This window comes from Arvicola amphibius, chromosome 3 (assembly GCF_903992535.2).
Source record: "Arvicola amphibius chromosome 3, mArvAmp1.2, whole genome shotgun sequence".
In the NCBI taxonomy this organism is placed as follows: Eukaryota; Metazoa; Chordata; class Mammalia; order Rodentia; family Cricetidae; genus Arvicola; species Arvicola amphibius.
In genome coordinates, this window is record NC_052049.1 from 108,540,214 (window position 1) to 108,612,302 (window position 72,089).

Consider the following 72,089-nt stretch of genomic DNA (forward strand, 5'->3'; position numbering starts at 1 on the left):
AATGCTGTTAGGTGCACCTGCCCCTTTCTGTCAGCTAAGTCCAGTCCTACTCGACAAAATCCAAGCCACAGACTACTTCTTCCTTCTTGTCAACCAACATGGTTATCAAGTTATTTAGAGATTTTGCTGTGCAGGTATTAAAAAGGAAGTGAACCGAGTGTAGAAATCCCAGGACTCAAAAGATTGCCTGGCATCCATTATATACACCCGTAAGCCAGTTATCCAACCTTACTGACAGAGTTTTGATGTCTTCATCCGCAAATGAGATAAGAAAATGGCTTCTGGTAGAGCAGTTGTGATGGCTTTGAAAACGTCCCAGCATGGCTCCTGGCATGCAGTGACTGTTCAACAAGCCATGGTGGTAGCTGTCAAGGAAGGGACTAAGGGGCAGCATTGCTCTCTCTTCAGAACACCTTCTCCTCATCAGCCACGGCATTACACCCACCTCAAAGCACAGTTCATGCCAACACAGACTCCAACTAAAGTTAACCTGTGTGTGTCGCTTTTGTTTGTTTTATTTTGCTTTGCTTGAGACAGGGTTTCTCTGTAAAGTTCTAGTCATCCGGAAACTCACTCTGCAAACCAGGCTGGCCTGGAACTCAGAGAGTCACCTGCCTCTGCCTCCCAAGTGCTGAGATTAAAGGCGGGCACCACCACCACCACTACCAAGCTAACCTGTATGCCTCTTAATCAGTGCTCTTCAGGTGACTGTGTCTTCATCAGAGAAGCTGGGTCCCCAGGTCCTCTACAACCTGGCAGAGTCCCCACCTCGCTGGCCTGGCACAGTGAGCAAGCAGCAGGGTCGACTGCTGACGTCCTTAGGTGGCTTCAGACTCTGCCCTTTATCATGCAGCCCTGACACCACGCACTCGGATGAGTCCTAATTAATGTCACACGATCAGTCTTGTGGATGCATGCTACGCTGCGCCCAACTAATTAGCTGTTCTGAGCATTCCAGGATGAAAGTGGGGTCTGGGTGGCCACAAAAGCCTTCCTGGCTACGGACTCCTAAAATTCTATTGTGTTGAGGGAACTCTTGCCCCCATGGCTCCCTATAAACAGACATTGCTGGAGACTTTCTAACTCTTAGGATTGTCACTCTGGGACCAGTCATGATGCATGCGCCTATAACAAAGTGAGCTAAGCAGCAGAAAGACTATAGAAAGGCGCACGATAACTGCTCTTCCCTTTGCTATGGCTGGAAGGATGGTTAACATTAGACCAAAGAGGGATGTGTGTGTGTGTGTGTGTGTGTGTGTGCGCGCGCGCACGCGCGCGTGTACACACACAAGCATGCTTACAGTGGGTGTACACACATGCTTTCTATACATAATATTCTGTGACCCTCCCCATCATCTTTAACTGTGGGGGACATAAACCTCCTGAGAGTGGGGTCACACTCACAATGGCTGAACCACATTTAAAATCAGCTTTTTCAAAATGAGGGGTTGGGATCCACTTGAGGGACTAAAAAGGGGGCTCAGTGCTTAAAGCATTTACCCCAAAAGCATGAGGACTAGAGATCCCCAGAACCCACATAAATGACAAGTGGGCATGGTGGCCCACCTGTAGTCCCAGCCTCTAAAGGCGGAGATGGGGTCTCCAAAACAAGGTGGCTAGGGAGACTAGCCATATCTTTGAGCTCTGAGTTTGATTGAGAGTCCCTGCCTAAATGAATAAGATAGAAGAGCTATTTGGGATGATTTGGGATGATTCCCAACCTAAACCTCTGAGCTCCACATGAACAGACAACTACACACCACACACACACACACACACGCAAGTGCACCCTCATACACATATGTCCATAGACATACAAACACACACAGAGAGAAAGAAAACCCACAAGAAAGTTGAGGCTAGCTGCACACGCTTGTAGACCAAGCGTTCAATTGGCAGGAAGGAAGCTCAGGAGTTTGCGGTCAGTCTGTGCTACATAGCAAGTCTGAGATCGGATCAGGCTATACGTGAGGCCCTGTCTCAAAAACGAACAAAAAAAATCAGTAAGTAAATAAATTAAATGAATTAATCCAAACGATCCGGTTTCCCAAATTCAGGATGTATTCTTTTCTCTTTCCCACACAAAGACACTGTTACGTCTTGTCTGGCCCCTCTCCAACCTTATCACCCTTTCTGTTTTCCTGGTTCCTTTGCAGCCCTCCCCTGCCCATCTCCTTCAGCTCCCCACCCCCTTTAATACACCCCCCCCCCCCGCACACACACACATCCTCCCAGCCCCTGCGGCTTTCCTTCCTAGACTAGCAACATTTGCATTAGTTAACCAACAGAATATTCCTTGCCAGTTTTCAGGCTGGATTTGCCATTCTCTTCTCCCCTCCATCTCCACCCCACCCCAGGTAATACAATTATTTTAATATGAGCTTTCTGGAAAGAATAAGCCACTCTCGGATCACACCAGAGATAACCTGCTTGCTCCACCTCTACTGGGAGTTGCCCCAGCAACGGCTCTGATGGAAGCTTGAATGATCACATGGGGAAGGCCAGGAGGGTAGGGAGATTAATATAGAATAGAGTTAAAAGGTGCGGGAAGCGGTAAGAAGCAGCTGGGAGATGGTGTGGGCATAGGCAGGATCAGGTACATTATCATGTTGGAGTTGGAGAGCTGGCCTGGCTCTGGACAGAGGGACCAGGTAGACACAGATGTCCCTATTGTCACAAAACCTGCAGAGTCTCCTTTCCCTTTTTTTTTCTTTCCAGCCACAGGCAGCTCAGGTGGTGGAGTCACAGGTGGCTGCTAAGCAGTAAATTTTGATTTACTGCTGGTTTCCAGGCAGGGAAGGGGTAGCTAACACTACCTCATCTGAGCATTTGCTGCGGAATCAATTGTAGAAGGATGTTTATTCCGCATTCATGGCAGGCAGAAGTCATCTTCTAAGACTGCATGGGAGATAATGACGGCGAGGCTGTTTTTAGCACACGAATCATGCCTGTCACGCGAGCTGCATCTCCCTTTGCTTGAACACACGCACACACAAACACACGCGCGCACATGATAAATTGAGAGCAGGTGGACAGAGGATTCTTGTTTCTAAACACCACAGAGAGATGTAAAAGTCCAGAAAGAAATTATGTAACGCTGTGTAATTTAACCAGACACCAACGTCTCCTCTCTCTGTCTGCCTGGGTAGTTTCAGCTGGAGCTCTCTAGCTCCTTTCTCATCCACACCTGATGTCTGCTGTTCACATGTGGCCCGTCTGTGATGCTATCTGGGGCTCAGGAAGCATGGGTTAGAAAAATGCCCTGGACAAGTAGCCTGGATGTTCAAGGCCTCCCATGACGGGAGGTGATCTGCCTTCAGGATTTACTTAAAACTGAATCTGGGTCCCCACCCTGCTGCATAGGAAAGCCAGCAGCATCCTTGTAGCACCAGCGCAGAGCTGGGAAACTCAGCTGGGGTGACTGTGCAGATTCTAGTTCTTTCATCCATTACAGAGCAGTGGTTCTCAGCCTCTGGATCGCAACCTCTTCAGGGTTTGCATATCAGATGTTAATATCACATTACAGTTCATAACAATAGCAAAATTAGTTATGAAGTAGCAGCAAAATAATTTTACGGTTGGGGTCACCACGACATGAGAAACTGCATTAAAGGATTGCAGCATGAGAAAGGTTGAGAACCACTGCTCCAGAGCACGCTGTCTCCTTTCCTAATAGGAACACACTCACATGCGCACATGCGCACACGCACACACCACACAGACACACACATACAGACACACACACACCTGCTGGACAACCCCAGATCCTCTCTTCTTTCTCCAAAGGCTGTGTTGAGCAGACACTTCTGATGAAATGTAGTAACAGAAAGGAGACACACCAACCACACAGCTTAGAAAACAACTTGAAGCTGAATTCCAGTTTCACAAATCTCCTTGAGGGCTCAGTAGGTACCTCTTGCCAAGGCTAAAAACCAGAGCTCTATTCTCAGAACTCATATGGTGGGAGAGAGCTGACCCTGACAAGCTGTCCTCTGACCTCCAAATATGTACCTTGCTGTGCATGTATATGCTCACACAAACATGTTAGATAAATAAGTGCAAATTTTAAATAATTATTATTGAAATTATAATACAGTTGAATCATCTCTCCCTTTCCTTTCCTCCCTCTGAACCCTCTCATAAATTCCACCTTCCTCTCCTTTAAACTCATGGCCTCTTTTTTCATTGATCGTTGTTACATGCGTGCATATATACACATATATATCCCTAAGCATAATCTGCTCCATCTGTATAGTGTCACTTGGATGTGGGTTTTCAGGGCTGACCATTTGATAGTAGAAGACCGTCTCCCCTACTCTCAGTGCTCAGCAGTTGCCTGTAGTTCTCTGTGGAGGCTGAGCCCTCACAGCTTTCCCCTGTCCACTTTGGTGTGTCTATTACGGTTGTTCTTGTTCAGCTCACATTTGGGCAGCCACGTTGGTGAAACATCCTGGGTGTACCTTCTGCCATGACTGGAGACACAGCAAACTCTCTGGGCCCTGAGTCTGAAGGACATGGTGAGATTTCTGAAGTACATTCAGAAATAGGGACTTACTTTTCACCTCTGGGGGGGGGGGGTACAACCAAGGGCAATAGCAATAATATGTTTTGGGAGTCTCTTGGACAACCCCAATCAACAGCTTAAAAGAGGATTTCTCGTGCCTAGTGCTGGAGTCTTTGGGTCTTGGGGACTCATTGTTAGCCAAAAAGAGAACATTTCATTTAAACTCTGTCTGTATGTTTACACACAGACTTGTGTGCATTATAGAGGTTTGTAGGTGAAAGTTAATAGTATGATCCCTTATGATCTTTTCAGATATCCTTATTGCTGTCATACTTCCTGCCATAACAACAATAGACTAAACCTCTGAACTATAAGCCAGCCCCTAATTAAATGCTTTCCTTTATAAGACTTGCTATGGTTGGGGCTCTGTGAGTTCGAGGCCAGCCTGGTCTACAGAGCAAGTTCCAAGACAACCAGGGAACCGACAGTAACACAGAGAAACCTTGTCTCGAAAAAAAAAACCAACAACAACAACAACAAAAGTTGTGAACAAGGTGCCTCACCATAACAACAGAAACCCTAACTAAGATACTTCCCCTTTACAGTATCTAGGATCTTGCTTCCACAACCTCTCCTGCTCTCTTTCCTAGTTAGAATACCCATCCCCTAAAGGTCTCATACATTAATAGGCAGAACAACTTAAGTGCTATATTGCACACTCCCCAACAAACCTTAAGAACCAGAAGACATCCCTTCACAGGCCTAAACAACCCAAGCATTCTGCTAACACTGTGCTAGAGAATGCTTTAGTGCACTATTCAAAAGCAAAGTTCTAGAGAGCTATGGAGACAGTTTGGTTGGCAAAGTGGATAAGGATTTCATTTTCTTTTTAATTTTATTTTTATAATTACATTAAGCCGTAATGTGGTTCCAAACTCAATATATGAAAGTGGGTTCTGTGGCGTTTTCTGATGTATTCACAAAAGGGGGCCCGCCTGGGGCGAGAGCTCCGTAGGAAAGGGGCTTGAATGCAAGTGTGGGGACATGATGTGGGTCCCAGAACCCAGAGTTTGAAAATAGCTGTGTGTAGCTGTGTGTGGTTTATAATCCCATGGCTGGAGAGGCAGAGACCAGAGGATCCCTGGTGTTCACTCGCCACCTAGCCAGCCTAGTATATTCAGCAGCTCCAGGTTAGAAAGGAACACTCTCTCGAGGGGAGGGGGTGGCAAAGGAGGCGATGGGGAGGGGGACAGGACAGCACGACACACACACACACACACACACACACACACACACACACACACACTAAAGTTTTAAGTTCATGTCTTTCAAATTCCTAGTTCATTTTAGGGCTCAACGGCCACTTGCTGCTGGTGACCAGTGGTCAGGACAGAGCGTAGATAAACCTGTATTAGTGTCTTGCCCAAGAGGCACTTTCTCCTCCTTCTCTCTTAATATCTACTGGGTTCTATTGCTGAGAAAGCCTCTTTCCACCGGGGCTGTCCTATCTTCCTTCTGGTAGATCTTCCCAGCGGGCAGAACATGGGTGGAGCATCTCGGGACCGGTAGGAAAATGTTGGCTAATGATGTTCGGGAGACCCAGAGAAGGTAGGTACAGGTGGCAGGCTAAGACTGAAGAAGGTGTCTTTGTCGCCACCTATCACGCGATTATTAAGCCTTAGAGCGATCCTTTTACTCATAAGGGTTCAGTGCCCAAGTGGAATCACTAAAAAGGAACCTTCAGGAATGTTTTCCAAGGGGTAAGACTGATGCTCCGCTATGCCCAATGTGTGGTTTTGCTTCTACTAGCAGAGCACAAGCGCTCCCGGAATGCAGGGTGCGGTCTCCTCTAAGGGCTCCCGCGGGGCAAAGACGTTTTCCCGCGGGGAAAGAGCTCGGATTACTACCCAGCACCAGCTGCTCCCTCCCTCCGCTCCTTTCCTCGGATGCACCTGTCAGGTTCTGCTTAAGAAAACCAATGTTTCTGTTGGCAGAACCCAGACTGACCCGTTTCCCTAAGGTTCCTAGGGAGGCTTAGCTTCAGTGATGTCGCCATCTGCTGGTAGTTCCGTGATGCAGCCCCAGCTCGCCGCCTCAACACCGCCTGGGAACTCGTTGAAGAGCCAGGTGCTCTGACTCCACCCCCGGCTTAATGAGCCAAAATCCGAAGGTGGGTGCTCCTGACGGCTGCAAGCAGTTCAGATGATCGTAATGCTCGCTACAGCTTGGCAACCACAGGCCTGGTGGATCCAGTTCCACCGTGTATCCATTCAAGTCAAGAATTAATAAGAAACATCTGCACAAGGATGCAAAGGAGAGTAAAGTAGACCCAACCCCACAGATACATAGGTGTGCACACATGAGTATACATGAGTGCATATAAAACATGCATTGGCTTGCTTCACACATGCCTGAGCAATAGTAACAGCGGGACCGTTCTTATTTTAGACTAGAAACCAGCTAAGGGCCACACGCATGGTGAGACCCAGACCAGATCTTTGCATGACAATGTCTGAGCATCCTCATCTTTCCACTTCCTTCACTTCTTTAGGCCAGGTTGTCCTTGAAGTGAGCGACTGACAGCTGAGAAACCTCCCCCAAACCAAAAGAACTCTCTCTTCCATCCACAGTTCAAACTACCTAAGATGCCAGGCCACTTCTTCAAGACAACTGCAGTAAGATTAGTCTGCTTTCTGTCGATGTGACCAAGGGCCTGGATGAATCAATTTAGAGGAGAACAGGTGTTTTCAGAGGTCTCAATCCAGGGTGACGTGACTCCTCTGCTTTGGCTGCCATGATGAAGCAGAACAAAATGGAAAGAAACTCGTGATGAACCAAAGTGCTTTCCGCCATGGTGGGCAGGAGGAAAGAGAAGGAGAGGAAGGGTCCAACTAGATCCTCCAACTAGACCCCTCCTCCTCCTCCTGAAATGCCCACTAATGCCATCAAATTATGAATCCCCTCCCCTCAGTGGGTTCTTACACTTCCAAGCTTCGGGGCTGATCATCTGGCATCAGCTATAGCCTAAGGGTCTTCTGGTCTCCTCTGTTAGAGCTGTGCGGCTCTGCTCTCGGGGCTAAATCACTGTCTCTGAGTCAATTTCATGAGTGGTAAGTTCATCTCATGGAATCTGTGCTGACTCATAAGCTACTCTTCCAAGACAAAGGCCTTTTCCTGACCGCATTGCCCAGTGCTAAAACTGTCCCGTTTGCTCCTCCCGAGGTCTACATCCAATCCTCTCAGCTGCCTGTAATTCCTCCCATCCTTCCCTGACCTTTGCCTGACAGTGGAGGAAGCCTTCCCACCCCTTGTTGATTTCTTTGCCTCTCCCAAGAACTGTATCTTTTTCATTTGTCTGTGTCCCAGAGGCTAGCCTCCTCCCTAGGAGTCATTACAAATTCAATCGACGTTAGATGCATGGAAAGTTCTAGTCTTTTCAGGTCAATACAGTTGCAGCATAAAAAAGGTTTGGCATCATCACTTTCTAATTTTGAGAGCCTTGACTAACCACATGACCACTTGCTTTCCATCTCACTGGACATTAAGTTCCCCAGACATCATTAAGTAAGAGAATCCTTCCCTCCTCCCTTCTAGATCCAAAAGGCCCTCATGAAGTCCATGATCACTGCTGAGGACTGGAGTCTATCAGGCAAGCCGTATGGCATGATGGTTCATCTTCCCTCTGCCCTAAGCAAGTTAATAAACCATAAAAGCTTTGAGGAATTTTTTTTTAAAAAAAAATGTTCTTCAAATTCCATCATGTCAGTGATTTTGATTCAAAACAGAGGCGGAAGCATCTTGCCACAGCAAATGACTTCCAGAGTGGATGGTGGTTGATTTGCTCCGCTGCTTTGATTAGCTATCTGTTGTCTGAGCCTGATGCTAATACAGAGGAGAGATTTTTAAATTACTTTTATTTCCTTGTAAGGGGGAGGAAGAGGCATGGGCTACAGCATGGGTGTGGAGGTCAGAGGACAGGGTTCAGGAATTGGTTCTCTCCTTCCACCATGGGGGTTCCAAGAATTGAACTCAGGATGTCAGGCTCGGCAGCAAGTGCCTTTACCCACTGGGCTCTCTCTCTGCCCCGCTTTTTAACTTAAAAAAATTATATTCAAAAGACAAAATGAAACATGCATCAAATAAAGATCTTTGCTAAACTGACAACGATTATAAACAATAATTATTGTTCGGGGTCATAATTACCTAGACTTACTCTTACCTCCAATAATATATAAATCCACAAAAATATCATTAAATTATAATTTTTAACATTTATTATTTTATTTTACATGTATGGCTATTTGCCTATATGTATTTCTATGTGTCATGTACTTGCCTGGTGCCCAGGGTCAAAAGAGGGTGTCAGATCCCTCTGGGAACCCAAATCTAATCCTCTGCAAAAACAGCAAGTGCCCTTAACCACTGAGCTATCTCTCCAATCTATTAATCCTAAAATCCCACCATTTTGACCAAATTTAAGCAATTTAATTAAAAATATTAAATACTAACCAAGAAGAAATTTTGGTCAAGACCATCACCTGGAAATTTTCCAGGAAAGTGGCTCCAAGACACTTACCTATTGGCAAAGTTTATATGGGTAAAATTCATAGGCAACCATACTTTCCCACGAGGCTTTGTTGTTAAGTTTTCAAGAACTCCAACTCCCAGAATCCCAGGAAGTTACCTGGTCCTTGGGCAGGTGGGGATTATAGGTTAATTTAGGGTCTAACACCCCTAGATTACACATTTAAAAAAACAGTTATGTTAAATACTAAGCTTTCCAGTTTGGGGACTTGTTTTTCCACCACTTAAACTATAGGGCTGGTGTAGGAGGGCCTTTTGTCTATGTGTTGCTTTCATTGGTCAAATAAAGAAACTGCCTTGGCCTTTTGATAGGGCAGAAACTTAGGTAGATGGGGGGGGGGGGCAGGGACGAGAACTGAATTCTGGGAGGAAGAAAGCAGGATCAGAGATTGCCACCATGGAGCCAGCCACCAGGCCAGACATGCTGAATCTTTCCTGGTAAGCCATGACCTCGTTAGATTATTAGAAATGGGTTGAATCAAGATATGAGAGTTAGCCAATAAGAGACCAGAGATAATGGGCCAGGCAGTGATTTAATTAATACAATTTCCATGTGGGTATTTCGGGGATTAAGCTAGCGGGGTGCAGGGACACAGCCCACCATTATTACTACCTATGTGTTGCTTTCATTGGTTAATTAATAAAGAAACTGCTTGGCCTGATAGGGCAGAACATAGGTAGGTGGGGTAGACAGAACTGAATTCTGGGAGGAAGAAAGCAGGATCAGAGATTGCCCCCATGGAGTTAGCCAATAAGAGGCTAGAGCTAATGGGCCAGGCCGTAATTATATAATACAATTTCTCTGTGGTTATTTAGGGGGTTAAGCTAGCCCGGAGGCGTGGTGCGGCCCGCTCCTCATACTACATAGGGCCTTGCTATCATGAGTGTGTGTGTGTGTGTGTGTGTGTGTGTGTGTGTTCAAGCTCTCTTGCTTAAAGTTCAGACTTTCTGAAACACAGAAATCAAGACTGCCAATAAGTAAGGAAGTGAAACAGTTGTTTTCCTTCTGGAACTTCGAGGCACATGAAAGCTCTTAGTCAAGAAAACCCTACCATCCGAGGAGCCTAAGATTCTCTACTGAACCCAAGTGACAGCTCTGAAGGCCAGGCTACCTGCTCAGGGGACCAGGAACTAGGCTCTCTGTGCTTTTCCCTAGGGGATGAGTCATTGCCTGGGACTACATCTTCCTATGGAGATCAGCCCCAGGCTAGCAGCACATTAAGCTGAAGGCTCCACTGTGCTCTCTGTAAAACTCTGCCTGCATGCTACTTTTGGGCCTGCCCTACCGCCCGCTCTCCTCCTTCACGCCAGGCATCTGTCTCCTAAGGACGAGCAGTCCAATCAGTTGTTCAGATTTTCAAAGGACAGAAATAAGAGGCAGAAATCTACTTTGCAGCCTGGGGCACAAGTGAATAGCAATTATGAGATGAGGGCAGTTGGCAATCACTAATCCTCTGCCCCGAATGTTTTTAGGGCTCTCCTAATAGTCTCCTCCTCTGCCTTTCTCCCTGCCTCCATTTGTCCTGCCCTGTCCACCCCACCCCCACTCCCTGCATCACTGTCTTCCTTGGATAAAATACATAATTGAAATGGGGCTTTGTGTCGGTGTTTTCTTGTTAAAAAAGTACTTATTCATTTTTATTTAATGTGTATGGTGTTTTGCCTGTGTGTATGTCAGTGCAACACGTTCATGCCTGGTACCCACAAAGGCTCTGGTCCCCTGAGACTGAAGTCACAGATGGTTGTAAGCTGCCGTGGGAGTATGGGGAATTGAATATGGACCCTCTGAAAGATTAACCAGTCCTCTTAACAACTGGGCCATCTGTCCAGTCCCATGGTGATGCATTTTTTAAGTATATTTCCGTGTCAATTTTGAGTTTTTGTTTGGGTTTTTTGTTTGTTTGGGGTTGGGAGTTGCTTGTTTGTTTGTTTTGAGACAGGGTTTCTCTGAGCAGCCCTGGTTGTCCTGGAACTCACTCTGTAGACCAGGTTGACCTCAGACTCACAGAGGTCCACCTGCCTCTGCCTCCCGAGTGCTGGGATTAAAGGTATACACCACCACTGCCCAGCTTTTTTTTTTTTAAGATAGGACCTCAACTATGCAGCCCTGGCTGCCCTGGAACTCACTATATAGACCAGGCTGACCTCGAACCCACAGAGATCCACCTGCCTCTGCCTCACAAGTGCTGTGATTAAAGGGGTGTTCCACTACTCCCGGCTTTCATTTTTGATTTTTTTTTTTGAGACAGGGTTTCTCTGTGTAGCCCTGGCTGTCCTGGAACTAGCTCTATAGACCAGACCAGGCTGGCCTCGAACTCACAGAGATCTGCCTGCCTCTGCCTCCCAAGTGCTGGGATTAAAGGTGTGTGCCACCACTGTCTGGGTGTTATATTTTATTTTGTTTGTTTAAGGTTTTTGATTTGTTTTGTTTTGTTTTGTTTTTGAGACAAGTTTCTCTGTGTAGCTCTGGTTGTCCTGGAACTCACTCTATAGACTAAACTGGCCTTGAACTCATAGAGATCTGCCTGCCTCTGCCTCTCAAATGCTGGAATTAAAGTCATGTGCCACCATGCCTGGTATCATATTTGACTTTTAAATGCAGAGAAATTGAACATTTTAAATAGGCTAAAAGAAAATCAAGTTGTTTTCTATGTCTGTGTGGAACGGGGGATGATTGTATGATTAGAAAACTGACCTAATTCTTGACACTAAGTCCAACTTGGCTTTGGTATTCAAACCTTTTCCCAGCATGTAGCTATCTATCCTATGCAAGTGTTTTCAATGGTGTCCTATTAGGGCCAGAAGAGTCAGTAAGGTCCTGGCCTTCCTGACTCCATGGACTTCTGAAGTCCTCTGAGATCCAATGCCAGGTCAGCCCATCCAGTAGCTATGATAAACCGTTCCGTGTCTCTGACGTCGGTTTCCTCACCTGCAGCTTCATGCCTGAGCTTCTTAGTGGTCACCAGAAGGACACACTTAGAAATGCTGCCATGGAAATGCAAGGTGCTGTGTGAACGGCACTGCCTTATTGCTGACCTTTCCCAGTGGTCTCTGTGTGGGACATCTGTATACACGTGTGACTGTCGGGTCAAAAGGACCCAACAATGTTTTGGCTTTCTGATGGCAAAGTAGCCACATATCATCAGAAAGCTTTCTATGTGTTTTGATTTCTGGTCTTTGCTTGTGGTGTGCTTATTATCTCTTTTTTTATTTAATAATTGTGTTTATGGAGAACCTCATACTCTCTGTACCCACATCACGCCTCCTCTGCCTCCCTCCTGCTCCAACTCCTCCCACACCCCTTCCCAAATTCATGAACTTTACTTTAGTTATTACTGTTTTATGTGTATACATAGGTATACACATATGGATACATACTCATGCATGCAAACCGAATCCACTTAGGTTTGTTCAGATGTTCATGTGTCCAGGGCTGACCACTTGGAACTGGACACCCTCTGTAAAATGGGTTCTCCCTCTCTGCAGGCATTGACCTCCTGTAGCTTTTCATCTAAGGATGGGACCATGCGGAATTTCGCCTGCCTACATTGGTATTCAGCTGATATTCTCATTATTCTGTTTTTGTTCATGTGGTCATATGGTTCAGTGTTCATAGGTATAGTTTCCCTGTCATCTATAGGAGACACTATCTCTTAGCAAGCTTCCTGGTCTACTGGCTCTTGTAATCTTTCCACCCACTCTTCTGAGAATTTCCATGGGTCTATTATCTCCTGATGCTGGGCAGTAACAATGAGCCACAACTCCAAGCCACACAATTACAAGGGTAAGCAACCAATGCTTTACCAGGTACAATGATACTCAGCTAGATGTTAGGCTGGTGGGTGTAGCAAATGCATTTCACACTGGGATAGTTGCAACTTCTTTTGAGCATTGTTAAAATATCCAAGGTTCACACACACACCTCTGTTTTCTCTGCAGTTTGTGTCCTTTGTGATTTACACACTCAGGAAGCCAAGCATAAGAGTTCTGTGTATTCTCCCATATTTCAGATCAGGCTGAGTACCTGTCTGTGCTGCTCTTTAGAATTTTCCTTCTTCCTCTGTGTTTCCCATAAATTCATAGTTGCCGCTTGAGGCTAGATCACATTCAAGTTTGTTGTGTGATAGGAAGAGTTCGTGGGCTGCATAAATATCCCTAACTGCGTCACAGGAAGAGGCATAAGGGACAGGATGTTTCGAAGGTTTCATCTGCAGATTGCTTGTGTGCCTAGAGAAGCGCACGGTTAGATCCATCTCCCCTCCACTGCTCAACCTGAGAACTTCAGGCTTCCGATTCTTCAAGTAGCTGTTGTAAAGTGGTTGCAGCATTAATGAGCTATGATCTAAACAAGGAAAGCCAGATGAATATTCTTCCTTCCCTTCAGTTTTCTCCATCAGGTTTCGTAATGATGAACGGTTTCCTTATGACCACCCATGGGTGTCCATTTAGTTTTATTTACTTGGTGTTTCATTTTTGATTTTTGGGGTGTGTGTGTGTGTGTGTGTGTGTGTGTGTGTGAGAGAGAGAGAGAGAGAGAGAGAGAGAGAGAGAGAGAGACTAGGAATTCTTGCATTGTATTTGATAGGTCAAGAAGCTGTTGTTGAGCTGGGCGGCACACCTTTAATCCCAGCACTTAGGAGGCACAGGCAGGTGGACCTCTGATTTTGAGGTCAGCCTGGTCTTCAAAGCAAGTTCCAGGACAGCCGGTACTGTTAAACAAAGAAAACGTGCCTCAAACAAACAAAGAGGCTGTTGTTGCTATTATTGATATGATATTATTACAACAGGTTGGGCTCACATTGTCCCATTCTGGCTGATGGGGGCCACTCAATTGACCCCTGGATGTTCTTGGTAAATTTTTTTAGTACAACAGAAGGTTCTGAATTCCATTTTACATTTCCTGTCCCAGCCTTGAACTAGCATTTCTCCAGAGAAGCCTGCCTCTTTTCGGTTGAAAACTCTATATACAGTAAATAGTAGGTGGAGGAATGCTCATTATTTTTGGAGCTATTTGTGGCTCTTACGGTCTCACCGTGAATAGAAAAACAACTGTATTAATTTACTTGTATGTGTACATGCATGTGGGAGTATGTGTATACATGTGTGAAAACACATATGGAGGCCTAAGGTCATCCTTAGTGTGGTTCCTCAGGACCATCCACCTTGACAAGGTCATTTTGGCCTCAAGTTGCCAGCAAGGCCAGCTGTTTAGAGCTTGCCTCCCCGGCCCTGGGATTACAATCACATACCACCAGCCTCAGATTCTTCACACACATGCAGTTTAGGAACTAAACTCAGGTCCTCAAGCTTGTAGGGACAGTCAAACCTTAGCTAGTTTTTTTACCCCTCAAGGGAAGGGCTCGCTAGCCAGGCCAGGCCTCAAACTTTTAATCCTCCTGCCTCGGTCTCCTGGATGTTAGGATTATTACAGTTACACACCACTATGCTCAAGTCGCATATTTATTTTAAAAGAAAATATGAAGTTAATTTCTATTCATTTTAAAATCGTATTTAAAATTATAGAGTTTTCTACTTGACTCATTCAGTTTTATATTTTTATCTCTCCTCTTCTGCTTAAAGATTCCTTAATATAGTAAAAAATTATTTCTTTGAGATTATTTATACATATATAATTTGTTTGAGAATAAAACTTACATATGTAGCTAATAATATGTTATAGTATTAAGATAGTGTGAGCATCTCCGCTAGAATTACCATTGCTGTGATAAAATATCATGACCAAAAACAACTTGGGGAGGAAAGGGTTTATTTCCCTCACAGTTCCATATAACAGTTCATCATCAAAAGCAGTGAGGGCAGGGACTGAAGCAGGGCAGGAACCTGGAGGCAGGATTGATGCAGAGCCCATGCAGGGTGCTGCTTACCGGCTTGCTTAGCCTGCTTTCTTATAGAGCCCAGGATCACCAGCCCAGGCTGAAACCACTGACAATGGGCTGGGCCCTCCCCCATCAATCACTAATTAAGAAAATACCTTACAGGTTTGCTTTTAGCCTGATCTTATGGAGCCTTTTTCTCAGCTCTCTGATGACTCTACCTTGTGTCAATTTGACATAAAACTAGCTACTACAATAAGTATATAGGATTTACTACATAAAGAAATAGTTCTATTTACTAGTTTGGGGATAATACTATTGATATTTTAATTATTGAAAATAACTTAAGACTTCTTTACAGTTTTGTTCTATTTTGTTTTGTTTTTCAAGACAGGGTTTCTATGTGTAGCCCTGGTTGTTCCAGAACTCTTTCTGTAGACCAAGCCGGTCTTGAACTAGGAGATTCACCTGCCTCTGCCTCCTGAGTGCTGGGATTAAAGGCATGCACCACTACTATCTTGCTAATGCTGGCGAAAATGCAAATGACACACTCAGTCAGGAGCAAAGCTGAGATTGCTCGTAAAGAATACAACTAGAGCTGGCCTTTGACCCAGAAATCCCTTTTCGGGGTATCCATCCAGAAAAACCTCAAAAGCAGAATTGCGAAGATATATTAGCACTTCTGTGTTGATCACAGAACTATTTACAATAATCAAGACATAAAAAAAAACAGCTAAGTGCCCATCAGCAGCTAAATGGGCAAGGAGGCTGCACACGCATACCATGGACTGTGTAATGACACGCCTGCTGTATGTAACAGTGTGGTTAGCCTTGAGAACATTGAGCTAAGTGAGACAAGCCAATAACAACAGCAACAAAAAAGCTAAGTACTCTACAGTTACACTTACATGCAGTCCCTAAAATAAACAGGTTCATACAATTAGAGCGTAGAATGAACAGCTGTTTCCAGGGACTGAAGGAGAGAGCGAATAGAGAGTTACTAACAGATGCACACTAATAGAGAGTTACTTTACTTAGCAGGAAAGTCCAACAGGATGAATGAGCTCAGGAGAGCCGCAGAATAACACTGCTCCTACGATCAACAGTCACGAATGTACACGAGAGTCTAACTCTCGGGTCAACTGTTCTTACTACAAAAAAAAGAAAAAATCAGGAAAAATAAATCCCATCCGTTTAAACCGTCAATCTGATGTATGTTTAGGTTCACTTATTTTGGGACTTCTGGGACTAGAGAGATGGTTCAGAGGTAAGGAGCACAAGGCATGTACTCCTCATGTAGAGGATCTGTGTTTGCTTTCCAGCACCCACATCAGGTAACTTACAACCGCCTGTGATGCCAACCCCTTAGGAATGCAACACCTAAGCCTCCTGCACGGATCTGCGCTCACGCTCACATGCCTGCATTCTCCCCTCCCCCATATGCACATAATTAAAACTGAGTAATGAAAAACCTACAAAAGGTCAGTTTTATTTTGCTTTTGATGTTTAAGGGTTGAATTTTATTTTTATTTTTACTCATTGTATAATTACATTAAACAGCAATGCAACGTAGTTCCAGGTGCAAAATATGAAACTGGGTTCCACAGAGCTTTAAGATATGTTCACAAACTCTTTAATGTACTTTTAAAAGGTGGATCCAAATTTGCCTCACTTTAGGTGTGAGTAAGGTGCAGTGCCTGCCTTCCAACAAATAAAGTAAGGTGGAGTAACAAGGGGAGCCCACTGAGACGAGGCCTGCAAGGCCCTGCAATTCTCTCAGCCCTTGGTCTGCTTGCTCTAGAAAAAGGCAACTGCTGGACAAACAGCGATGTTCAAGTCACCTATGTAGAGAAAGAACATCTGGTAAGAAAATGCAGTCTCCTGCCAGAAACCATAGTGGAGGCGCTGGAGAGATGTTTCAGCTACTTAAAGCACTTGTTTCTTAATCTTGCAGAGGACCTGGGTTCAATTCCCAGCACCCCCATAGTGGTTCGCAGTTATCCATAACTCCAGTTCCTGGAAATCTGATGCTCTCTTCTGACCTCCCTGGGCACCAGGCACACATGCGATGCATTTACATACATGCAGGCAGACCACTCATGCACATCAAATAAGTTTAAAACATGTGACATGAATCTTCTAGCCCCCAACAAAATTTTTATATAACCAGAATTCTAGTCAACAACTTGACCACCCAGCTGAGTTGCTCCTATTTACTGGCCCTCAGAACTTCTAAATAATATACTTATCGTTCTAGGCATCTATGCTTTTGTAGTAATCTATTAAGTGGCCCACAGGTAACTAATATATCCACATTCAGGTAAGGTTAGCTTCCATTCTTGCCTCCTCTATCTCCTTAAAGTTACCCAACTTTTGTTAGGTTTTCCTACTGGTACTTTTAACCTCAAACATAAACAAATATGAGCCTGGAGATGTAGCTCAGTTGGTAATACCCTCGAATACACAAAGCCCTGGGTTCAATCACCAGCACCATCAACAAGAGCTATGGTAGTTGGTGCCTGTAATCCTAGCATTCTGGAAGTGAAAGCGAGAGGATGGGGAGTTCAAGGGCAGCCTCAGCTACATAAAGAATTGGAGGTCAGCCTGGGCTACAAGAGACACTGTCTTTCAAAACAAATAATGATGTATAAATATGCAAATATTTTTCTCATCTATTTAGTCCTTTATAAACGCTGTCTTCTCGACCTTGACATTTTCGATCAAAATAATCATTGGAAATGATTCCAAACCAAAGTGTACAGTTCTCATTTTTTAAAAAAGTTGCCTGATAATTAGTTATACAGATGAACCATAGATTAGTCAACAAGCACACCATTGACATGCTGTTGCCAGTCTTTAAAAGTTTGGTATGGTACCTCAATGCATGCATCTTGGCAGACTTCAACTGGTGTTTTCCCACGATAGGCAACCAAGTCCTCTTTTGGAGGATGCTCCTTTTGGAGTTTTCTTCTCCCACATTGCTTGGGTTGCCACTCAGTTCTCTGGTTTTCCCTATCCTAGTGTAGACCACTCCATCACTTTAGAGCCTCCATTGTTCTGGAGCATTCTGAGCCTCCCCTGTACATGCTTAGGAGACTGTGCCATGGTAGCCCATGTAAAGCAGCTAAAGCCCTGGCCTGCTGCTGCCAGGATGTCAGGTTTAATGCTGAGCCTGTGGGATTAAGGATCTAACCTAGAAAGGAAGTGAATGAGGAGCAGCAGGGATTATAGTAGACCCAAAATGAAAAACGGTTCTCAGTAGGAAGCAAACATGAAACACAGCTTCTCGCACAAACATGAAACAAAGCTTCCTGCTTGTGGTGAGGATGCTTACCCACCCTACAGAGGGAGAGAAAGGTGACTCTCCCATCTCTTGCGGATGACAAAGAAGATGATGGTGAAGTCAATCGAGATCTAAGACAAGAGTTCTCAGATCAGAGCAAGAAGCCCTCCCTATTTGAGGTAAGCAGCCCAACAGGCATCAAACTCCTTGCTGCACACAGAGGTCTAAAGTGAAGCCTCACAGAGACAGGCTGCATTAATGAAGGGCTGCAGAGAGATTGTCTTACCTGATGCTGATGCCAGAGAATACGGACAAGCATGGACTAGCAAAAGAGCCTGGGAATGCCCATGATTTCTGACCAGGTGCTAAGTATCAATTTTCATCAGTTACATTCTTTTCCTTGTCTTTCACCTCCTCTTTCTGTGACCTAACTATCCATGCACACAAACCATTCTACAATAGACAAGAGCTGCTGGAGAATTGTCTTAGCCATTGAAAGTACTTACTGCTCTTGCAGAGGACTTGAGTCAGATTTCCAACACCCAAAGAGTGGCTCACAACTATCAGTAACTCCAATCCCAGAGGAACTGATGTCTTCTTTTGACCTGGACAGGCACATATGAGGTGTACATTTATACACACAGACAAATTACTCACACATGTAAAATAATAAATCTAAAAACATTTTTAAAAAGTTTCACATGAATCTACTATTTTTTGATTTATTTATTATATATACAATATCTTGCCTGCACGTATGCCTGTGGGACAGAAGAAGGCACCAGATCTCATTACAGATGGTTATGAACCACCATGTGGTTGCTGGGAATTGAACTCAGGACCTCTGGAAGAGCAGCCAGTGCTCTTATCCTCTGAGCCATCTCGCCAGTGCTGTGAATCTACTCTTAGAAGAGATTTATTTTTAATGATGTATGTAGATGTCTATGAACACTAGAGACTTCTCCCTGGAGCTGGAGTAACAGAACTCTGTGAGCTGATTTAAATGGGCACTGGGAACTGAACAATGGTCCTTTGCAAAAGCAGTACATACTCTTAACCACTGAGCCATCTCTCTAGTTCCTGAGTCTACTTTTTATTATTGACAAAATACTCTTACGCAAAGTGCACATCATCCAGCATGTGATGCACGTCTACCATAGACATGACTTGTACATTAAAAAAAAAAAAAAAACCAGATTACTTCATCAGGGAAACTAAGCACAATCATAGAAACAATCACCCCCAGGGCTTCCTGTAGATGTTCACTTCACTATGGTTCTGTATGAAACCCAGAGACCAGGAGAGCAATGTGAAGGCTGAAGGGTTTGACTGTGGTAAGTGGAGGAAAGCCAGGCACGTCTTTGGCAGGCAACATGGTGTAAGTTAAATTAAGAAAGGATGATGCTCCGTGCTCGCATTAGCTGTGGTGTAAAGTGGGCTTGGAGGAGCTTATCCCATCTGAACTGAGGCATTTTCAGCTGGAGGGGAAGAGGGCGAACCATGGAGGAAGATGAATTGGCAGCAGTAGGATGGAAGAGAGGAAGGGTTGGAGGCAGACAAGCTGATTCAGTGTCTGTAAATAGAATCGTATTTTCACACTTAGGATTGGGAGCCCGATGACAACTGATCATTTCAGAAAAGTTGCATCTTCATTTCCAATTAAATTTTAATACTAGTTCAGCCTCAAGTGTCCATCATCGCTCAGCTTCAGCAATCTCCATATAAACATTGACATATAGTAGGGCCTTCTGCTCTTGTTAATGCTTTAGAAAAGTGAGAACATCTTTGCAAGAGAGCTAGTGGCTGGTTAATTGGTCTCTGGGAAATTCTAGTCTTACACTCTGGGACTGCTGGAACCAGGGCATGCCTGATTTTTTTTCACATCTGTAAAATATATCCATACCCATGAAACCAAACAAAAATGGGAGCTGCAGTGAACCTCTAAAATCAGAGTTCAAAGGATACCACCAAAGAAAGTTCTGTGTCAAGGGTCTCTTTATTTATCTTCGTTTTGCTGTTGTTTTGTTTGCTTCAGGAATGTGAGCAGGATAGAACAAGTGGATATGGGGGAAAGCCTAGCAGGAGAAAGCACTGCACAGTTCTCATTAATATTTACATTCACAGAGAAGAAATGAACCTCACAGCAGTGGTTAGACCTAGAGCTCAAGCTTCTGTTAAACCATGAGACCAAGACTAGGAATGCATGAGGCTCTGATGAAGGATTAAGATTAATTTAGCAAATGTGTCTGGTTATGCAGACACATTTCATTGGGATGCTCTTGCTTAGTTACTTTTTCTATTGCTGTAATAAGACATCATGACTGAGGAACTTACAGAAGAAAGAGTTCAATGGGGGACGGGATTTGCAGTGTGTTAGAGTCTAAGACCATCATGCCAAGGAGCATAGTAATAGGCACATATGACTCTGAAGAGATATCTAAGAGCTAACATCTTGATCCACAAGCAAAATGCAGAGAGAACTGACTCCTCTCTGTTTGGGAAGCCCACTCCCAGTGGCATGCCTCCTCCAACAAGGCCACACCTCCTAATCCTTCCCAAACGGTTCCACCAACTAGGCACCAAGTACTCAAACATACAAGCCCATAGGGGCCATTCTCATTTAACAGCCACATTCTCCATCTCTAGGAATGAGTCGTTCTCTTTTCAGTGCAAGGAGAGAGTAATGCACTCACTGTAGAGATTCATCCCACCTTTACAAAGGGAAATTTATCTCTGCTCAAGACAAATAAGCGACAGGTGAGAATTCCTTCTGTACTTGTTGATTCTTGGTTGCTTTTAGTTTGAAATAATCCGTATGCCAAAGTAGCATATTTTGGAACAATATATGTGGATCTCCTTTGAAAATTAACACACATCAAATGGTTTTTTAATTATTTTACTTTTTTCTTTTAGGACAGAGTCTCAGAGTCCCACCATGGATGAGACTGGAACTCACTATGTAGATCAAGCTGGCCTTGCTCTTGCAGAGATCCTCTTGCCTCTGCCTCCCATGTTCTGGAATAACAGGTATGCACCACTCATATATAATTGTTGCAGAATGATCTTTTTGTATACTGTGAAGATGTGTCACTGTGACTGGTTTAATAAAAAGCTGAATAGGCTTTTATTTGGCCAATAGCTAGGCAAGGTTTCTAGGCACAGAAGGTGCTAGGAAGAAGAAGGTGGAGACACCAGGAGATGCAGAGGAAGCAGGATGGGTAGTACAGAGTAAAGGTAACCCAGCCACATAAAAGAATGTAGATTAAAAGATGAGTTAATTTAAGTTATAAGAACTAGTTAGAAGCAAACCTAAGCTACCAGCCGAGATTTCATAATTAATAACAGGTCTCTGTGTCATTACTGGGGAGCCAACAGTCCAGACAAAAAAGTCTGACATCTAATGTCTGCTAGGGTCCTAGTTGATGGTTCACTGAGATCTTTCTATGTGTCCTCACATGACACAGTATGTCCTCGGAACTTTCTTTTATAAAAGCAGTAGGTTCCATTCATACGGTTCCACTGTCACACCCAAACAATTCCCCAGTCTCCTCCTCTATATAGTGTCTTACAGCAGATTAGGTTGTAACTTAAATTTAAGGACATAAACGCTCTATAGCAATGACTGTGGAAACTATCTCACGGTAAACGCACAGTAATCTGCAAAGACTGTCACAACAACAAAAAGAACGTCTGAGGCCTAAATTTTCTTTATGAAAACTTGTATATATTTTATTTATTATAATAGTATTTTAAATTATTTTAGTCGATTATATAATTATTTATGAATATCTATGTGATCTAGGCAAGTTGTTTAACCTCAATGAGTCTAAAATCCTTCTGCATTTTGCTGCTACAGTTGAGTAGCGTAGGGTCTATTGGAATGCCTTGCTGGGACATAGTAAATGAAGTAGCTGCTTTTAATCTGGCTACCAGCAATCCTCAACTTTTGTTTTTTGTGCCTTCATTAGAATATTACCACTTCAATGGCAGGCAGGCTAATGACTCACAAGCCACAAATACTCATGTGGTACTCACGTATTAGATCATAAAAAGACTCCGACTTTTAAAGAGAAATCTGTCTCTTAGTTTACTCTGGGAGAAGCCAGCTGCTCTGGAGGTGAGCTTGGAAGCACAACACTGTGATAATGCAACCTTGGTTGCCAGCTTGTCTGAGAAGAGGGACCCTCAAATGAAGAACTGCCGCCTCAGCTTGGCTCATCGACACATCTGTGGGGTGTTTTCTTGATTGCTATTTGACAGTAAGGACCGTCCCACTGGGACAGTACCATCCCTAGGAAGGTGGGCCTGGGCTGTTTAAGAAAAGTGGCTGATTTTTTATTGTGAGCTTAATCTTTAACACCTGAGCCATATCTCCAGCCCCTTTCTGATTGAATATGGAGAAGGGATGGATTGGTGGGGAGGCGGTAGAAGGGAAATGAGGGAAGGGAGTGGGAGGAAAGGAGGGAGGAGAGGCTGAGATCAAAATGCAAAATAAATAAATAAATTGTTATTTTATTTTTTAAAAAGAAAGGCATCTGAAAATAATCTAACAGCAAGCCAGTAAGCAGTGTTCCTCTGTAGTTTCAGCTTCAAGTTCCTGCCAGGAGTTCCTGCCCTGGCTTCCCTAGATGAGGAACTGTAACTTAGAACATGCATCAGCTTAATATATATGGCTGGGTTTTTTGTTTGTTTGTTTGTTTATTTGTTGCCAATTTGACAAAGTAAACCTGAGAAACCGTTTGAAAACTCTCCTCTAGCCTTACAGATGGCTCTGGCACACAAGCTCCCAGGCTTTAAGGTGAGGGGCGTGGCCACAAGAGGAAAGCGAGAAAGTAAACCAGCTACTCTCCAGGAAAACCCGGGCCTCTGACAGGCACTAGATGTGGATCCTCGTTTTTGCCCACAGAAACAATTGTTTCTAAATAAACTGAACTAGAATGCTGCTGTCCTCCTCGGGATATGAAAAAGCTTGCCGCTACTGCCCAACCTGATCTGACCACCACGCAAAGAGAGCATGGCCAGGCGTTTGAGAATCAACAGATTTCCATCCCCCAGGAGAGCTGCCGGAAGAAAGGCCGCTGCCTGCACCTTGCTGTGCTCTAACAAGGAAGACTGAAATGATCGTTCTCGGAATCATCATTTTCTCCCACCCATGACTGTCAGAAAGCATCATAACCTTGTGATGATCAGAACGTCTTGGCCTGCAAGTACTTCTTCCCTGCTCTCTCCGGTGCCGCAGGCGTGGTCATTATGGAGATGGAGTAAGAGACAGAGGCCAGAATTCAGTTCTCACTGTTTCCGACTGGTCTTCAGAAATACAGTCATAAATGGAGTGGGAAGAGGTGGGTGGCTTTTGCAGACCCATTATCCATAATCACCTGCCAAAGCTGTTCTACTTGGTGCATTTATCAAAAAGAGGAAGAGGAACTGGGAGGAGGGTGGAGACTGAATATCCTGCTTTTTCTCTCCCAGTGTCTGAGAATTTGCCCCAGGCTTTATCATTCCTACTAAGAAAAAAAAAGTTACAAGTGAGGTAAAATATGACCCAAAGACGTTAAAAGTTTTCCACCTAGGACTGGAGATACAGTTCAGTTGAGGTAAAGCACTTGTGTGCCATTTGTCAAGTCCTGAGCTTGATGCTCAGCACCAAGAACCAAGTACTGTTCCTGCGTCTCTAATGCCAGCACTCTGAAGGTTGAAGTAATGAGTTCCAAGCCATCCTAGAATACTTGAGAGTCTATCTCAAACATTATTTTTTTGAGACAGGGTTTCTCTGTGTAACAGCCCTAGCTGTCCTGGAACTAGCTCTTATAGACCAGGCTGGCCTTGAACTCACAGAGATCTGCCTGCTTTTGCCTCCCAAGTGCTGGGATTAAATACAAGCGCCATGACCACCACCTGGCTCACTGTATTGCTATTGCAGAAAAATCTAGTTCCTGTACATGAGCACCAGGCGCCAAAGGCAGGTGTCAATAGAGCAGACAAATTCAGAACTGCGTATAGTGCCATTCGTTGACATCTTATGGACAGAAGTGCCACTTGGGAGAGTCCTTGTATAGCCCAGCAGGAGGAAGGTGTTTATAAGGCAGTCAACCAGAACGTACTAGTAACCTGTCAGCTAAGAAACAGTGGAGGCGTGATGCAGAAATGCTCATTACAACTTTGTTCATCCTGGAGGACTTGGAATGTGGGCCTGTGTCACCTAGTAAAAACACTTCCTCTCAAGATGGTGCATTCTGAGAAGGGAAAGTCTGAATGCTGGGGGTTAATTGGGCCAAATCTTAGAAACAGCTTCAGGACAGAAAGAGGAATAGGTCCTGACTTGGAAGAAGCTGCCACACAGTTGCCCTGGAAGCTCAAGGGGACTCTGGAGTTGGGATGGTCCTTCAGAGTTATCCTATATTATGATGAGAACTTGGGCATCTCTGACACACTATAGACCATATGACTGCATGTTGGTGTCCCCGGAAGGGAACTTGTGATGGTAGACCAGCCATTTCCTTGCAGCCAAGGGCATTCCAGAGAACATAAAATAGACACTGTAGACAGTAAGAGCCTTGGTCTGGATGAAGAAGCTGGATAGCTTCTATAACTCAGTACAGGGAGATGCATTTTTCTCCTTCTCAAAACAATACAGGCTGATGAAGGCAAGCATCTGGTTTGCTTGCTCCCTGTTGGTACCCTAGTGCCTGCAGAACTAACTACTCAGTGCATAACATCTGCTCATTGTACCATTGCTGCATAATATTGAATTCATTATACTTTCTATTCTATATATTTGTTTTTAACACACAGAAGAAAATCTTCATATAAGACATTTTCTCCACAAATATTTGAGCAGATACTTCCTAAGATCCAAAAGGTGCTCTCCTATGTAACTCTGTTAAGATCATGATGCTCAAGACATTTACATTGTGAAGCCAGGTGGTGGTGGCACAAACCTTTCACCCAGCACTCAGGAGTAAGAGGCAGGCAGACCTCTATGAGATCAAGGCCAGCCTGGTCTACAGAGTGAGTTCCAGGACAGCTGAGGCTATGCCGAGAAACCCTGTCTCAAACAACAAAGAAGAAGAAGAGAAAAGAAATTTACATTGTCTGAGTCAGTTCATCACTGTGAAAAAAATTACATGAGAAAACCAAGAAGAGAAGAAAAATAGTCATTGGCGCTGATGGATCTAGAGGCTTCAAGGTAAGGTAACGCTATTCTTTGGGCCTATGGTGAACTGGAACTTCACTACAGAGTGAGCACAGAGGAACAAAGGCACCTCAAGCTGGCAAGAAAGAGAAGGAGAGATTGGAGGGGGCCCAAGTCCCAGCATTCCATTCAAGCACACAGTCCTGTGACGAAGCAGCTAACATTCTCACTCCCCCTCCCTCACCCCTGTGACACAGCCATGGCTTTTAAAAGTTCTACCCCCTCACACCAACTCCACAAGCTAACAAACCAAGCCTTTAAGATCCAAACTGCAGCACATTTTTTTAACATTTATTTTTCAATGCAGTTTGTTAGTGATTGCTGCAGCATGTTGGTGAAGGCCGCAGGATCTCCCCTCCGTTCTCGCCTTCTACTGTGAGGGCCCACAGGTTGGCGCAAACCCCTTGACCTGCTGAGCCATCTCGTTGGCTCCAGCACACAGTTTTTGATGGAATGCTATATAGGCAGTATTGTGGTCTCTTGGATTGCACCAGTAGGCAAACTGTATGTAACTTGTCCTACTATCAGACTCGACATTGCCAATAATTGCACAACCCATTTCGCAAGCATCTTTCTCTTTGTCTCAGTAACTCCTCTGTGGTGGGATGCCTGGAGACTGTATGAACAGCTGTCCTGCTGAAATTAGTCTTCCCGTGACATAAACAATCACTGATGAGCTTACCTCCAATACATGTTTCTGTGATCGTTACAAATTACATTTGGAAATAAGAAGGTTTCACTGCTGTGGGTTGTTTTTTTTTTTTTTACTCTTTTGGGGTTTGGGGAGACCCACCACCCAGCTCCCAGATAAATCACACACAGGAGGCTTATTCTTAGTTATAAATGTCAAGCCTTATCTTGGCTTGTTTCTAGCCAGCTTTTCTTAACTTAAATTGTCCCAACTATCTTTTGCCTCTGGGCTTTTTCCTTTTCTTACTTCTGTGAATCTTACTTTCATTCTTACTCCATGGCTGGCTGGAGGGGGGCTGGCCCCTGTTGTCCTCTTTCCCTTGTTCTCTTGCTCCTCCTCTTCCTCTTTCTCCTTCTATTCATGCTCTCTGCCTGCCAGACCCGCCTATCCTTGCTCCTGCCTTACTATTGGCCATTTAGCTCTTTATTAGCCCATCAGGTGTTTTAGACAGGCAAAGAATCACAGCTTCACAGAGCTAAACAAATGCAACATAAACAAAAGTCACAGACCTGAAAATAATCTTCCCCAACATTTCATATTGTTGACAGACAATGACTGTAAAGTCTCTGTGATTAGAAATTCAATTTATTTTGGGCCACTGCAATGGCATTATGTGCACTGTGGAACAGCATTGTTATTAGTACAACTCTGGCTTAGAAATACCTCAATAAACAGACGGGTTTTAAATTTAGATGGAAGAGTGGATAGAAGCATATGCTGTACAAGCATGAGGATTTGACTTCAGATCTCCAGTGTCCATGTGAAAGGCTCAACGTGGCTGTGCTTTCCCATAGCCCCAGCATTGGGGGGCAGACAGGAGGACCCCAAGAGCAGCTAACTAACTGGTTCGGTAGCCTAGCCAAAAGGGTGAGCTTCAGATCCAGTGGCAGATTCTATCTCAAAGCAATAAGGCAGAGAGCAGCAGAAAGACAGCTGAGGCCCTGTTCTGTCCTGAGTATGGCCAGATGTACACCCTTACACACTTACATGTGCAACACACACACACACACACACAAGTAGGCGGGCAGTGATAAGTTTAAGAGAATCTATTCTTATCAGAGGTTATTAAAAAGAAAATGACAAGACTGCATTTGCCTTTAGGACATTTTTGGTATATTTTTCAGCACCCCTTTTCTCCTTAAGCACCCACATCTTTCCCCTCCCAGGCTGATTCTAGAACCTTCAGCAGCAGCTCTTCCTTTTAGCAAAGCCCTCTGCTGCAATCATTTTAACTACAGAGGAATTGACATTTAGACATAAATATCTACTAAGACTTAATGACTCCAAAGCCTTGTTTTATTTAGTAACCTGGGGGTGTGAAACAGAAGCTCGTGTGTTTTCAGGTCCACCCAGAATTAGGCTCTTGTAAAAATGGGCATAGTGAAAGAATTTCCTGTGTGTGCCTTGGGCACTTACTGAGCTAAGGAAGAGGGCTAGCAGGTAAGATGGCCGCCACTTCCTGTGTCCTTTTCCAGACTCAGACACAGAGTGTAAGGAGGTGAAAAGACATGTAAGCTTGCATGAGCCACACATTCGCCAGTGGAAAAACCCCAATGCATAGTGGATGTTTGTTCGTTTGTTTGTTATATGTTTGTTTTGTTTCATTTTCAAAACAGGGTTTCTCTGTGTATCCCTGCTTGTCCTGGAACTCACTCTGTAGACCAGGCTGGCCTCGAACTCACAGAGATCCACCTGCTTCTGCCTCCCAAGGACTGGGATTAAGGGCATGTGCCACCACCACCCAGCTCTTGCTTGCGCTTTTTACTCTGTCTTCACCATTTGACTCCAACCACGATAAATGAGCATTTGCTTCCGGGCATACCTGCCACCCCATGCGTACACATTCCCACTTCGTTTCTCTTTGGTCAGTGTTCAACAGGATGCAGATAGCAGCACAAGGCTCATACTATAAAGATGCTAATCATCGTTCACATAGCTCCGCGTCCATCCTTACCTCGTACAATGCTTGACCTGTTCTCAGGGCTGCTCTTCTCTCTTCCTTTGTGTGCGTCCCGACTTCCTTTCACTGATTCATCCCTGAACACTGAGCCAGCAGAAGAGATCAATGCCCTGCCCTACCCTACCTGTGTGTGTCTGTCTGTCTGTCTGTGTGAGTGTGTCTGGGAGTGTGTGTCTGTATGTGTGAGTGTCTGTGAGTGTGTGTGTCTATCTCTGTGTGTGAGTATGTCCGTGTGAGTGTGCCTGGGAGTGTGTGAGTTTGTCTGTCTGTCTGTCTGTCTGTCTGTCTGTCTGTCTGTCTGTGTACTGTTGTACTTGTTTGTGTGCTCCTTTGGAGGCTAGAGGGGGCTGTTCAGTGTTTTTCTGTTGCTCTCCGCCTTATTTCTTAAGCAAGGTCACTCCCTGAACCTAAAGTTGCCCTTTTTGGTTAGGCTGACGAGCAACCTCCAAAGACCCCCTTATCTTTGCTTCCCAATGCTGGAGTTGTAGGCAATGACAGCCATGTTTTGATTTGATGTGGGTACTAGAGATTTAAACTCAGATCTCTTGCTTTCAGAGCAAGCATTCTCACTGCACTGAGCCATCTACCAGCCCCTAAATCTCTCTTCATGATACATGCTTACAATAGAAACACCAACCTATGTAAACCAACCTACATTCCTGGAACGGCCATCTTTGCCCCTAAGCTTGCTGGGAATTTGCTTTACGTACTTTTGCTTTTGTGCCGCAGTTTGTTGAGACTGTTTCCTATTTGTGGACACTTGGATTCTTTTCAATCCTTTGTTACTAAAGGAACACTACAATGAACAACCTCTGTGAACACCGACTGTGTTTTGAAGAACGGGTCCTACAGACATCATTGCCGGATGCACACTCTAAGTCCCACGGTGCTCTGAAGCACACGGGGACAGCAGGTACCTGAGCTCCTGCACAGACCCAGTGCCCTGGGAACTGGTCCAACCCAGACTTCTCTCAAACCAATGCTTGGAACATCACGATGCTTTTCATTCACAATGCAGACAACATACCAGGTCATCAGAGCAGAGTGCTGGACTGGTTCCAAGAGTGTGATCCAAGCAATCAGAAGCAAAGTAGCTGATGAGCCAGGGTCTGCTCTGCAGGGCTTTCGTGTCCTTTGTGGTGAAAGCCTGGCACTGAGCAGAAGCCTCTCCTTTCCTTTGCTCTGAAGCTGGGTGTGACTAGAACAGTCGTGTGTCAGCTGTGTGTCCTCTGCCCATTGCAAACACCAGTGACCACAAGAACTCTAACAAAAGCACCGTCACCCACCTCTCAGGTAGGGTGACAGCACTCTGGGGCTGTCAAGAGTCATGCAGGAAGGACTGACATTCTCCCTTCCTCCCTTGGCCAGTAGCCCAAACCTTTCATGGCAATTGATCAGAGTTCACAGTCATCCCGGCCTGGACCCAAGCCCCGCAGTGACCACGTGACAACTGTGTCTAATCCTCGATGCACCTGCCATTTGGGAGAGAAAGCACATGAAGTTAAATTGTTTGTATCTATGCTTCAAATAGTTGAGGCAGGAAAAAAAGTCTTAAAACCAAAAAGGCATGGAGTCAAGGATTTCTGGTTCCTTTTTTCTTTTCTTTGGGCATTGTATTTATTTCACCCTTAGAGTCCTCAGATGTCAAGTAAAAACAAAGCTACAAAAACAGAACAGTGAGCCCTGAACCTAACATTTCTGTCTCAGTGTTCTGAGTATTTCTGCTTGGCTCTACTTAATTCCATTAAAGAGAGCCACATCCCTTTTGCATTTAAAAAAATCATTGAGGTAGCTGTAATGGAAAACTGAAAACAGGGCCAGGAGAGATGGCTTCATGGCTTTGAGAGGATTCTGGCTTAGGTTCCCAAAAACCACATGGTGGCTGACAGTCTTCTGTAATTCCAGTTCCAGGGGACCCTACACCCACTTCCTGCCTCCACAGGTACTACCTGCATATGTGCACATACCTACATGCAGGCAAAATAATCAACACATAAAAACAAATAAATATAAAAGTTACCAGTAACAGTGGGTGTCATTAGTCAAACATTGCTGTGGATGCATTTGCTTTGTGTAGATTATTCTGTAAATGGAGACTGCTTGTTTGTTTCCCAGCCACCCAGAACCAAATAATCACACAGAAATGGTATAAATTACAACACTGTTTGGCCAATGGCTTAAGCGTATTCCTAGCTAACTCTTATATCTTAAACTAAGCACTTCTTAATGTGTATCGCCACAAGGCTATGGACTACTGGCAAGGTTTTGGTGCCTTTCTCTTTTGGCATCTGCCTGACTCCACCTTCTTTCCTTCCTCCTCTGTCTCTACTTGGATTTCCCATCTTGCTATATTCTGCCCTGCCAAAGGTCAAAACAGCTTCTTTATTAACCAATGGTAATAAAATATATTCATAGCATATAGAGGGGAATTATTCCATTAAGATATTCACAACTCTTTGTGGCAAGTGCTTTTATGGAATGGAATTTTAAATGGCACCCCCTGTGTTGCCCCTATTTTATAGGTGAGAAGCAGAAGTTAAAAAGAGGTTGAAAACAATATGTATGGTCACAAGCTAGTACATTACAGGATTTGAGTACAGCGTCCTGACCCCTGCGCCCAAGTGACTGGCCACAACATCTGCCTTCATTTGTTCATATCATCACCCACGTTTGACCAGACACACGCGTGTACTCACAGTTATACTGAAGCACACAGAGCGTCTATACTCTGCTCCCCTACTCCCACTTTTCCTGTCACACACGTCTTCATGCTTCTCCCCAGACACCTAATGATCATTTGCATTTTAATAGATTCCCTGAATCCTCATAGCATCATGTACAATTTCCTTCCATGGGCGTTTTGTGCCCTCACTATTTCCGGTTAGCACGAATAACACTAAAATGAACTAAAAGCCTTCAGCTTTGACTTTTCAAGCAACGCATTTCCTGGGGATAAATTCCTGGGAGTGGGATTTGCCAAATCTTTTATTGCTTTTCAGAATATTATACTAATGTATATAGTACTACCAGAAGCTAATTTGTAGGCTAATTATTCATTGATTACTCACTGAAATTTGCCTAGTGGAGCCCTTTCAAACAGAAGTGCAGATTAAACCAAGCACTGTTGTGGTTATGATTATGGCGAAATGCGAATCTCTGCCAGCATCACGTTGTCACAGAGCACTACCCCTCACTCCTTTGTCCCCTTCCCTCCTGCTTCAGGGCCTCATCTGAAATCAGGGCTGATTCTGTATGTGTTACAGGACACACCACGTAGATACAAACTGGGAAAGCCACATCCTTCAGATACTGATTACCAATACTAAAATTACCTTTTCTACTGCTGCTTCAACTTCTACATCCTCACTTCAGTTAACAAATTCTCACGGAATTTTGACTCCTACCCCCAACACTTCCACATCACTGGCCTCCCCTTCAACAATCTTCCTTCCAACATGAGGCCCCACTCCCTCTTTCTTCCTTCCTTTCTGCCTTTCTCTTTCTTTCTTTTCTTAATCAAGCTTTTAATCAAACAAGCTGTCCCCAATTATTTGACCCTTATGACCTAAAACAGATTTTCATGGTTTGTGGGACTGGTTCCCCCACCCCACCCCCTGTGGCAGACTTCTTTTTTGCTGGTTGGTTTCTTTTCAGTTACTGGTTTCTTGGGAGCTGCAGATTTTCCTGCAAAGACTTCTTCACGTTCTTCACACCCACAATCTTCTTTCCTTGCTTACGTTCTTGGCCTGTGGCCCCCACTCTAAGCTGCATTCCCTGCCTCCTTTCTCCGGAGACCCTTCCATACACCCCTTCACTTACCCCTCTGCACCACCATCTCTGCACCCCTTCTTGGCATTCATCTCTGTACTACCTTTCTCTGCACCCCGTTCTTTGCACTCCTCTGCATCCCCTTCTTTTTAGCCTCATCTCTGCAGCCCCCATCTGATCTGGTTTTTGTTGCTGTCCCTACTTTCTTTACTCAGTCTTTGTTCTTTACAGCTTGGTGAAGACTGTGTTCTGTTCAGGGTCCTTGTGTGTGGGTTCGGCATTAACACGATTCTCAGGTTCTGAGTAGATTCTTATTCAGGAGTCTGATGAACCTTTGTGTGTGGTGCTTGTAGGGTTCTTTGGCTTTCTGGGATTTTCAGGATTCTCCCTGGTGGTCTCGTGGTTAGGATTCAGTGCTCTCACATTCTTTTTTTTAAAAGTATGTATGTATATATGTATTTATTTATTTATTTATTTATTTATTTATTATGTATACAATATTCTTTCTGCGGGTGTGCCTGAAGGCCAGAAGAGGGCACCAGATGGTTGTGAGCCACCATTTGGTTGCTGGGAATTGAACTCAGGACCTTTGGAAGAGCAGGCAATGCTCTTAACCGCTGAGCCATCTCTCCAGCCCCTCTTTTTTTTAATTGAAACTTTTTTCTTACCATATATTTCAATCATGTTTTCCCCTCAGCCATCTCCTCCAAGATCCTTCCCACCTCCCTAACCACCCAACTTTATGTTCTGTTTCTCTGTCTTTCAAATATATATTTTAAAAAAACTTTAAGCCATGAAAATAAAGAAACAAAAACAAAAATCAAAACAAGAAAAAGGCAAAACAAAAAAGGCAAAAACAAAGCAAAATGAAACAATAGTCCACCATGGTGGTGGTGGTGGTGCATGCCTTACTCCCAGCACCCAGGAGGCAAGGGCAAGCAGATCTCTGTGAGTTCAAGACCAGCCTGGTCTACAGAGTGAGTTCCAGGACAGGTTCCAAAGCTACACAGAAATCCTGTTTTAAAAATTAAAAAAAAAATGTCCATGAAAATATCATTGATTTCATTTTGCATTGGCCGGGTTCTCCTAATCACGGAGCCTGCCCTGAGGTGTGGTTAATATACCCAGTGAGACTTCACTGGCGAAAGCTGATTTCCTCCTTGCCAGCATGTATCAGTCACAGATTGCTTCTTTGTTAGAAATGAGACCCTATGTCCAGTTCCCATTCCAGTGCTGCGACCCCGTCCGACTTGAACCTGGTTCTGTGCATCCTGTCACCGTCACTGTGAGCTCACATGTGCATCAGTCCCATCAGTGTCCGGAAGACTCCAATTCCTTGGAGTCACCCGCCACTGCTGGCTCCTACAATCTTTTCCCCTCCTCTTCCACATAGGTTCCTGAGCTTTGAGGGGATGAGTCTGGGAACGATATCCCCTTTAGGGCCAAGTGCACCAAAGTCTCTCACACCCTGCACGTTGTTCCATTGCCCACTCTCCCTTTGAATGCCATAAGCTGGTTTTGACCCTTGTCACCACTTGCTAATATGCTAGTTCTGCCGGAGAGCTCCTGTTGTGCCTTGAATGTAAAATGTTCCGACAGGGTCACGTGTTTGAACTCTTGGTACCCAGACAGTGGCGCTGTTTCAGAAGGTCACAGAACCTTTAAGGGGTAGAGCCTCACTGGAGAAAGTGTGTCACTATGGGTGGGTCTTCTTCGCGTTTTACCTCTGCTCTGTGACCACCTGGCTCATGCTCCTGCCAGGATGCCTTCCCAGCCTTGATTAACTGTATCCCCTCCAACTGTAAGCCCTTCCTTTCTTATGATGTTTCTTGTTCGTCATAGCAACAAGGAAAGTCACTGACACAATTCCCTCCCTACAGTGCTACCTCCTATACACAGCTTTCGGATTAGATGTCCTAACAGACAGCCTCACATCATGTCATTCCTCGGCCTCCAAATGGACACCAGTCTTCAGTAACCTAAGGAATGGCACCCAGGTACTGGGATGTGGCACACTCCAAACTGCGAGCCACCCCCGAGCCTCGCCACCCATTGGCCCTTCCTTCCTATCCTGGTCCTCCTGGATACGTCATCTCTCCTTGCAACGTCTTCTCAGGTCAAACCTTGTGTCTCTGCTGGATGGGCTATTACAAGAAGCAGCTTGGGCACAAGCTTTGTTCATTTGTACCCGCTACTTTGAATCACTGTTTGGCTCAGAAAACAGTGGAGCGTCTCTTACACATCTTCAGAACCACCAGCTAGTATATGACACAGCCTTGTAGCCACTTTCCTGCCTCAGCTCTTGCCAGCTCTCTCACACAACTGCTAGTGTGAGCTGTCTATGCTGCAGATGGGTCTTATCCCAGCCAGCATCCCGTGGGCTCCATAAGGTGTCATCCCAGGTGCTGTAGGCGGCAGTCTCTCTCTCCTCATGAAGTTCACCCCCTCAATGCTCTATCTCAGCGAACCCGCACATTCTGCCCGCTGCCCTGGCTCTATACACCTTCCCATAGGCTCCTAAACACAAATGCTCTCAGGCACACGTGCTGACGGGTCTGGGTGCCACTCTGTTGTTATATATTCTCTCAAGGTGCCTCCTGAGACCTTCACAGATGGCACTGAGCACCAAGGATTGCAGGATGAGAGTTTTTAGGCTTCGGCTCACAGCGTTAGACTGATGTGCCGCTACTACAAACACCTGCTCTAGGGCGGGACCCTGTTGGATCAGCTTGACTTGCCAGAAGCCTGGTTTCATCTTTGTCCTTGGTTACTTGTGGATAGATGTAAACAAGAGCTTTTCCTCCCTAAACAGGATGGGACAAACCTTCAGTCCCACAGTCTGACAGGAGAAAGGCAGTCTAGGCTAGGTGGTTCGAACCGGAAATGTAAGCCGAGTCCACCCCTGACGCCATTAAGAGAAAGGGCTGGAACATTCTCTGGGAACCTCTTGGGTATGAGTAGAAAACTCAAGAAGATTGGACCTTTTCTTCAGGTTACTGTTTTCAGATTTAGGAGAAAAACGAGAGCAAGAGGTGAGTGTACAGGAACCCTTGCAGTTACTGGACCAGCAGGACAGCTCACCATAAAGACTCTTAACCACCAAGCCCAATGACCTGAGTTCAATTCTCAGGACCCACACAGTGCGAGGTAAGAACCCACTCCTGTAATGTGTCCTCTGGCCTCTACATGTAACCTGTGACACACGCACACATGTACACGCATATACACCTTACACACACGTACACATACATGTTCATGTAAGAAATAGATGCAATATTCTTAAAACTTGCAGTGATCAACTGCTTGCCTACCTTCAAAGGGTGAAACCCTCCAGAATAGTTAATGTGTTGTATTATATGGTCCTTCACTTAAAAAACAGAAGGAAAAGAGAAAGCAGGGCCCTGAGCAGTAAGAGGCTGGGATCGGGGAGTGCAGAGCCACAGTTTCCCAAGGACTCCAGTGTATACACACAGGAGGTGCATCTTTCAGCAAAGGCACCCGAAAGCTGGTGCAGGGAGTGTGGGAGACGCTGGAATGGCCTGCCGCTGCTGAGCGAAGATTGCTGTTGCAGCAACAGAGATGGGGATAACAAGCGCCAAGAAGGGGACGATGCTAACGCCCTCCTCTTGAGTTCCACTCCCTCTCCACTGTCCCTGTAACAAAATGAGCAGTAGAGAAATGAGGCCCTGGCTCAATATAACAAAGCAGAACACAGAACAGTTGTGTGGCAAAGGCAGGCAACAGCAGCTAACCAGCATCCTTCACTCATTTACAGAACCCCGGTTTTTTCGAGGCACAAAGTAGCCTATTAAGATATGGAAGTCTGGGCACTGACACTCGGACTTAGGGGTGAAGTTTGACTGACATGCTCTTCTCTAAGTCCCCAGATTTATAAGAATTTGCTACCGATACTGATGAAACTTTTTAAATATCAGGGAAGGAATGTATACAACATTTCTCTTGTTTTATAGCAGGAGTAACTGCTCTTGGGTTATATAAGCCCAAATTTATTTGTATTTCCTGCATATTAAAAAAATCTTCTATCACCAGTTGGTAGTGCCAGCCTATGATTAGTTAGAGCCACCTAGAAGCCAAACCTCCGGGCACGTCTGTACGGGAGGTCCAGTACTGAGTAACCTGATGTAGGAAGACCACATTAAGTGATGACAGCACCCTCCGCATGCCAGGGCCGCAGGCTTCAGGAAAAGGAGAGTGAGCTGAGCCCCAGCGTTCAGCATGCTCTGCTTCCCGAACTTCAGATACAAAGGGCCCAGCTGCCTCAGGCTCCCAGCCCTGTGACTTCCTCACCATGATGGACCGCACCCTCCAACTGAGAGCCCAAAGAGACCCCCCCTCTCATGCTCAAATTGCTTTGTCGGGTGTTCTATCACCGCAGTGAGCTACTAGCATACTGCTCTAGTCTGCTGATGCGTAGAGGTTTGAGATCCAGTCTTCCAGACTCCAAACTCAAGAGCCATCAGTGCCATTCCAGTGCCACCTCTCTCCTCTGAGGTCCGGGTCCCACTGGAAGCTCTAATTCTGGGCTTCCGAGTTTTCTAGGCTCCCTCCATTTCTTCCCCTTGGAATATCAGTTCTTCCTCTTGCACTTTTCCCAGTGTCCAAGTCCCTGCAACCGATATCTCTGCTGAAATCACTGGTGTGTGCTTTGGGGAGAAGGCTCAGTGGCACCTGTTCTGCAAGCATGAAGACCTAAGTTTGAATCCCCAGCACCCACTTAGAAGACTAGGCATGGCTACACGTGCTTGTAAACTTAGCATTAGTGGGGCAGAGATAGCTAGATCCTGGGAGCTGGCTGACTAGGCAAAATAGTGAGTTTCTGACTCAGTGAAAGACTGTGACTCAAGCCAATAAGGCCAAGAGCTATGGAGGAAGACCCCCTTGTGTCCTGCTCTAGCCCAAATGCACGTGCATGGGCCTGCATACTCAGACACGCATGTGCAGGCACCATTCACACATACATACCACAACCACAAATACATATAAATGGGTGCCGTGTCTAGTTTCCTGACTTGAACCAGCCTAGGTTTGACTACACTCTGAGTATGTCTTTCAGTAATCCTTATACTGGAGACTTGATCTCTAGGTAATGATGTTAAGGGGTGGTGGGTCTTTAAAAGGTGGGAGGTGGGGTTTGGTAGACTAGATCGGTGGATATAGCTCTCCAGGGATTAATGTATTCTTGCAGGACCCTGTGATTTCCCATGAGCAATATTACAAAAGAGCAAGACTGAACCCTTTCTACTCTCTTGCTTTTGTCTCACCAAGGGACATCTATTTAAATGCCCCTTCCCTTTTAACTTCTTTGCCATGATGTGACTGAACCAGGGCAGTGGCGGGGGTGGGGAGGGCAAAGGGGAGGTTTTCCAGATGTGAGTGCCATGCTATCTGTACACCATCTGCCAGAATCGGAGCCAACCAAACTTCTTTTTTTTCATACATTACACAGCCTCAGGCTTTATAGCAATACAAAATAGAACCTGGGAACTTCCACTAAGGTCTGACTCCATCATGGCGGTCTCATTGATGTTTATTGTACCAGGAGAAGTCTGTCTCCCTACTTAGACATTTTTTTTCTTTCTCTGAGTGAGTATGGCTAACCTACTTAGTACTCTCTGCACTCAGGCACGACATGCTGCAGATGCTCGACTCTGTTCGGGAACAGCGCCTGGGAACTGTTTCTGGACAACCTCTGCCAGGCATGTGGCCGAGAAACACCTGGAGAGAGAAAATAAGATTCATTGACTGTTCTGGGGAACAACTGGCCTTTCTCATCCTTCTTCTAGGCTGTGGTGTCAGCTGAGGACACCGTCCTGGGAACATACGGAACAAGGGTGACTTCCGTGCATTCTGGGGTCCCCAAGGATCAGGGAAGCTGGAGATCGGAAAGAATCAGGAGGCACGGCATTTGGGGCTATACTAAAATGATCCAAGACCCCAAATTCACCATCTCAGGTACTTAAAATTTTGCAGTAGTTTGAAGTAAATGACTGTCTCATTCTCATCCTCTTACACAAGTAATTCCAGTGTCTTTCAAAAAGAAAAAGAAGGAGGGAAGGAGGGAGGGAGGGAGGGAGGGAGGGAGGGAGGGAGGGAGGGAGGGAGGGAGGGAGGGAGGAAGGAAGGGAGGGAAAGAGGGAGGGAGGGAGGGAGGGAAGGAAGGAAGGAAGGAAGGCCAGTTTGAAAAGCTGAGGAAGGTGGAGCCCCAGAGCCCCGCCCCTTAAAAATATGAAGGACCAGGAGACGCCCGAATGACCACTAGGTGGCACTAGTACGGAGCTGATTCAGCAGTCAGATCGCCACATTCATCCTTCTAAAAAATCCATCTCTTTTATCAACCGAGGCCAGCGATACTGAGGCACACTGGAAACCCGAGCTTGTATCCGGCTACACTTATAATCCCATGGCGAGCCTTTTATGTGATTGCAGCGTTTATCATTAATAGCGCATTTGCTCTGCATCAGGGGCCTGAATTAGCAGAGGTTTAATAACGGAAAGCAGTCTAATGTTTACACTAAGCTAAGCAAGGAAGGTCACCCGGGTATTCAGAGAAATGACCTGAGCAGTCTTCCCAGCAGGATTAATGTAAATGAAGCTTTTCGTTGATTAGCTTTGTTCAGCTGCCCTGCGCTTTCAAAATGACAGGTTTCAGAGGGTCACAGTTTAATTACATAATCATACAAAATAATATTTAATAAAGCACAGAGCAAACAAACACACTGGCAACACTTTTCTGGCTATTACCAGCGACTGGAGGCAGCTTGATACAGGCTTAATTCTTCAATCTTTCAGAGCCCCAGTTAGAGAAGGAGCCGGAACACAGGATAGTTGAGGGTTAAATAGCACGTGGCATCCAAGTGCTGAATACAGTTTATAGGAAGTGTGCAATAAAAAAATAATAATAAATAAAAAAAACCTTCCCTGCTCACCAGTAACAGGCTTTCGAATCAATAATTAAAATGGGCGTTTACACTGCTCCTGCACAGACTGCATTTCGGGTTTTATTCCTTTGAAATCATTTCCCATCTACCACTCCATTTCACCTTGAGGGTCTTGGGGGGGGGGCTATTGTGTGGGTGGAGGAGGGGAGGATACAGGCAGGCCTCCACATCCTGAGCCGTCCTTGCTCACATGACTTAATTTCAGGAGCCTCACATTCCTCAAGACAAACTCTTTGCTAGGAAAGAGAAGGTCAGCGTACTTCCTGCTGAGGCTTCATTACCTCCACCCTGGGGAAACATGATCCTGAATTAGGTCTGGTTTCAAGTGGGTAAAAATGGAAGGACCGGTGTGGTTTTGAAGTCCAGGAAACCTCTTTCTAGATATCTCAGAGGTCAGACTAGATCTTGAGTTCTTGTTTAATTCATAAGAAGAAATCCAGGTGAGAGCCGGTTTCTCTAGAATGGGGTTCAGCATAAGGAAAAGCAGTTGCCCGGACTCTGCAAACTCAGAAGCTACATGGCTCGGCTGTTATTGTACAATGATTTACCTGGTCTTTGCTCCAGGTTTCTAGAATGAAGTATGTAAAATCCTTGTAATTTCCCAAGTGCTAGGAGCCCTGACATCACCTGAGTTTATGGTAAACAGCTGGTTCTGGATAGCAGCTAGTTCTCAGGTAAGCCTATCATGAGACTGAGTCCAGAGAGGATGGGGAGTCAGAGGCTATATTGCCAATTATGCCTGCATAATGAAAGCTCAGTAAAAGGCCTGGATGCTGGAGTTCCTTGAGGTTATTGATTGGCAAGTGCAACCAGCAAAGAGGACTGAGCTTATTGGTTGGCAAACGCATCCATGCAAAGAGGACTGAGCTTATCGGTTGATGAATACAACCATGCAAAGAGGACTGAACTTATTGGTTGGCGAACGCATCCATGCAAATAGGACTGAGCTTATTGGTTAGCAAAGGCATCCATGCAAGAGGACTGACAGGTCATGAGAAAGCACCTTTCTGGATGCCTCTGGACTCCATGCTATGTCTCTTCCTTTGGTTGGTCCTTTAGAATAAGATCCTAAGTATGGAACTTTCTTGAGTTCTGCAAGTTACTCTGGCAACTTAATCAAAATTGAGGAGGATCTTGGAGATCCACTCCACTCAGATCTGTGGTCATTTTGTCAGAGAACGAGTAGCCTATAGATCCCATTTACATCTGCTAAGTGGAGTAACTTCAAGGGACAAGATCTTTAAGTTTGAGTTCTCTCCTAACCCCAGGTAATGAATGCCTGAATGGATTGCAATTTGAATAGCTATATACACCTGCCTGGCCTCTGGCAAGCCACTCACCCCTGAGATTTCTCCCCGCATCTATACAATGAAGCTAACCATGTGATTACTAAGGTCACTAACAATGAGCTAGTACCAGCGAAAGTGTTAGGAACACTCTCCGGTGCGATGGAGAATGTTCTCTGTGCTTTCCCATCTGCCTGGGGATCTCAGGGGAGTCCAACCTTCCCCAGCCTCAGTCTCCTTTCCTAACGTGTGTCCTTTTGTTCCTGTACCTCATAGGAGTTTAATGAGGACTAGCGGAGGCCATCAATGTGAAAATGTTAGGAGAACCTATCAGAGCTGGAGAGATGGCTCAAGGATTAAGAGCGCTTTTTGTTGTTCTTCCGGAGGACCTGGGTTCAATTCCCAGCACTGACTAGGAAGCTCACAACTGTCTATAACTCCAGTTCTAGGGGATCTGATGCCCTCCTCTGGCCGCTACAGACTAGGCACACACACATGATACACAGATATATATGCAGGCAAAATACTTACACGCATAAAATGAGAATAAATCTTTTTTTAGATTAAAAGAGAAAAGAAAAAACATTATGTTTACCTTTTGTTTTAATTTTTAAATGCAGCACACAAAGATAGCCAAATTTGCTTTTACTAAACATAGAGAGAATTTAGTATAGTCAGACCTGGGGCTGGAGAGATGGCTCAATGGTTAAAAGTTCTGGTTGCTCTTCCAGAGGACCTAAATTCAAATCCCAGCCCTCACATAATCCCATACGTAATTCCAGTTCCAGGGTATCCCAGGCCCTCTTCGGACCTCCCCAGGCATCAGGCATGGACATTTATACATACACATGTGCAGGCAAAACACACAAATTTTTTTAAAAATGCAAATATTCTAAGTAAGAAAAAAATTGTTAAAGTCAGACTTGAAAGGTCACAGAGTTATCAAAGAAATTTTTCCAGCCAAAACCAGGCAGGCCTGTGGGTAACTTCCAGCTAGATACACATTTGTTCCAGGAGCTGGGGAGGGGAGGGAGTGGGTTGAAATGGTGGCTTGTGGTGAAGAACATTTTCAGTGACCTTAGGTATTCAGGAAAGCAAATACTACCGATATTCCTGTCTCCTTGCCAAACACAGTTTTGTAGAGCACAAATCTTGTTGGGTTCTCACCAGACTCTCCCATTTTACAGTAGTAAAAGGAGCCTGTTTCATTCAGAAGTCTAACCTTTTGCCCTATGTCATGCTTGCATCCTCTGTGTATTGGTTACGTCTTAAAGGCTTGGTCTCCAACTTGGTGCTATTGGGAGGCAATGGGCCTTTACGAGGTGAGGCCTGCTTGTGGTGGCACAAATCTTTAATCCCATCACTGTGAAGGCAGAGACAAGTGGTTCTCTGTGAGTTTGAGGCCAGCCTGCTCTACAATTGAAAGTTCCAGGACAGCCAAGGCTGTGTAACGAGATCTTGTCAGAATAAAAATAAAACAAACACAAGAGAGGCGAGGCCTAGCATCTTTGAGTGAATGAGGTATGTCTTTGTGGGACCCCAGTTTCTTCTCTCTCTCTCTCTCTCTCTCTCTCTCTCTCTCTCTCTCTCTCTCTCTCTTTCTCTCTCTCTCTCTGCTTTGCTGCAACTGTATAACAAACAGTTTCACTCCCGTGCACACACCCTCTGTGAAGAGCTGCCTCACCAAAGGCCTAAAGGCGATGCACTCAACTGACTGGGGACTGGAACTCCTAAATCTAGAGGCAAAAGAAACCTTTTGTCTTTATAAATCATGCCAGGTGTTTGTTTTGGTAGCAGAAGGGTTACTGGTATATGTCCTGTCGTCTCTAAATCCCTTAGGGAAAAGGTCTCAACTCCTAGGCCTTTGTCCTGAGACATCAAAGAATTGATGCGGATGGACCGAGTGTTGGGGCTGGGAGAGAACGGGAGAGATGAGGACACTGCATCAACCTGCTTTTGTTACCATGGTGACTGCATGAGATTCATGCTCACCTGTTTGAAATTTCCCGACACTTGATATGAAAAGCAGTTAATTTATTGGTTGATTCTTACGTCTTTGCAATTGCAGTGATTATCTGAGCAAGCAACTTGAAGGGAAGTCAAAATGGGGTCTCTAAGGCGCTTCAGTCTAAGGCGTAGCCTGTATACATGTATATTCTCAGTCACGGATGCAAGTGAGAGCCTGGCAATAGATAGGATGAACAGTGACAGATGAAAGAACACAACCAATATTCCAGACAAAGAGAAGCCGGCACAGGTCATTAGACCGAGTCTCTGCTTGACCCTGAGCATGGGGACATGCTTTTGTGCATATAATTGTTCCACAAACCTGTATTGAGAACTTTGTAGGTTTTTTTCCCCTTAATGAATTTCACAAAACCTAATGAAATAATATCTATTCTCAAAATATTGTTTGGAAAAGAACATAGGAAAAGTGAATGTGGACCTAGGGGAGAGGAGGGAGCTATCACCAGAGAAATGCTGCTGGGGAAACAGGAGGTGGCAGAAGGAGGATATTGGTCCCAGGCCAGCCTGGCTGACATAATAAGACTCTGTCTCTAAAGCTAAGAGCCGGGAATACAGCTCTGTGGTGGAATATTTCCTAGAATGCCCACGGTCCTGGGTCCAGTCCCCAGCATTGGTGGGGGGGGGGTGGATAATGGAGGAGCATTCCCATATTTGGGGCCAGTACCATTGCTTTGTACTTTTCCTATCTGGTTATTAATTCCATTTATAACAACTAAGTAAGATAGTTATCATATCTCTGTTTTACAAGGGAAATTACAGGCAGAAAGAGGATATTAAATGATAGGGCTGGGATTCAAACCCAGGGCTGTTTCCGAACGGTCAGGTTCCCTTCATCATATTCTGCCTTCAACGTGTGGAAATGTCCCTGTCCAAGTTAATCCTCACCATGAAGAAAGTTCTGCCGACACCCCAGATTGTCTACACACACACACACACACACACACACACACACACACACACACACGTGCGTGCGCCTAGCAATGCAGATGCGTCGATCAGAAAAGATCAAAACCATTCTCCAAGTAAGTGAGTTTTGTTGTTTGTTTTCTTTTTCTCAAGGGTGAAAATAATAGGGATATACCCAAGATATATGTGATAAAGAGCAAGATGGTTGAAGAATAAGCCAGCCTTGGTCTGATGGGTGAGTATTCATCCAGAAAGAAAAACAATTTATCATTTGTCCTGTTGTTGAGGGAATTCTTTCCCAAGGGAGATATAAACAAACGTCAAACCTTTTCTTAAAAGAGAACTGTCTTCGCTAGGGTTTCTATTGCTGTGAAGAGACCCCATGAGCATGGCAACTCTTATAAAGGAAAAATATTCAATTGGGGCTGGCTTACAGTTTGGAGGCTTAGTCCATTGTCTTTGGAGCAGGAAACAAGGCAGCATGCAGGCAGATAGAGTGCTGGAGAAGGAGCTGAGAGTTCTTCCATCTTGACCAGCAGGCAACAGGAAGTGGTCTGAGTGTCACACTGAGTGAAGGCTGAACAAAGAAGACCTCAAAGCCCACCCCCACAGTGACACACTTTTTTCAACAAGACCATACCTACTCCAACAAAGCCATGCTTCCTAGTAGCGTCACTCCCTATAAGTTTATGGGAGCCAATTACATTCAATCTACTGTAGGAACCAATGACAAACTGGAATATAACTCCACCCAAGTTAGGTAACCAATGAACTTATTGGGCCTACTTATAGAGCAAATGAAGGTGGGTGAGAAGTTACATACGGGTGTGGGGGTGACCCCCAAAAAAGCTGCCCGCTGAAAAGTCTCACCTCAGCTACACAGATGGCACCTGAATAGATAGGCAGATGGACAGACAGATAGACAGACAGACAGATAGACAGACAGATTAAAAAAGGAAAAGGACGTGGCTGCTCCTAGGTATGGTGGAGGAGACAGTTTATTATAGATATGTGGGAGACCATAGTCAGAAGCAGGGACATCTGGGAAAGACCAGAGTGGATATGCCAGGCTAAGCTGGGCCATGTGAGAGGAGGGAGAGAGGGGGAGAGAGGAGTGAGGGAAACCAGGTGCAGCAGCCAGGAGGCCAAAGGTACAAAAAGGGGTGTGTAACCAAAATGTCTGTATTATATAGGGAAAAAACTTTGGGGGAAAAGCAGCCCTGCCCCTAGGCTGGAGAGCTCAGGGTAGGGGTTGGGGTGTACCAACCACACTCTGAAACAGGTGGGGACTGAAAGGTGCTGGGAGAACCTGGGGACCAGATCTGCTTTGATACGCTAAATCAGCAATTTGTCTAGGTTTGAAACCTCACAGTACCTTTTTTCTGCTTATCATCCACAGTACTTTGTATTCCAGCACCTCCCAAGACCACGTGCAATCACAGCAGAATTACGTGTATGTGTCCAGGAGATGACAGAGGGAGCAGCCAGAATCTCTCAATAACTCTCCCCGCCCTCTCCTTCTGTAAGGAAATGCCAACAGTCCATTCATTTGCTTGATCCCTGGGGCCTCTTATAAGTAGCCACAGCTGCTCTGATGAAGATGCTGGCTATTATGTTCAGAGGATAGCTTTGAATAAACACCTATGTTTGTGAAATCTGAGCTCCCTGCTTTAGCTTAAATACTATAGATATCTCTTGGAAACCCACTAAGTCAGGAAAGAGATTGCAATAGGATGAAGGAGAAGGGAGGAGGAAGAAGAGAGGGAGGGAGGAGAGACAGAGATAGATAGATAGATAGATAGATAGATAGATAGATAGATAGATAGATGATAGATGATAGATAGATAGATAGATAGATAGATAGATAGATAGATAGATAGATAGATAGATAGATAGATAGAGGGGAGGGGGAGGAAAAGAAAGGGAAGGGAGGAGAAAGAGGGAAGGAAGTAGAAAGGGAGGAGAAGAGAGAAGGGGAGAAGAGAGGGGGAAGAGGGAAGAAGGGAGGGGAGGGAATGAAAGGAGAAGAGAGGAGAGTAAGAGGGGAAAGGAGGGGAGGGGACTGGAGGGAAGGGGAGGGGTGGGGAGGAGAAACCCATTTGGGCTGATATAACAAAACACCAGGTACTGGGCAGTATCTAAACAACAGGGAATCAGTGGTCCCATCATTTTGCAAAGCTGAATCCTAGAGACCTGACTGAGGAATAAAAAACAGACACGCATACAGAAGAGCTAGAACCCCGTGGGTGGTGCTCACTCTGAGAGAGGGCACCTACTACCAACATCCAGAAAAGAAGAAGAAGAAGAAGAAGAAGAAGAAGAAGAAGAAGAAGAAGAAGAAGAAGAAGAAGAAGAAGAAGAAGAAGAAGAAGAAGAGTTCAGCTGGTCTTTGTGGGAGGTCTCTGTACAGGGCAGCCACAGGGTTCCAGCATCCAGGAGCAGGAAGCTGTGACTGTTTCTGCACACACTGTCGACATCAGAGCATGAACCAAAGAAAGTCTTTGCCAGTTCACTGAGCCTGACATATGGGTCCTTGACCTTGCCAGGACCATGTCAACAATACACGTTCACTCGTGATTCCATCCACTCCCCAGCATTTGTGACTCCCTGTGAAGGCTGGATCAAAGTGCCGAAGGTCAGATTCCTCAGCAAGATTCTTTCCTAGAGTACAGAAAGCTGTCTTCCTGTGTCCTCACATGGTGGCCTCTCTCCATCTTTGTATAGAGATAATCTGTCATGGAGACCCCTCTGACGACTTCATGCAAGCTGAGCCACTGTTTCAAAGACTCCAAGGAATAGTACCTTAGGGGTGTTTTCAATGTGCGAATTCCCAGTGATGCAGTTATCCAATCCAAAACTAAAAGAGAGGGAAGGAAGGAGAGGGAGGGGAGGAAGCAGAAGGAATTGTGTTGAAGCCTACAGTAAGGAACGTCCCTTATGCTGCACCACCCACTTTTCTGTCGTGGTTTGTGACACACCACGTGTCAGGTCACTCTTCAGATTACGTGCTTGGGGACGATGAGTCAACACCCTCTCCTGTGTCACAGGACAAACTATTTCTGCCTTGATTTTTGCTTCAGAAAAAGTGCACGTGGAATTGGGGAGTTGACTCGGTGGCAAAAACACTTGCCATGCAGTCACGGGCACCTAAGTGCAAATCCCCAGAACCCTGTATAAAATTCTCACCTATAGCCAGGCACTGTAGGGACAGCCAGAGACAAGACGGGGAGGTAGAGCTTGCTGGCTGACAGTCCCGCTCCAGGGTCAGTAAGAGACTGTGCTGGGAGAGAAAGGTGAAGAAGAATGGAAGACAATACACAATGTCCTCTTCTGACTGCTACGCACACATACACAAATACACATACACAGCACACACAAACATACACATTACACATACCACACATACAATACAGACACACATACATATACACCACACGCACACATACACACAAGCAACACAGACACACATACACACAAACACACAACACACACACACAAACACACAACACAATACATATATACATCACACACATACACACACAAACACACATACACATACAACACACATACATACACATATACAGGCACAATACACACATATAACACCACACACATACACACCACACACACAACAAACACACAACACACATATGCACACGCATACATACACACATGTACATGTATACACATACACACACATGTACATGTATACACATACACACACGCATACATACACACACAACACATACATACACACACAACACACATACGTACGCACACAGATGTGATCATCCACATGCATGCATGCATGCATACACCACACATCATACTCATATACACATGGACATACTCTGCCACACACCTACATACAAAATTTAATACAAAATGTAAAAGGAAGCAAGCACACATTCCACTCTGATTTCTTAAATATTCTCTGAAATCCATGCTGCTCACACAACTGAGTTTTTTAAAAATATTTATTTATTATGTATACAATATTCTGTCTGTGTGTATGCCTTCAGGCCAGAAGAGGGCACCAGACCCCATTACAGATGGTTGTGAGCCACCATGTGGTTGCTGGGAATTGAACTCAGGACCTTTGGAAGAGCAGGCAATGCTCTTAACCTCTGAGCCATCTCTCCAGCCCCACACAACTGAGTTTTTATGGTACAGGGAGGATTACTGAAAAATTAGTCTTGTTTTCCCATTGGAGGGGAAAGCAAGAATGGGGCCATCTGCCCACCCCTGTGAAGGTCCCCTGTGATCAGACCAGAGCTCCTGCTAAAGAACTGGCCAAGACCCTGCCCTCAGGGCCCTCCAGGGCCCATGAGAGAGTTAGACCCTCAAAATACGGTTTGCAAACAAGTGAAAGAGGGGTCCTCCACTGAGACAGGATGCAGGGGAGGCAGCAGCCTGGGGAGGCAGGTATGCAGGTTGAGCATGGAGATGCTACACTGTGGTGGTCTTCAGATGAGACAGAGACATCAACAGACCTGGGGCTCCAGAGAGAAGCTTGACTGAACATGAGTGCTTTTGCCTGTGGAACAAGAACCAAAGTCAGCTGGGCCATGGTTTACCTTCGTGTGTGTGGACGGCTGGATGCATGACTAGGGATCCTGCGCGCTAAAACTACAAGGCTCCTGTTGCAGAGTATTATTTTTAGGTGTGTTACATTTGTTTATGCTGTGGAACATTTGTTTTAATGATGCAAAGATGTGTTGCATTCTTTTATGTTACCTTTGTTTAACTCTGTGAATCTGAGATACTTTGCCCATCTAAAACACCTGATTGGTCTAATGAAGAGCCAAATGGCTAACAGCTAGGCAGGAGAAAGGATAGGCAGGGCTAGCAGGCAGAAAAGAATAAAGAGGAGGAGGAATCTGGGAGGAAAGGAGGAGGAACAAGAGAACAAAGAGAGGAGGATGCTAGGGGAGAGCCACCCAGCCAACCACGGAGTAAAAGTGAAAATAAGCCGGGCGGTGGTGGCGCACGCCTTTAATCCCAGCACTCGGGAGGCAGAGGCAGGCGAATATCTGTGAGTTCGAGACCAGCCTGGTCTACAAGAGCTAGTTCCAGGACAGGCTCCAAAGCCACAGAGAAACCCTGTCTCGAAAAAACAAACAAAAAAAAAAAAACAAAACAAAACAAAACAAAAAAAAAAAAAAAAAAAGTGAAAATAAGACACACAGAAGAGAAGGGAAAAGCCCAGGGGCACAAGGTAGATGGAATAATTTAAGTTATAGAAAGCTGGCTAGAAACAAGCCAAGCTAAGGCTGGGCATTTATAAGAAAGAATAAGCCTGCTTGTATGATTTATTTGGGAGCTGGGTGGTGGGCCCCCAAAGAGTAAAGCAACAACAGCATTTTGGTGTTTCAACGTGGGGCTACGTGAGTAAAAGAAAATCCAACAACAGGTTCCAAGAGCCTACATGCCATGCATCAGATCCCAGGCTGTCCTCCCAGGCTGGAAATTCCTGCTGAGGTCCTGTCAAGTTCACTTCTCAGGAGTGAATGCACTGGTCCCCAGGAAGATGACCCTACCAGAGTGGAAAGTGACCTTTCCCTGCCAGTTCAGATTCCCCAGTCCCACTGATGCAGCTTGAACTTGCGGTCGCCTCCTGGTGTCATATTGCCAATGGCTTACACTGGCTCTACTGCCTGTGTCTATGTCCATCCTAATAAAAAACCACAGACTGGTTGTCGTCTTTCCTCATGGTTCTAGAAGCCAACAGTCCGAAAATCCTGGAAGAGGCACACTGGGTGACAGAAAATTCTGCCTTTTGTCTCTCTAGCTCTGGGTGGTAGCCAGCAATGTTTGGCAGTCCACGGATAGTCCTGTCATCTCATAGTGCTCTCCCCATGGGTCTGTGTCCGAATTATCTGTCTACCAGTCACCGAAGCAGCCTCCATGGTGATATGAACAGGTGATGGACTCTTTAAGAGATGGGACCGCATGGAGAAAGCCGTGACTCTAAAGGGGGCTATTGGGATGCCAGCATTTTCCTGTCCCTCTCTGCTACATGTGTCATCATGATATACTTGGTACATTACTGTCACCACAGAATAACAGGGCCACCGAAGTGACAGGGCCAGAGGACCATGGGCTGCCAATCAGTCTTTCCTTTTCCTAAAACACCTCTGCCTTCCCACCCCCACCCTACATCGCTGGAAAGCTGAAGCACAGTTTCCTTCTTCATGGTACCTACATTGCCATAAAATCTTTGATGCATTCCTGCAAGCCCAGGATTTAGGAGTTGAGATGGCAGGGTCACTGAGTTCAAGGCCAGCCTGGACTACAGAGCGAGACTGTCTCAAACAAGAATAAATAAATAAAATCTTCATTCCTGACTGTACCGACCGCTCTGCTCCCTTATAATCCATTTGACTGACAGCAGCCAGAATGACCTTGGAGTTAAGCGAGATCTTGTCACAAGAGGAGAGTCCCTCTACTCCGGGCTAGGACAAGAACTAAAGCTGGGGGTGTAGCTCAGGGGTGGAATGCTTCCCTGCTTCAGTCCGAGACCCCACAAAAGAGGGGGGAGGAGAAAGGAAAGGGGAAGAAACTAGATTTACCATGGCCCCTGCCTCTCTAAGCCTACCCTTCCGCTGTTCCTCTTGCAGCCTTACTGTGACCTCTGCAGTCCCCAGGCAGCTCCAGAGGCTAATTCCCGCTCCAGGACACGGGCACTCACTAACCCTGCCGCCCAGAGGCTCTTCCCCTGGCCTGACAAGCTGCCGGCTCCTTCTCATTATTTAGCTCCCTCATGAAAGGCCAGCTATGCAGAACAGCCTTTCCCTGCAGAGTCAACGGACACTACCCAACCTCCCCATCACCTTGCTGTCTTGTTTCAAAGCTCACAGGAAAATCTAAAACTAATTATGTGCACTCTTTCCTTCCCCCTTCACTTAAGCCCCTTCTGTCTACATATAAGCCTTGAACTCGGCAGAGCCGAGAACGGCAACTTCATGGACACAGCGGCAGGTTCAGGGTTAATAATTCTAGTATGAACAAGCCTTATCGATCTTCAAGTAAAATATGACCTTAAAATGCTGAGCTGTAGACTCCCAGCCAAGAGCCAAGAAAACATACTGAGCCCAGACAATAACAGACACTGGGTTTTTTTTTTTTCTTGTATTTTTTCTCCCAAGGAAAATGAAGAAGGTTGTTAAAAAGGAAAGGGCATTAGAGCCTGCAGATGTGACTGAGAGGTAAAGAGGCAAAAAGAACGTGGTGAGCAGGAGAGCAGTAAGTTGGGCATCTAAATGAGCTCTGAAGGAGAGGGAGGGGTCGTGTTACCAAGGACCAAGTCCAGGGACAGCGTCAGCAGTGTTCAGGGTCTGACAGTTCCCCCCCCCCACTCCCTCCTCATTTCCTCCTCCTCCTTTTGAGTCAAGGTCTCACTATGTAGCCCTGGATGGGCTGGAACTCACTATATAGACCAGGCTGGCCTTGAACTCAGAGATCCATCTGCCTCTGCCTCCCAAGTGCCAGGATTCAAGATGTGCACCATGCCGGACAGTGATGGTGCACACCTTTAATCCCAGCACTCAAGAGACAGAGGTAGGTGGATCTCTGTGAGTTCGGGCCAGCCTGGTCTACGAAGTGAATTCCAGGACAGCCAGGGCTACACAGAGAAACCCTGTCTCAAAAAAAAAAAAAAAAAAAAAAAAAAAGAAAGAAAGAAAGAAAGAAAAGAAAAGAAAAGGAAAGATGTGTGCCATCACGTCCTCCTCGATCTGTGTTCTTATTCTTGAGACATGTTGTTGTGGGGTATTTACCAAAGAAGACTGCTTGGACATGGGTTTAATCCAAAGGGCTGGAGAGATGGCTCAGTGGTTAAGAGCATTGGCTGCTCTTCCAGAGGTCCTGAGTTCAATTCCCAGCAACCACATGATGGCTCACAGTCATCTATAATTGGATCTAATGCCCTCTTCTGATATGCAGGTGTATACACAGACAGAACACTCATACAAATAAATAAATACATACATACATACATACATACATACATAAATCTGAGAGAGAGAGAGAGAGAGAGAGAGAGAGAGAGAGTCTATCTTTATTAACTAGCCAGTGGCTACGCTGGGTGTTCAGGATCCCAGAATATCCCTGAGCCTTTCTCAGGATAAGCTTTTAAGTATAAACACTACGATCCAGGTTGACATACTTCAGTTAACAGTTAGCCAGAAGCAGGACTACAGAAGCCAAAAAGCAAGGTTAGTACATTTAGAGACTTTCCCAGAACTATGCACTTTGATGGATGAGGTCTTTGTTCTTGTTTTTGGCAGGTGGTGCTGTCTACAAACTGAGTTTTACAGCCTGAATGACACTTCCATCATGGAGTCAGTTGTACTAAGTTGTACTAAGGCCCTGTTACAGTGTGAGCAGAATTAAAGCAAAAAACAAAAAAAAAAAAAAAAACAAAAAAAAACAAAAAAAAACCACACACACAGGAAAGGAAAAAGTACCAAAATAGAAATGGTTTATAAACATGACATATAAATAGCAAATTATTTACTTGGTAAATGACAGGTTGCAGATGTCGTTTGTACGTTTTTCTAAAATTAACAAATCACCTGCGTAATTCCAAATAGTTAAAAACAAAGCTCGGCTGTGGGACTTGCCCTGTGTCTCAGCAGAAGCCTTCTGGAGGTCAAATACTCTCCGCCCCAGTGCACTCAGCTTCAGTGAGTGATGGATGCAAAATGCTTGCGTCACACATATTAGCGTGGGGTTGATGAAGAGAGCCATTTTGTCAACAACCCCAAGGACTTCTGTGCTAAGCCCTTGGCAGGCGTCTTGGCTCCCATCAGGAGCCTGAGAGACTAGTTGTCCACAAGGGGGTGGTATCTAGCTGATCCCTGGCCCCGGAACTGAAGGAAATTGAGTGGCAGAGGTTGGGATTCAAGGTCAGCCTGGGCTACAGGAGACCTTGACGCTTCACAAATAACCAACCAAACAGAATTCAACAGAGGGTGGTAAGATTTCTCTAAAGCAGAAAATCCTCTGCCTCACAGGCCATCCTACCAGCTCAGCCCTTCCAGGTCACCCCTAAAGACAGAAAAGCCCTGCCCTCCAGGGAAGGACACTAAGCTGTTATTTCTGAGGCTGAGAGTCAGGACATCTTCAAATTCTCAGATCTCACCAAATCAGGAGGGTGTCCCTACCTACTCCTAAATCCCCGCTCCCAAATCGTCAGTTTGACCAGAAAAAGAAAGCAAATGGAATGGCCAGACCCCCGGGGCTTCTGAAATAAAAGACTATCACTGCAACACAGTAAAACCTGCACACCTGAGCACACCTTTCCCCGGGGTTGTGGCCGACGCTTACACACAGACACGCACTGCACTGATGTGTGTAGAATCGGGGTTCTGGCTCTGAAGCTTTGGAATTACCAGCAGGGGGCGGGTGTCGGTTCAGATCTCTCGTCCTTCCCCCAGAGTGTCTGCAGTGGTAGGCTGGCAGCCAGCCTAAGACTTGGCACTCCTGTGTTCTGGGAGGCGCTGCTGCTGTTTGCGGAGTGTGAGCTATGCTGCATCTATTCCCTACTTTATCCTTAGCTTTGGCATGTTCAGAAAGAAACCTCCCCTGAGGCTGAAGAAGAAACTCAAGTGAACAGAGTCCACCCTAAGGATATTTCCTGATACCCACACTTAACCCGTAGAACTCCGGGGAAGTAGCTATCCTGATTTCCATTTTCAAATAGGAAAGCAAAGACTGCATGAGGCTTTCTGAGCTGGTGACTCTTGGAGCCTGGATTTGATCTTGGTCACAAGGTCCCTGCTGGACATTCTAGTCCCGGAGTAAAGAAGCTGATTGACTGAAATAAGGAGGGAGAACGTGCGAACGTCAGTGACTTTTCAAGGAAAGTGAAAAGGCCGGCACTGTAGGAAAGCTTGGCAATGGCAATCGGGACCAGAGGCACCCAGGAGGCCGCCCTGGCGGAATGACGAATCCATAGCTCCTAGAGAGACCTCCAGGTCACGCAGAGCCCAGCAGGCATTGGAGATGGAGTCTGCCAGACTCCTGACCTGCCTCACGGACCAGAGCACTCTGCATTCTTTAGACCAGACCATCCTTTCTATTTTTGCATCCTGAAGAGTATTCGTGGCAAAGGCTGTTGGGTTTGGTTTTTGTTTGGTTTTGTTTTTAAACTTTTAACAGATTGGAATTCCCCCAGGTTATCTCCCCTTTAAATGAGGACTTCAAATAGTGGGAAAATAGATGTTTAAGTGCTGAGAAACTGATTAACACGCTTCACGGTACTGAGATTTCTGCTTCTAAATGGAAGGGTTACCTTTTTATTAGTCCAACAGTGGACATTTGGGTTCTGAGGTTTGAGTGTGGTGTGTGTGTGCAGGAGAGGGTTCTATAAATAGAAGGGCATTACCAGGAAATCTAGCTTTTGTGTAAAAATCTGGAATCCAAAATAGATGTGTATCGGTCATGTCTTGGGTAAAAAGCAGACTTTCCTTATTAGCAAGGGTCAACAAGAAAAGAATCCAATTCCGATGTATTACATTACACAGGAGTTAACTCAATCGACAGACCTTTCTCTGTACAACTCAGGCATTACCTTCAAGAGACTTGGAATTTAAGATGGGCCTGGTGGTGTACCTGTAATCCCATCACTTGGGAGGTGGAGACAGAAGGATGGTAAGTCAGAGGCTCACCTGGGCTACATAGCAAAACCCTGTTGAAGGAGGAAGGGAGGGAGGGACGAACTTCACCTGAAAAGCATGACAGATATACTAGTAACTGTTGCAGCCATGAGCCAGCTGGGTCAGTTAGGTGCACTAAGCGCCACCTCCTGCTTCCTAGCCCATCTCGCAAGTCTCTCCCAGTCTTTATCCTGTTTTGTGACCCCAGTCTGTCATTTAGCTCCTCCAGTTCTCCTAGTAAATCTGCTGCCCCCCAACGCCAACTTGTCCAACACATGGCTCCCAAGCTAACCTTCCTAACACAAAGGCACACGGGATATTCAAGCTCCAAGTCTTTCCGTGGGTTTTGGTTACCCACAAAGTTGGTGCTGTATCGACGTCCTCCACAGTTCAGCTAGAAACCATTCCATCAATGTGATTACCACGACTCCACAGTCCAGCTTCCATCCAGCTGAGCTACGATTGCTTCAAGCATCCTGCACACCTTCCCACCTTCCTAAGTACACTCCAGTACCGCGACTCGGCCCCTCCAGCAGGGTTTGGACTAGGATAACCCTGAGACAGTAAAGACTTTATTTTGTCTACCCCACTGTGATCCCTTAAGACTAAAAACTGCATGTTAGTTGCCTGCATATCATCAGAGGCCAGCATTAGTTGGGTACATAGAAAACCCTCAATGAGTCCAGTTCACTCTGACTGGGTTTTTGCTCAACGTACCAAGCTTATTGACAACGATCCATAGCTAAATCCATCCATGCCAACTCCAGTGTGCAGAAGTGAATGGGCGCCTTTAAGAGCGACTTAAAAGAGTGTTTAAGAGTTGAAGGGATCCGTTAGATCCCTGATAGAGCATTTGCCTAGTCTTTCAAAAATGAATGTGCTACAGAAGAATATCCCAACAGGAGAAGCATCCTCACACTTTCTTTCTAATTATTTCTCAGGTTCAAAAGCCTTGCTTTCTCCAAAGGACCTAGCTGGGAAACACAGCAGCTGCGTGGCAGTAGGATGATTTGGAACAGCTTTAACCTCCCGGTGTGCAAGCTTTCCTTCTGACAGCGCCGCTAATTAACAGTCCTAGACACAGACTTCAGGGTGTGTCTTTCTACTGTGAAGTTTATTCCCCTTTTGCCTCTTGATCTGTCATGCCACTTGAACATATGTATGTGGATGTATATATGTGTTTGCTTATATGGGTGTGTGTTGATAGGTTGAAAGATAAAGTCTCACACGCTCTGCTCTGATTTCATAAACACTTTTAATACTGTTTAGTATTGCTTATAGAGGAAAATAGCCGAATATTTGTAATTTGTAAGATGTATCTCTCATTCCTTCCTATTACCAAAATGGCTTATTATCCTTTCCAATCTCTTCAGAAAAAAAAAATATTATTTAATTATTTAATTACTTTAATCATCAGTCCCTCTCACCAACCATCCTTTAACAGCTGTATCTAATATATATATATAGATAGATGATAGATAGATAGATAGATAGATAGATATATAATTGTGTCTTTTTAATCTTTTGCAAAGACAATGAAAATTAGCATTCTCCTAGTATGTAATTAGGTGCCTAATTAGCCTCACAAACCTGTCCATCAGCACATCCACCTGTGAATGGTTTCTAACGTTGGCATCCTAGGGTTCTGGGCACAGAGCAGTTGAGAGGCTCGGGGTCTGCGAACTGCTAAGAATTTCTGGCCCTGGGCGGCATGGTGGAGGCAGTCCTCGTGGATCGTCCAGCAGCTTTAGAGTTTAGATTCACTTTAAGGTTTTATCATTTCAGGGTTTCCTGGTGTTGGAAGTCTTACACACACACACACACACACACACACACACACACACACACTCTTATGTAAATAAAATGTAAATACTTCTCAAATCATTGGAGGCAAAGTCTCAGGGGGTATAATTAGTGGAGCCGAGACATTGCACAATCTTCCACCCTCTCCTGCCACTCCTTCCGGGGCCACGGCTCTCCTGCTCTTAGAAACTCTGGAGGAAAGCTGCGGCCTCATTAGTGCTAGTGCTGCCCTCTGTGCTGAAGCTCAGAACTGAAAACCCAGCCCCTCGGATGGACGAGCCTTCCATCGGGCAAATGGACAGGACTACCTCTCCCACCGCTCCAAATCCTGTCAGTCATCCTCGCTCCTGCTTGCATCTTCATTCTCATTGTTTTTGACAGTTCCCGTGAAGCAAACAATTAGTCATCATCTACTGGGCGCCAGCCTCCACGTCAGGCATCCGCTGTTCATGTACACTTCAGGGCAATGCCACAGGTCCACCTCCGATAAGGAAAGAGGCTCAGAAACCCGAGAAATCCTCGCGTCAGAGTCTCGGCGACGCTAACCCTTTGTCATCCCGCTCCACCTCGTCCCCCTGCTCACCACGTGTCTTCCCTGCCCCGTTCTGCTCCTGTTTACCTCTAGCCCAAGACCCAGGACGGCTCTCATTCTGCTAGAAACCTTTAGAGACAGCTCCCTGCTTAGAATTTGTAGCACTTAGTGACATTTATGTCCCGTACCTCGTGCCTTGAATTATTTAAACATCGTGTGTGTGTGTGTGTGTGTGTGTGTGTGTGTGTGTGTGCAGGATTTCTTCAATAGATGGAAGTTCCTTAGAGACAGAACCGCGAGCTGCCACTGCTGTACTCGGTTTGCCACGCAGAGCCAATGCTAATGATTACCTGTTAAGGGACACAGTTCTCCCAGGCATGTCTAATGGCATCCTTGCTGCAGTCTGTCTCCTGCGGCTGAACTAAATTCCGATAAACATCTCGCTAGCTCAAAGACTGCAGACGGATGCTGCACACTGAATGGTGTCTTTCGCGGAGGATAAAAGGCTTTGGTAATGAGCTGGGTGCTAGGATTTCGGAGGAGACAAGAGAAATTTAAGATAGGATCATTGTCCTCAAGAAACTAAATGTCTGTTCTGGAAGCGTGACTAATGCACACAGAAATTTGAATAGAATTGCAACAGCAGTGTAGTCAGTGCTAAATTGCATTCTTCTGGCTCTGTAACACCGATGTATTTAAGAGTGTTGAAAATTAGTATGGCCGCCAGAGTTTCGTAGTGGCGCCATTACAGAAAATGCCATGAGATGATACATGAGAATCCAGTCCACTCCTGTAAGCACCCTGGATTAAACCCACTGGGCTACTACAAATGGAAGAGAGAAGAAAGAGGGAAAGGAAAGGGGGGAAAGGAGGAGGAAGTGAGTTGAGAAGAGGTTCAGCACCAGGAGGGAGACAAGAATGGTTAACTGGGACCTGTGGTGATTTGAATGAGAAATGTCCCCCACAGGCTCCGGTATTGGAATATTTGGCTCCTACTTTGCGGCCCTGTTTGTGGAGGTTTAGGAGGCGAGGCCTAGGCTGGAGGAAGTCCATCACAGGGGTGAGCTTTCAGAGTTTAAAAGCTTTTTTTTGCCCCACTTCCAGCTCCGTCTCCACGTCGTGCTTACTCGTGATCTCTCGGCTTTGTTTTTTCGCCGCCATGCCTCCCCCACCGTGATGGACTTTTATCCCTCTCGAACGGTAAGCCAGAACAGACCCATCGTTAAGTGTTCTGGATCATGGAGTCTTGTCACGGCAGCAGAAAAGTAACTGATGCGGATAAAAAGGACCGAAATGCTCTGTACACACGTCCGGAAATGACGGACTGAAACCCGTTACTGCGTACAGTCTATACTGGCGAGGAGGTGCGAATCGGCCTTCGACGTGGGCTGCCTTTGCCTGGGTTTCCTCTCATGACACAGCTCCCACCACACATGGAAACATCTCTAGTGTTCCAGGCTGTTTGGGCTCTAACTTGAGAACTCTAAGGAGACCAATCTCTAGGCCAGGCTGGAGGCCTCTGTGCTGGCGAGTTTTATGCCACCTTGACACAAGGTGGAGCCATTGAAGAGGGAACCTCCGTTGATAAAATGCTCCTACTACATTGGCCTATGGGCAAGCCTGTGGGGTGTTTCTGTTTTTTATTGATGATTGATGTGGCAGGGTCCAGCTTAATGTGGGCGATGTCACTCCTGGGCTGGTGGTCCTGGTTTCTATAAGAAAGCTGACTGAGTAAACCACAAGGAGAAAGCCAGTAAGCAGCACTCCTCCATGGCCTCTACACCAGTTCCTGCCTCCAGGTTCCTGCCCTGCATTCCTATCCTGACTTCCCTGGATGGTGGACTAAAAGATGTAAAATTAGGCAGGTGTGGTGCACACATCTCTAATCCCAGAACTTGGGAGGCAAAGGCGGGCAGATCTCTGTGAGTTTGAGGCCAGCCTGGTCTACACAGCGAGTTCTAGGACAGCCAGGACCTAGACCCTGGCTCAACATCACCCCCACCCAAACAAAGCACCCTCTTCGGATTGCTTTTAGTCAAGGTGGTGATCATAGCAATAGGAACCCGGGCGAAGACGGACTCTGACCTGGCAGCCTGGGGGTGGGGGGGTGCAGGAAGAACCGGTGATGTCACCCTATTGCTGCCCTCCATCCGTGCTGAGGCCTCCTGTGTGAAAGGCGCCCTGACAACCTGCAGGATGTTAAAAGCAATAGACACAGTCACAGTGTGCGGGGAGTCAGAGCTGAGTCAGGGCATTGTTCATGAGGCAGCTCCTAATGTTCTCCTGATTAGAAAACCCACAAGACCCACCCCGCCGCAGGAGCAGATGTTTCATACTGCCGTTTAAAAGTCTGTCTGAAGTCATACAAGCATCTTATTTCACAGTTCCAAAAACGTTACATGACACCAAATTCGTCGTCTCTTGGACTCGCTAAGAACTCCCTCCCTCACAGCTCACTCACAATATTGCTGATGCACAAGCATTCAACAGCCCTGTCTCTCTGCTGAGTTACCACAAGGTCAAGGCTACATGGGGGAAGTGGGAGGAGTGCTTCTCTGTCCCGGAAACCTCTGAGGAATCACTTCACTTCAGGAACAGCCAAATCCAGCTCTTAGAGCAACGGGGCCAGCTGTTCCCCTGCTTAGCACCCTCCTGCTTCCTCAGCCCAAGCCCTCTGGTTCCAGAAGGCTCAAGGCAGCGAAGGGAGAATCTGTATTTTGTGACTCTTGACATCTGAGTACTAACTGGACCAGACCATGCTTAGCTTTTGAGATTGGGTGAGAGCGGCACATTCAGGGCAGTGGGGCTGGCGATCGATCCACTTGGCAACTTCTGAACTCGCCCACAGACCCACACGGTTCATGGGCACACATATTTGAAATGCGTATTCTTTGTGATCTTCAGAAAATCGTTGAAGTTCTCCGGGCTTCGGGCTTAAAATGAAAAGACCTTTGTTCTTTTCTGCTTTACAGGAGAACTGAGTAGGTTCTCACCAATGATACAATCCACAGATTTATAAAAATATAAAAAGAAAGTGAACATCGCTTAAAGGGGCAAGAAAGAGGAAGGACAAATCAAGGCTGAAATTACTTTGAGTTGTAAATTCGAGCTCCATTCTGATTTGTCTGGTTTCCCAGGGGAACTGTGTCCGGCCATGCGGCTAAGGAGTGCTTCAGAGAGCAAAAGGTGAAGGCGTACATTCTCAGTCATTTTACCACGGTTAACTACTAGTGGCTGCCGAGACTCGGGTGTTAGAGTTCCTGCAGGGGGGGGGGTGAGCACGGGAGTGTGCTAGTGTGGAAAACAGCGGGTCATAAGAGTCCAGGCAAGCTTTTCAATTTGGTTGGCTTTGGTCATTCACATCATGAACAAATGTTGGATATGTATGACAAATTCTTTATGAGTTTCCACAAATACAATTCTTTTCTCAGAACAAGAAACGCAAAGATATTTTTCACCGGCGGGCAGCAAATAATGTTCCAGAATACACTGATGGAGATACTAACTGCAAGCCTAGGGAACTCAATCCCAATGGATACCCTGACTCTGCAGTTCCACATATGTCCACAAGGTGGTGGTCAAAATCGCTTGGCACCCTGCCAGGGCCCCTCTCCAGGCAGAAAGCAAAGTTGAAATCTATTCCCAGTATACTCAAAAACCTACCTCCTTGGCTCTAGCAAGTACATAAAGAGAAAAAACAAGCAACAATTTCTAGCTATATCGTGCCTTGTGAAATTCACAATACCTTATTATAAATTACCATGTTTGATCTGCAAAACCCTGTAATGTGCTTACAAAAGGATTATTAAACAAAATGTGGTAGTATATACCTGTAATCTCAAAGATAGGAGGCAGAAGAACCCGTGCAGCTGGAAGCCAGCTTAGACTACAACCTGGACTTTGTTTCCAAAAAAGGGGGAAGAGGGCATGATCAAAATTCAAAATTTTTCATTGAGGAAATAAAAGAAGTTAAAGACCAACCCAGCCATCTCTTCCCCAAGACAAAAAATGCTGAGGGATCTGAACTGGATCCATTTTTTTTTTCTGACTCCAGATTTGAAACAACCACATACAACTGCTTCCCAGAGCACATCTGGGATATTCCAGAATGTTGCCTGAGGGTGATGTTTCCTTGCTCCCAGCTGCTTGTATTAATGCTAGACGCTCTTATTCCCAACCCTGCCTTCGGGAATAACAGTACGTGGCCCTCCCTGCCTTCCCAGAAGCCGTTACAGCTGAGGTAGCAGGGCCCTTTTCTTTGGTAATAATATAAAGCCTTAATCCTTCTTAGTCTCCTCTGTGTCTTCAAGCATTCATAAACATTTGGTAAATAATATGTTTAATGTTACAAATCCTGCTAGACTCATCAGTGGGGCAGGATGACTGGGGGGGGGGTGAGCTGTGTGGCGCCCCCCGCCCTGGGTATGGGGAAGCTCACCTCCAGTCCTCGGCTTTGTTCACACATCTTTTAAAAAAAAAATGTAGATTAGTAGTGGAACAAGTCCTTAATTCTAGGCAGAGGCAGGTACATCTCTGTGAGTTTGAGGCCTACAGAGTGATCAGGACAACTAGGGGTCCACAGAGAGACCTTGGAGAGAGAGAGAGAGAGAGAGAGAGAGAGAGAGAGAGAGAGAGAGAGAGAGAGAGGTGTAGATTTTATTTTATGGGTGTGGGTGTTTTGCCCACATGTATGTATATGCACCATATGCCTGCCTGGTGCCCACGCCAGTCTGAGCAGGGCATCAGATTCTCTGGAACTGGACCTACAAATGGTTGTGAGTTGCTGTGTATGTGTTGGACACCAAAGCGGAGTCCTCTGGAAGAGCAGCAAAGCTCTTAAGCACCGAGCCATCTCTCCAGTCTCCAGGGCCGTCTTTTTATGTCACCACATTGACCCAGGATCCTAAAAGGTAGCACTCATCAGAATACTATGGGCCCGGAAGTGGACGGATGCACATGTACCAAAACCTTGGGGGGTGGCTAACAGTCTCATCATTTTCTCAGGAGAGGCTAACAGAATTCAAGGAGATTAAGTCATTGGTCCAAGGCCTCAGAACTAGTGAATGAAAAGCCCCCTTCACAGAATGCCAGGAAGGTAGCCAGCCTCTGAGGCTGCCTTCGAAAGGCTGGCAGTAGGAGCTCACCTCTCACCTGTAACGGTGTGTTAGGCAAAGTGCAAACGTTAATGAGCCTCAGAAATTTAACTTAGTAAGACAACCCCAAGATAACCATCAGAAGCAAAAAAGGAAAAAAGAAAACAGGCTAGCAACATGGCTCAGTTGGTAAAGTGCCCCCTACATGGGCATGAGGACCTGAACTCAGTTCCTAGAACTTACCTAAAAAGCTGGACAGAGCCGGGCGGTGGTGGCGCACGCCTTTAATCCCAGCACTCGGGAGGCAGAGGCAGGCGAATCTCTGTGAGTTCGAGACCAGCCTGGTCTACAAGAGCTAGCTCCAGGACAGGCTCTAAAGCTGCAGAGAAACCCTGTCTCAAAAAAAAAAAAAAAAAAGCTGGACAGAGTGGGTGACATGCTCTTGTCATCTCAGTGCTGGGGAGTCAGACATAGTGAACCCCTGGAGCTTGCTAGCCACCCAGCCCTGGTGCCAGTAGGAGCCCTGGCCTTCTTGTATGCGCGCGCGCGCACACACACACACACACACACACACACACACACACGAATACACACACACACACCACCAACAACAACAAAAGCCTTGACATTAAAAGTAAAAACCCACTGAAATGCTCTCCGCTTGGAGAGCTGACCCAAGCCCTCAGGAGTCAGGCTTCTATAGATGACAGACATTACACCTTGTCACTGTTTCCCAAGAGAAACAGACACAAACCAATGCGGTTTTTAAAGTAGAATAAGGAGATTTTACTAAAACATTGAAAGGCAGTGAAAAAGCAGAACAAAGACATGTCTTCTTGATCCTGGAAGAGTTGATCAGAAACCCAACCCCCTCCCAGAACCAGTGGTCTCCCTCCCCCTTCCCCATAATTAAATCATCTTTCTCCTCTGCTGTTGTCAGAGCGGCAGCCCGGGTCACGTGACTGTCACTTTACAATCTGCTTGTGGCTCTGCGCGTGCTTCTCACTCCAAGGCGTGGTGACAGCTCATTTAGAATCAATCAAACATTTATTAGTAGAGGGGGAGCCAGGGCACAGTCCCCTGCGCTGTTCTCTAGTTCAGAGCCACACGCGAGGGCAGCAGCAGTGGAGGTGCCTAGCAGAGGGGGTGGGGATGCGGGTGGGGGAGGGGAAATCTCCGCTGCGACAAAGGCTGTGGACCAGGGTCAAGGCCTGCCTGAACCTGCTCCCTCCAGGCTGTGGATTTCAGGTCCGTCTGATAACCTCGATTCCTGGGAGGTCGGGGGAAGCTTAGAGACAATTAAAGGGAACAGTTTTGTCCCAGGAAGAACTGGAGAGCTACAAGAGCCAGCCAGCCAGACTTAGAGCAGGTGGCTCAAATGACAGAACTTTATTTCTCAGGGTAGGACAGGGTGTAGGAAGAAGCTCAGGGTTGACACATGGCATGTCCAAGGTCTGGTGAGGTCACTCTCCTGAGCTGCAGAGGGCGATCTTCACTGGACATCTGCATCAGGCAGAGAAGGGGAGGCACACCCACAGTCTCACCAGCTACTCACCTAAGGCCCCACCAGAATTAGAATGAAATGCATTTGAAAGTCACAGTGGAAGTCCAGAAACTGAAGAAATGTAACCTAAGTTATTGAACTTACTTCCAAGCAGAAGCACTTTAAAGCCCAGAGGATACGAGCTATGTGTGTAAAATACAGAGTGGCAGAGAACTGCAGGGAAGTTCTCACGGGATTTTTCTTTTTTAAAAAATTAGATGTGGAGCCAGGCGATGGTAGTGCATGCCTTTAATCCCAGCACTCGGGAGGCAGAAGCAGGTGGATCTCTGAGTTCGTGGCCAGCCTGGTCTACAAGAGCTAGTTCCAAGATAGGCTCCAAAGCTACAGAGAAACCCTGTCTCAAATAAATAAATAAATAAATAAATAAATAAGATGTGGAACTGGAAAATGTTTCCCATATCATCTAGCCCTGGCACGCACGTTGGTATGTGGTGTGGTATGTGTACCGGTACATGCGTGTATGTGCATGTAAAAGCTAGAGGCTGACGCCGGACGTTTTCCTCAATTGTTCTCTGTGTTAGTTTTTGTGATAAGATCCCTCACTGAACCTCAAGATCACCAGTTCAGCTAGGCTGGGTGACCCAGCGTCAGGGATCCATCCAACGTAGATTTCATGTAGAAACTGGGGTGAGAGCTAAGGCTTTTAGGCTCGCAGAGAAGACACATGACTGGGTAAACTGTCCCTTCACCTCTCTGCTCTTCTGCCATGTGTGACCTCATTTTCATGGCATAGGAGGTTTCGTGACAAGTCCAACAACACCGCTTCTGATACCTGAAATGTGCCAAGCCCTGGGACATACTTGAGAATGAATGAGAAGTAAATTGTTCAATGGACACAATAATATCATGAGAACACTTGGGCCAAACCTAATACTCAATTTCTTCCTTTAATGCCCTAGTTTCTTTCACTGCAGTGTGGTAAATATTGTTCCTGGCAAAGACATCTGGGAAAAAAAAAAAAAAAAGCTAGGCTGTCCAGATGGATCCGACATTGGTGACTCCCCAGAAGTAAAAAGACTCCAAGACTGGTGAACAGTTCTCTCGCAGCCAACTGGAGCCAGTGGAATCTCAGCCAATGTCTTTCCCATCTGAATTCCCCACAGCTGAAATGATGACGTCCACTAGTCTTGGGCTAGCATTCCGGGCCACCTGAAGTGGCTGAACTGGGCCAGGCCAGATGCCTTGGTGCTGCTTAGGGGACAAAGAGCAGAAAGCATCATAATGACGGCCTCACTTCCTTTTTTTCCCAACAACTCCTCTTATCACTGCCTCTTTCTTTAGTCTCCTTCCTTCTCGTCTCACATGCCTTGTACTTAGTATTTGACATCAGTATTATTTGATGCTAAAGAACTCGCTGTCTCTTTGTTAATATAAAGGTTGCCTTGAGTAGCCAGATCGCCCAGTGGGTAGAGTCACTGCCTGGTACCTACTGTGAGCAAAGCCCTGGGTCCCAGCTCCAGCGCTGCATATGCTAGGCATGTGGCACATGCTTTTAACCCCAGCCCTTGGAAGCCAGAGATGGGGGCATCAGAAGTTCAAGGCTGTGCTGGAGCAATGACTCCATGGTTAATAATATTGGCTGTTTTTCCAGAGGGCATGTGTTCTACTTCCAGCACCCACATAGTGGCTCACAACTGTCTGAAACTCTAATTCAGGAATCTGACGTCCTCTTCTGGCGTTTGTGAGCACCAGGCATGCACCTGGTGCACAGACATACATGTAGACAAAACTCACAAAATAAATTAAAACGTTAAAAAGGAATTCCAGGCTAGGGGAATGGTTCTGTGGCTAAGAGCACTTGTTGTTCTTGCAAAAGTCCCAGGTTCACTTCTGATCACCCACCTGGTGGACACCCATTGGTAATTCCAACTCCAGAGGATCCAATGCCTTCTTCTGATTTCTGTGTGCACGAGCCATTCTGATTTCTGTGTGCACGAGCTGTGCATGCGATGCGCATACATACATGTAAGCAAAACAACCATACACATTCGATAAAACAAATCTTCAACATTTAAAATAAGAAAATGTCCAAGGCCGTTTTAAGATATATAACAAACTCGTGGCCAGCCAGAGCTACATGAGACTTTCTAAATATATCCTTGTTACTCCAGCTCCTCAAAGACTACTACTGTAGATCCACACCCAGGATTCCACATGACTAATCCAGTTAAACTTCATTGCAGTGAGAACCTTGATCTCTCTCTCTCTCTCTCTCTCTCTCTCTCTCTCTCTCTCTCAAAAACAAACAAAAAACAAGAAAATAAACAACAACAACAAAAAAAAGCAGCTTACACAGTTCTTGCCCTACCCCAACCTTACCCAGTATGACTCCATTGCTGTCTTGCAAGACCTTTCCCATAGACTTGGTGTTTCCAAGCACTTCAGTTGCATGTACCCAGGCTTCTGTTCAGAACATTGTCAGTAACTCCTGCCTCAAAATCCACCTCTAGGGTGTGTACCCATCCTTTTATTACTGAGTTGCAGCCATGTGACCCCCCCCCAATTTACATCTGTCACTTCTGCTCAGAGCCTCCTGTGGCCTCCCTGCTTCTACAGGATGAAGTTCAAGCTCCCTGCCTGCCATTGGAGACCCTATAAAACCTGTCCCAACTTACCCATCCAGCTGCATCTGCTTCAGATAAGCCACCTTCCTTCCACCACTCCACCTCCCCCACCCTTTTCTCCTTCCGTGTTTCTCCTGCCCTTCCCCTCACTCCATCTGTCGGTAACAAACCTGAGGCTCTTCCTCTTGTCCCGGACACCATCCTTTTAAAGCCACTGTGTCCTGAGCTCCGGCCTTTTTGGCTCAGGACCCCTCCAGCAAGCCTGCCTAGTCTATCTTAACTCCTCGTAGCGATCCTATCTCATAGACCAAACACAGGCTGTCCCTGAGCACCCAGCTGGGGAAAGACGAAGCTGGGAACACAGCAGGTGTGTTGAGTTCCTAGCTTCTCTTCCACCACACCAGGTGCTCACAGGAGAGACGAGCATTCATTCACTCCCAGCATCTGTGTGTACAGAGCAGGCCCTAGACGGGATGCTGGCAGTGTGGAAGACGGACAGTTCACCTGGGCTTAAGGAAGAACACCAAGAACAGGCGTGGGATGCCTTCTTGACAGTGCACTTTGTGTTCTTCCTTTCCTTGTGTTGCTGGTCTACACACCGAACTGGATGTGTCCAGACTGGGGCCTTTGAATTCTGGGTAAGCAGAAGCGTTGATTTACAATAAGCAAATTCAGATCCGGCATGTGTCAGTTACCACTGAGCTCTGGGTAGGACGCGTCCCTGCTCTCATCCATTTTTAATGTCACAGCCAATCTAGCAGAAAAGATCCCCTCCAGATAAAGTCATCAAAACAAGGGCTTTGTCATTTCAGCGCTGTTCAGCTGAGAAGAACGAGCAGAGTCACTCTTGCTCCTCCCTCGTCCTGAACTTCCTAGGGGGATGGGACTTGGAACAAAGGACCAAGGATTGCTTTCCCTTGCAACTTTACTTCCAACCCCAGGGTTGTCCGGCCGGCCGAATGGAATGTAAAAAGCCTTTGACACTTTCCCGGGGCCTGAATCCCAGCAATCCTGAGGTTGCCACGTTTAGACCAGTTCTACTGATGACCCCTTAGTTACATGACCTGAGCCGCTTGCCAGTCTCCACACACTCCCATCACACGGGTGAAGGGAGGTGATTGCTCGCAATCACAGCTTGATTTGTGAGGCCTGACACACTGATGAAATCGCTTTGGAAGTTCCTAGTCTGGTAAGCATAAAATGCCATGTTATCAGGCAGAGTCACAAATGCCCCAGTTGCCTTTAGGAAACAAAATGCAGGTCGCCAGGCTTTTGAAAGAGAGAAAATACCCAGCCTTTGCAGTGCTACACTTTCTCCATAGACATAACAAGGTTGTCCGCTGGGGCAGAGAGGAAAATCGACTGTCCTAGGCAAGGTTTAAAACACTTAGAAAAACTGGGGAAATACTCCATTTTTTGAACCAGCTTTTTTGACACACAGCCATGAAATACATATATATAGCTACTTTATTCTGACTTCTATCATGGAATGGCTAGAGAAGTTCTAATCCCCAGGCTCCAGCATGGTTGTTACTGAATTCGAGGGTTACCAGTTCTTTTTTCCTTTATTACCTAGCACATCAGGCCTGTGTGCCATGTTAGTCACTGAAATGATGGATTTCTCAGGAAAGAACACTCAGAAAGCAACAAAACATGAAGAACCAGGAGACTCAACACACAAGCTCCTACCTCTTCAAGGATGGGCGTTAGGATGGCTGTGGGGTAAAGAAATAGTGTAGTCTGAGATGGCGGAAAGAAGGGTGGAGATAAGAAACCATGATTGGCAGTTCTGCACATGGTAATGGAACTTTGTGGTTCTTTATAGTACATATTGTACGTGTCCATACTACTATGGTCCATGTACTACGGTACTATGCCTGTAGTGTACCGCCTGCACTACAGGAAGGTTCGCAAGCTGGACAAAGGGCTGGAGATTGAAACACACACACACAGAGACAGAGACACAGGTCATCCTTGAATTGCCCAAGAATGCCCACTTTATTGTGTTCCAGGGCAGCTTATCTAGTGCCTTCCCTGACCAAAGGGAAATCTCGGGATTTTCAGCTGCAAACCCATCAGAAACCACTCCCCTGTCTCCTGCTCAGAGCAGCTACAAGCACAGGAAAACAAGTTGTTTTGCTCAGAGCAGCTGCAAGCATAGAAAACAAGTTGTTTACAGGAAATTCAGGGTCTGGGGGTCTGCAGTCCCCAACAACATATATTCAAAAAAAAAAAAAGTAGAGAAGAGTTTTGGCTCTCTGAGGTCAAGGGTCACTCACCAGAAACTTGCACAGAACCAAAAACGTCATCATTAGCATGATCCCAGGGTGGAGTTTGGGCTCTTTGAGGTCAAAGATACTTGCACAGAATCAAGAGAAAGACGGGTGCTCTCAGTCAGTCTGAGCTCCCTCCAAGCTCCTGAAAAACAACTTAAGTCACGTTCACAGCCCAGGGTGACCCTTTGGTCAGCAGTGTTTCGCGTAGCATGAGTGGCAAGTGCACCACTCAAGTCTGAGGCTTCTGCAGTTGTACTGAAACCCAAGCAACTAAAAACGAGGGAAGCTAGGGGCTTCGTTCAGGTTGTCGTTCCCTTGATTTCCTTTATGCAGAGCTGTGAGAGGAGAACCAATGTTTTTGTGGGTAGAAAAAAAAGCCAATAAGACATATTTCACTCTGAAATAAATAAGTCAGACAATGATAAATAAGGACGTTGTTAGAGGCGGGTCAGAGGTCAGGAGGAGAAGTGGAGAAGAGGATGCTCCGCTGTGGTGCTTCTCTGTAAGGTCATCCATCCCAGGAACCAGGATGCCAACAGCCCATAAATAGAGCCAGCCCTGTGAGCTTTCCAGTGGCACACAGCCTGATGAGAGAGGACAAGTAGAAATCAATAGGGACGCGCAGGTGCCATTAAAAATAAGCTAGTTACGGCTTATAAAGTTTATTAACACATATTGATCTCTGAGTGCCTTCCCAGAGAAAGTGCTTTTTGTATTTAAAGAAGATGTGGCCGAAATTTGTCAGGAAATGAGGATGAACCACAGCAAATCATTGAACACTTCCTGGATCAAAGACTGGGGCGGCTCTGCGGAGTGGCGGGTGGGCTGTTTACAGCGCATGCGCGCGGGGTGGGGGGTCCTCACCACCGCTCCTGGGCCACTGCTAGTCAAAGAGAGGAGCCTTCTGCTGAGGCAGCACCTTGTGTCACATCATGTCACTGTGGGTGGAAGAATTTAGAGGCAATACGAGTAACCCAGCTGCCATCTATCAAGAGAGAGAGAGAGTTTATTCGATGTAAAACTGTTAGTGAAAGCTCCAGACATCCCTACCTGGTACAGGTGGTGTAGGCCACATGATGTACCAAGCTAATTACTCGGAAAGGTCTCAGGCTGAAGAGATGGTGCAGATATTAAAGGGCACGGGCTGTTCTTCCTGAGGACCCGGGTTCAATTCCCAACACCCACACAGCAGCTCACAACCTTCTATAATTCCAGTTCTAAGAGGTCTGAGACCCAGTTCTGATATCAGAGAGAGAGAGAGAGAGAGAGAGAGAGAGAGAGAGAGAGAGAGAGAGAGAGAGAGAGAGAGAGAGAGAACCAGGCATGCATGTGGTGCCCAGACATATGCATAGCCCAAACACCCATACACATAAAAGAATAAAATTATATATGTGTATGTATATATGTATGTGTATATATGTGTGTGCATGTGTGTGTATGTGTGTGTGTGAAGAAGCCTCTCTCACAAAGGTTTTCTAAGGAAATGGAAACTTGGAAGATGCTGTTTTTCAGGGTCTGCCCAGCACAACTGTCCTGAGGCACCACTCCACTTTTCAAACACACATCTTTACGTCCTTTCCTCCTCTTCCTGGCAGCCTTTTTCCACTTCCTGCCATCTTTCCCATCTATCTCTTCTCCTTCAGAAATGCATCTCTCTCCTTTCTCAGTCTTACCACCGTTTCCATCCTTTTACCACGCAATGGAATAAAAATCTGCTTTGCAGCAGGAACCAGTGGTTGCATGAAAACTCTACCCCTAGCCGGGCGGTGGTGGCGCACGCCTTTAATCCCAGCACTCGGGAGGCAGAGGCAGGTGGATCTCTGTGAGTTCGAGACCAGCCTGGTCTACAAGAGCTAGTTCCAGGACAGGCTCTAAAAAAGCTGCAGAGAAACCCTGTCTCGAAAAACTAGAAAAAGAAAAAAGAAAAAAAAAAAAAGAAAACTCTACCCCTTTAGGAAACAGTGAGATTTAGTAATCTCTATTTGCTTCCGGCCCATCTGTTTATGCCCAGACCTAATCATAAGGTCAGTATCAAAGCAACTGTGGGTGAGGGCAGAAATTAAAGTTCTCTCTCTCTCTCTCTCTCTCTCTCTCTCTCTCTCTCTCTCTCTCTCTCTCTCTCTGTGTGTGTGTGTGTGTGTGTGTGTGCATTCTCTCTGGTTTTAAAGCCCACTGCTCACTTAGCCCACAGAGAGTGGTGCTATAACACAAAGCCAGATATTGTCATTGCAAGAGAAGGTCATCCAACTCCATGAGAAAAAATATGTAAGAAAAGAAATCATCCATTCTCCGATCGTCAGAGCCACAAGCTATGAATTCTCTCAGGGGGTTCGTTAGCCTCCAGACACAGAACCAACCTGTTAGGTTTGGAGCCTCCCACAGCTGAATAAAGATCCCCATGCTCTTTATCCACTCCATCTAATACTATGCTTGGAAATGTCCGTTGCTCTAGGCTCAGGATGTGCAGTGTATCTGGAGGGTATTATTTTATGTAAATGCCAACTGGGGAATGTGTGACTAGCAACCTGCAGGATTACTTAACTCCACTTTGATACTCTGTAGGGAAAGGGGTATCTGCTTGGTCAGGCAGCTCTTCCATCACAGTCAACCAGGTAAAGGGGCAAACCAGCAGAACCATGCAGGAGGTTCTCTCCCTGTGTGTAGATGAAGTCAGGGTAGGTAGAATGGGACAGGTCCGACCCAGAGTCCCGGGGTTTTCTTCATTGCTCTTCCTAAGAATCCATTAGTCAGGTAATAACATTATCCCATGTTACAGAGTGGAAGACTGGGATTGTGTGGCATGTCAGAATTATACAAAACAAGTGATATGTTCAGATTCCAGTACAAGCAGTCCCCCGACCACCTGCCTCATCTGACCAGAAAACAGAGTGTCTCCTTTGGATCTTCCCACCCCACCTTTTCACCAACCTGGAAGCAAAGCTGGGTCTTCCTGAAACTCCCCCACCCACCACAAAGTATTCTAGGCTCCTCTCCTCCTCCCGGAACACCCCAAACTGACACTGTAGGACGCACCAGCTCCCCACTAGACTACAGGCTCCTCTAACTCACTCTGCCCTTCACAGTTCTGGCCTTTGGCTCGAAGTCCTTTCTCAGTAGTTGTTCACAGGCTGAGTAATGCTCTTTCAAATACAGTCACCACCAAGAGTCCTGAGAGCTAAGGTGCATCCTGTGTAATACTCGCTTACAGTCACAATCAGCGCCCCATCCCTTTTCTCCAGTCCCAACCCTTTTTCTTAGTCACTCCAGTTCCCTTTGTCGCTGTCCGCTCAGGCTGCTATAGCACAGAGCTAGAAACTGGGAAGCTTGTCACCAGCAAAATGTCATGCTCCTGGCTCTGCAACTGAAGCCTGAGATCAGTCAGAAAAGATGGTCAGGCTTAGGCATCTGCAGGTCACAGCCTGTCGCAGGGGTCCCCTGTGGTAGGAGGAGTCTGCCTAAGCACGCTCTTAGACATACAGACACTAACTGAGATCACTTCTTTTTTTTTTTTTTTTTTTTTTGGTTTTTTGAGACAGGTTTTCCCTGTAGTTTCTAGAGTCTGTCCTGGAACTAGCTCTTGTAGACCAGGCTGGCCTCGAACTCAGAGATCCGCCTGCCTCTGCCTCCCGAGTGCTGGGATTAAAGGCACGCGCCACCACCGCCCGGCCCTGAGATCACTTCTTCATTACCCCATTTCCTGATATAATTGTCTTGAAGGCTAGGATTTTTTTTTTTCCTACACACCCCAGGTCAAAGATGACCTTGAACTTCTGAAGTCCTGGCCTTTGCCCCTCTAGAGTTGGGATTACAGACGTGAACCACCACACCTGCTTTTGGCATCCTAAGGACTGAACCTGAGGGTTTGTGCTTGCTAGGCAAGTGCTCTTTCAACTGAACCGTATCTCCAGCTTGAGAAATTTCGTCAGGAATTTGGGTGCCCCAAACACCCAACCAATACACTCCTCTCAAGGTCGATCACAATCACCCTTCCAAATTTCACTCATTCGGCTTATTTTTTTTTTAGTGTGGGTTTAATTTCTTCTCCTTAGAGACAGTGTACTCATTTCTTTGTTATTCATGTTTATTTGTTAGAGACCGAAAAATTCTAAGAAAGGACTGAATCATAAACTTGGCAGAGGCCCTTGGTCCTAATATATGTTTAACAAATGAGTAGATTGAGTTATCTTTTGACCTCACACAGCACACAGTTCTGCTGTTTGTATAAGAGATGAGCATTCATTCATTCATTCATCCATTGATTAAATTGCTATTGGATAAGAAGTCATTTGTTACCAACTGGGAACATGAGAAGGAAATACATTAACTTAACCTTCAGAAAGCAAACGTCTAGGACTGGGGATTTTAGCAGTGGCAGAGTGCTTGCCTGACATGCTTGATGACCTGTTACTCATGTACACAAAAGCTTATGTCTGTAACACAAAGAAAGACACACTCAGCAAGGCGGCCGTGGCACATGCCTTTAAACCCAGCACTAGGGAGGCAGAGGCAGGCGGATCTCTGTGAGTTAGAGGCCAGGCTGTTCTACAAGAGCTAGTTCCAGGCCAGGCTTCAAAGCTAGAGAAACCCTGTCTCAGGAG